The following is a 61,334-nucleotide window of genomic DNA, read 5'->3' as shown; positions in this document are numbered from 1 at the left end:
TATTGAGAAATTCTGAAAGTTTTGAAAAACTGAATGTGTGATATAACCTATGAATTCAATGATTATACCCAAAAGTTATATCTACCCCACATAACTTTAAAATTTGTTTCTCGAATATTACAGATGAGCTAAAATACGAAAATTTTTTGTTACAAATACTAACGAGTTAAAACGAATGCAAAAACAAAATTATCTTAATTTTTGAAAACGTGTGCGCTAACTTCGAATATCAATTTACCATCATAGGTAAAGTTACAAACGAAATTGTACATATACAAATAGTTACTAACGACGTTCATCTATTGGAAACAAAAAGTATTTGGAGATTTTTCTCAAATGTGAGTGTGCTAACTTCGCATTTTGAGGGTCATTTCACCAGTATAGGTTAGGTTACAAACAAAACTTTTCGTGTTACAAATAGTTACTAACGATGGACATCCCAACTATATTCTTCTTTCGCGAAAAATCGAATAGTGAGTGTTTGTGAAGTAAGCACCCAGCGGAATGCGGTGTTTTTCTGGCACTATCTCTGAGGTACAAATGAGAATTTTTGTGTTACAAATAGTTACTAACGAGCTACGAACGAATGCAAAAAAAATTATTTTCATTTTCGAAAACGTGGGTGCTAACTTCGCATTTTGGGGGTGTCATTTTCCCATCATAGGTTAGGTTACAAACGAAAATTTTTGTGTTACAAATAGTTACCAACGAGTTACGAACGAATGCAAAAAAAATTATCTTCATTTTCGAAAATGTGGGTGCTAACTTCGCATTTTACCGTTATAGGTGAGGTTACAAACAAAAATTTTTGTGTTACGAATCGTTACTAACGATAGACTTCTCAAGTGTATTTTATTTTTCGCCAAAAATCGAACAGTGGGTGCCCGTGAAGTTAGCTCCCAGCGGAATGCGGTGTTTTTCTAATAGTATCTTTTAAGTTCCAACGAAAATTTTGGTGTTACAATAGTTACTAACAAGTTACTAACGAATTCAGAAACATAATTCTTCATTTTCGAAGAAGTGGGTGCTAACATCACGGACACCCAGCTCATGCACATATACAGGAATTGATTATTTCGGACCCCTGTATGTAACAATTGGACGTCGACGCGAGAAAAGATGGGGAGTTTTTTTCACCTGTTTATTGATAACATCTTGAAGTAGCACACTCGTTATCAACGGATTCAACGCTAATGGCAGTGGGCGGAATGTTAGCAAGAAGAGGACAACCTCTGCAAATTTATTCCGATAATGGAACTAATGTTAGAGGATCCTCTGAGGAACTGAAGAAAGCTGTGAAAGAAATGGATAAGGAAAATTTGAAACGAGAAATGTTAGTGAGAAATATTGAATGGAAATTCAATTGTAATTTTTTTGATTATTCTCCGAATGATAATAACATACATTGAGGAATTCTTCTGGATATGGCTTAGCGAGTATAACCTCAACTTGATCGTGAGTTCCATCTTATTGTTGTAGATTATTATTGAACATGAAAGTTATACTGATTATATTTGTAGATTCCTGAAGATGCTAATAAAACAGTTAGCAACAGCTCGAATGAATTAAAAAGAGTCTTCCAATTTGAACCTGATTGTTTATCCCAATAATTTTTTGTTGTCTCAATCCTACAGTCAATAACTTTTCTCTACTCTAGGAAATTCATTCCACCTGCTTCTCCCCATATGGGCGGTGCATGGGAGAGACTACTGCGTTCAGTGAAAACTACATTTCATGTTATTCTCAATAATCAGATATTGAAGGACGTGCTACTCCTTACCTTATTTGCAGAATGCGAAAAAAATTGTGAACTCTAGACCAATCACGAAAGTATCTGTTGATACTGATGACTTGGAGGCATTAACACCAAACCATTTTCTTTTGGATGCTACAAATTATCCGACGGCTTTCGAATCTGAGAATGGAACTTTAAGGGGACAATGGAGACGAGCTCAAGAATTAAGAAACTCGTTCTGGAAAAGATGGACGAGAGAATATCTACCGACTTTGACGAAAAGAACGAAGTGGAGGGACGATGGCAGACCTATGAAGCTACATGATGTAGTCATAATTATAGATGATACCGCTCCTAGAAAATCCTGGAAACTTATAGTGTTTTCTATTGGTAAAACTAGTGCTGCACTGGATCACAGAACCTCAAATATGAATTAGGATATTTTTAAATATATGCTCTATTTTTATAATATGCACTCAATGAGCACTAGTTTTACTAATGGAATTTACTATTACAGTGAATTCCATTGAAAGAACTAGCTTTATATCCTTTGGAATGATTCTAGTGACATCAAAATATGCACTCGCACTGCACTAGTTTTACCAATAGAAAACACAATTCAAAAGATTTTTCCGGCACCGATGGAAAAATTAGAGTCGTTCAAGTGAAAACAGTTAATGGTATAAACGACCTATTGCCAAGTTGTAGATTGGGTATCGAGGAGAGTGGACAAAGATGATACTTCTGCCACGGCGGGGAGAAATGTTCAGAAAACCTCGAAGTTTGAGTGAAATTAAAAGGTGGAAAGCAACAGAGCTTCGCCAGTTCCTTTTCTATACAGGACCTTTAATCTTGAAAAAGAATTTCAGCAAAGACAGATACACTAATTTTTTTGCTTTACAGGTAGCACTAACAATTGTGTCTCAGCCACGACTTATATTAGATAAAATAGAATATACTTGTGAACTTTTGAAATACTTTGTAAAAACTTTCAAAGTATTGTATGGATCTGAAAATGTATCCCATGAAGTGCACAATATTTTGCATTTAACATTGCATGTGAAAAATCATGAGATAATTGATAATTTCAGTGCATTTCCATTTGAGAATTTTTTACAAAGTATTTTAAAGTCAATTCGAAAAAACGATAAACCATTACAGCAGATAATATGAAGACATTCGGAGAGGAAAAACTTGTGTTCTGACTTCATTAAAAAATATATAATATACCCAATCTTCAATAAAAAACACACTGTCGCCAAATTTTTTGTAAATCTGGAATTTTCAAAACACTTTATAGAAGTCGATTTCAAAACATTTTCTTTAAAGACGAAGAATCCTGATAACTGTTGCCGTTTTAAGAATGGTAGTATGATCGCTGTTCAAGATATAGTTTTATTTCAAGATTAATATAAAATAATAAGTTCCCAATACACAAGTGTATTTTCCATTTACAAGTTACCTTTTGAATCGTCAGAGTTGGGAATTTTTTGAGTATCAACAAAGGAACCAGAACACTTGGAATTGTTCGACATAAAATATGTTGACTATAAGTGCATGATGTTTGAAATTGATTCCGGATGTTTTATTTTTCCTCTTATGCATACCAACTCTAATTGAATTACACTAAAATATAATTTCAGGGATATTTTTCTCCTTGAAGAAAGCTGTTCTCGAAATACTTGGGAGTGATGACATTAAATCATTAACAATTTGTGATCTTTTGATACTACATTTTTAGGAATAATGTTTAAAGTTTACATTACTTTATGGATGCAACCAATATCTTCGCTTTTCTTTCACTTACTCCACTAACTAACTAAACTTCAATCGATAGCATTCAGAGTATCATTTTTTCATCAAATTATGATCTATATGCGTTCACTCAATGCTTCCCAATTGCTATCTGTTTAAAAATGTTCAGAAATGAGAAGGTTTCACTGATTTCATTTTGGAAATCGAGTAACTGTCAAAACAACGAGCGGGATATCAAATTTTTGAGGAACCTACTGTGAGAGTTGCAAGTGACAGTGTGATTGCTGTTTCAACCGCATTATTACAATGTTGTTAAAACAAGAAAGAGAAGAAAGAAGCGAAAATATTAGGTGGATCTATATAATAATTATATAATATAATGATTTTCCAACTTTTAATTATGAGGAAATCCATATTTTTCAACCACTAGCGCAACCAACACATTTAACTCGTCAATCATCAAGTTATCTTGTATTTCATTTTTCTTATTTATCTATCAGTTTTGAAATATTATCCCTACTAACGTGACGAAAAACTATAATACACAGACAATCAATAAACAGTTATTAATCAATATCAAACACACTCATACCAGTTCACTACAGCTCTGGCACACAATGGAGGCAAAGTCATGGACAGTGGTATTATTTGTCGATGACAAGTCAGTGAAAGCAGTTCCATCTATTTGGATACAAGAAGATTATTGCCATTGGCCTTCATTCACAACTAAGAAATTTCCGCAAGCAATAAAAAAGTGTAAACCATTAAATACATGCTGGCCATCACACAAAATTAAAAGCTTTGGAAATGCCAATTTTGTTGAGATCAAACCTCAAAATTATATTGGAATTTGTCTAGACATATTTATTATTTTGTTTCAGGTGACTATACAAGAGCTCGGCAAAAACTGAATTGGCAGAGTTTCAGAGTGATCTGAACACTGATGAAGAAGAATCATCCAAAAAAAAAATAATCCAGAAAATGTTTTCCAGCAGCAGTGAGTCAGAGACACAGAGCGACTCATTAAAACTGCCTTCGCCCCCAAAGATTGAAAAAATTAAATGCCGAAGTACTGTTTATAGGTGTGTGTTTTGGTCAATATGTTAAAATATTTTTTCAGATTCTGACAAACCGGCTGCCTCCTTTGAACTGGATGCTGATAGTTACCCAACAGACAGCCAATTGAAACAGCCAGGAAATTAATCCAAGGGATTAATGAGGAAACAAATTTTCTTGAAAAAGAAAACATCAATGTTAATTGTAGAGGATGTAGAGAAAAAGGTAGTTTGTTCAATTGTATTGCTACTAGATCAATATAGTAATTCATTATTGTTTTTTACAGATAACTTTTTGAAAAATCAAGTGGATGCCCTCACTCAACAAGTTCATATAATTCGTGGAATAGTAGTGGATACTTTGTCTGAGGTCAAATCCTTAAAACCCATAATAATGAAAAGCACTAGCACCCAACAGGATCGAGAGGAGACTTCCACATGCAAGTACCCTGATGTGAAATTTTCTTTAAGCACTGTAGAAGGGTTCGAACGCTTGGAAGAAGTTCTAGAAGAGAATTAGAAAATTAAAGACTTAGAGTTGTTGGTATATATAAGCACAAGGGTGTTTGTTTTTAGAAACAAAATAAAAGGGGTATAATCACTTGAGTATCCTTCTTTACGAAATGATTCCTATTCAGTCTGTATTTCAACAAGGACTTTGTTGAAATACAAATCCGTGAAACCCATACAAGTTATTGGAGATCAATTATGTTAGTTGAACGTACATACATATAAAATAAAATTTTTTGGTTGAAATTCTGAACTCCTTCTGAATCACTTGCGGGCTACAGAACTATCAAAAATAGGAGGTACGAGGTACCAGGTACCAACTGTTACAATTTTGTGAAAAGGGTCCTTTCAACATTGATTACAAATGAAGTAGCCCTGAAATACAGTTGGTAGGGCCGCAAAGGAAAAAGAGTATTCTCCAAATTAAATACTGCCAAAGTTTTCATTGGTAAGCATATCAATATTATTTTTACATTGACGTAGGTATCACATAATGATAAGGATTTTCTTCCTATGATAATGATGGTAATTCAGTACTGAATTTAGCATAGAAGCAGGCGGTTCTTGTTTACATTGAGTAAATGATCAAAAGAATCGACAGCATTATCAGCACACTTTCGAACGTGCGAACAGAATTCTGATTTTGATAATGTTGAAATATTAGATTTTGAGAAAAATTGGTTCAGAAGAAATTTTAAAGAAATGCTTCAAATAAAAAAAACTCCTAACACTGTGAATTATACTTAGCACTGATTTAGGTGGACTGAATTCGACATATTTGAATTTAATAAATAGAATAAGATTAAGATTGTAGGCATATTGATTTTTAGAATATGTGTATAAGACCGACCTGTCCATTTCAATATTTTATCTTGATAAGATGGTTGACTGTTGGATCGATTTAAATTGTGCAATTAGGTGAATTCTTTCAATCGCGCCACATCGATTGGTTGTTGATGCTCTATTTTGATAGTTTTTAGCTCTTTATGGATGTATTGTTTTGTGACGATGTATTTTTTGTTGAACTCTTTGATGATTTGTTCTGAGGTTAGTCCCATCATCATTGTTAGCTAGTAACAAGACTTCTTTAAGATGTCTCTCTGTGCTATATGGGGGACGATATTGTAATTTTTTCAAAATCTCTGCTAGAGCAACTTATTTTGAATGGTAAATACCATTCAAAATAAGTTTTCCAGAAATTATTAAAATTCAACCTAAAAATTAAGTTAGATAAATGCGAATTTTCAAGCAAAAATGTCGAATTCTCAGGACATGTACTAACACCCGAAGGAATATTACCAAATCCTTCCAAGTTGAAAGCGATTGGAAATTATCAAATACCCCGGAATACAAAAGAAATAGAATCATTCTTAGGCTTAATAGGTAATTATTGCCGATTCATTAAAAATTTTGCTCATATCGTGTCGCCACTAACCAAATGTTTGAAAAAGGTGTAAAAATAAAGTCCGACGATCAAGATTACATACCTGCATTCCAATTATGTAAAAACTTATTAATGAATTCTCTAATTTTTATTTACCCAGATTTTGAGAAACCTTTCAAACTAACCGCCAATGCATCAAACATTGCTATTGGAAGCGTGATATCTCACTCAAATCGCCCAGTAGCATACTATTCAGGAACACTCAATTCAGCTGAAAAAAATCATTGAGAAAGAATTACTTGCGATATTAGATTCAACAAAACATTTTAGACCTTACATTTTTTGACAAAACTTTACTGTAGAAACTGATCATAACCCACTTGTATGGCTTTATAAAATAAAAGAACCGAATTCGGTACTCATTGTGAAAACAACTGTTTTGCGGCTGACAGATAGGTTTTATTTACTTGTGATTGTCGCAGAAATTCAATGTGTAGTTGGAATATTTCAACTACAAAAGGGGCGTGTCGCGACACCTCTCGACGACCAGAAATGAAAAGGAAGGGCAGGCCCGGATCTAGGGGGGAGGCAAGCGGAGCGCTTGCCTCGGGCGCCGGCTTAAGGGGGCGCCAAAATCAACCAGAGGTTAAAATTTTCATTTTTGATTATCTCGGCAAAAAAATTAATTTCCTAGTGCTAAAATCGAAACTGATGTAGAATGGAAACATGATAAACCATTACTATGCCAAAAATCTGTAAAATCAATGAGGGATCAATTAACTGCATATTTTTCAGTCATTTACAAATGACCGCCACATTAGGTTAAAAGATCGGATATGTGTAAAATGTTTCGCAAGCATAGAGCCTGTAACTTCTTTGCCTGGGGAATTACCGACTCATCCCTTTCACATCTGGAACTAAGGGCGTTGGCAATAATTGCGATTTCATTCGAATGACATGTGGAAAGTGACGATAGCTCTTTGTATATATGTTTTTCTGGTTATTTGTGGGAACAAGTAATCAGTGTAACAAAATTGATTGTTGGTGAAATTGAGATAAAAGACTCGAATTAGCATAGTGAAAACAAGTGTTTTGTAGTAAAACAGGTAAGCAAGCTTCAAGAATAGGAAAATTATTTTACGAGCGATATTAATTGTACTTCGTATAAATTAAGGTCATAAGATGAGAGTGTTCTACTGAATTACTGGAAGTCAAATTAGTTTAGGGTTTACGGTAAAATATACAGGGTGTTGAAAAGAGATAATTTGTCATTATTGAATTGATAACAACGTGACAGGGTACTGAAAGCTTTTTTTTAATTGCGTTTTCTTGAAAAGTATTTACAAATCTTTTTGGAGATTATTTGGAAATTTTTCAGGAGTGCTCAGCTCATAGTGACTCGGGATGTGGTATATAGCCTTGATTTTTCTGAAATTACTGAAACTACAATTACTCCTTCTTCCATTCACGTCGATTAATCACGCTAAATGCTGAATTATTTTCATTTTATTTTCAATTTAATATTGAAATAAGTTTCATTCTTTGAACAGATGGATACAAATTTAGACTAACTAACAGCTTATGAAAAAAAAAATGTTTTTAGTTTGATATATCTACTATGAGTTCTTGTCTGGCTGTGACTGAAATTTTACAGCTTAGTTGAGTATACCTACCTACTACCATAACTTCGTATTCTGTGAAAATTTCAATGAGTGGGCATATTCTGAGTTACTGAGTTTATTATCTTTTAGCTGCAAGCTCCCTGCATATCGGTAAAAGAATATAATTTTTGGGAAAGAGAACACGGACTCACGGAGTAGTACCAAACACTGGTATCGGACAATTTTCTTGCTGAGCTCTATAATCGGTGTTGACATTTATTGATATATATTTCTAGATTGTCGAAAAACCGATGAGCGCACCAAAAAAATAACTCTCTGGTGCTGAAAACAGAAAGAGAGCTGGGAGTAAACTTGAAGATGTGAATAAATCGGCTTCTAAGATGAGGAAGTGGCTTCACGAAGCTGGTCCATCCACATCCTCTGTATCTGCTGATACTATATCAGGAGTTTCGAATAACCCTTCTAATTTGGACATTCAAGTCGATTCAACCGAACAATCAAAATTTTGAGACTCAGATGCTGTTAATCAATCTTCATCGTCGGTATTATCACAAACAGGGGATGGTTTTCAGCTAGCTTGTAGTGACTCATTCCAGTCTGGTAGCCAAGACAATGAATCAATGGATCCAGGTACATGGCCAAGCTACGAAAAATTAACAGATCAACAACGGTCATTCCTCTGCAAACAAGCTGTATTACTGAACGATGAATGTCCAAATAATATCGAGGTTAGATCTACTGAACGCAACGGTAGGCATTTGACACCCAACATGTGGTTTGCAACAATGGCTAATAAGGAAAAATTCAAAAGGTCCTGGCTTGTTTATTCAAAAACAAAGAATGCACTTTACTGCACCGCCTGCAAATTATTCGCCAATTCTTGTCCATCAGCCTTGGGCAAAGACGGTTTTATAAATTGGAAAAACGCTTCAGAAAGATTAGCTGAGCATGACATATCGCCAGTGCATAAACATAAAGAATGTTTCATCAAATGGAAAACCCGTCTGCAGCAAATGAAATCGTGTCTGGGTATTGATTGCGACATTGAGCGACAGATTCACTCTGAGAAAGAGAAGTGGAGACATATTCTACATGTAGCTATGGACGCTGTCATGTATCTTGCCACCAACTGTCTTTCTTTTAGAGGTTCCAAAGAATCCCAAATTGATTTCACACAACATTGTCTTCAACTGAGTCGAGGCAATTTTCTCAATTTGATAAATCTGCTCGCTAAATATGACCCTACTCTGAAGTGCCATCTAGACCACCTAAAAAAAGGACAAACATCCTATCTGTCCAAAACTATACAAAATGAAATGATCGATTTAATGGCCATCAAAGTTCGGAATAACATTATTAATGAGATCAAGGAGGCCAACTATTTCACTATTATGTTCGACTGCACCCCAGATGTATCTCATACAGAACAAATGAGCCAGGTTATACGATATTTAAAGAGAACGGAGTCTGGATATGAGATAAAGGAAAGTTTTATTGACTTCCTAGAAGTTGACGGAAAGACTGGAGAATATATATCACAGCGAATTCTAGATAAACTGCAAGCTGATGATTTAGATGTCGAAAAATGTCGTGGACAATCCTACGACAACGGATCTAATATGGCTGGCATATATAAAGGAGTCCAATCCAGAATTCTACGGATGAACGAGCTGGCAGTATTTGTTCCATGCCTACACACTCATTAAATCTTGTGGGTGTTCATTCGGCTTCATCATGTTCAGAAGCAGTAAATTTATTTGGTGTTGTACAAAAACTCTATTCATTTTTTGTTGGTTCAACCACACGATGGACAATTATGAAAAAGTGCACGAAAACAAATTTGAAAGGAAGTAGCCAAACAAGATGGTCGGCTAAACATCAAGCTGTTAATGCCTTACTCAATAATTTACCGGGAGTTGTGAAGGCTCTAGAAGAAATCAAAGAATCCTCACAAGTCGCAGAATCCAAGTATGAAGCTGATCATTTGCTTCATGCTGTGATGGATTTTAGGTTCATCCTGAACCTAACAATTTGGGATAATATTCTGCGAGAGATCAATAGGGTCAACGTGGAAATTCAGAAAGGGGATATAATTATTTCACGTTCATTATCGTTGATGCAAGGTCTTGTGAATATCTTGCAAGGATTGAGAAAAAAACCCATTGACAACTGGATCTCGGAAGCTACACTTCTTTCAGAAGAATTGGATGTGGAGCCAGTTCTTAGAAATAAACGTGTTTCCAAGAAGAAAAAGCAGGTCGACGAAATGTGCGAAGATGATTCAAGAACGCTAGATCCAGTTGGTTTATTCTCGAAGGAAATAAAGGTTGTTTTCGACAGATTAATTGTTTATTGATTGTCTGTGTGGTATAGTTTTTCGTCACGTTAGTAGGGATAATATTTCAAAACTGATAGATAAATAAGAAAAATGAAATACAAGATAACTTGATGATTGACGAGTTAAATGTGTTGGTTGCGCTAGTGGTTGAAAAATATGGATTTCCTCATAATTAAAAGTTGGAAAATCATGTGTACTCATTATTATATACATCCACCTAATATTTTCGCCTCTTACTTCTCTTTCTTGTTTTAACAACATTGTAATAATGCGGTTGAAACAGCAATCACAGTGTCACTTGCAACTCTCACAGTGGGTTCCTCAAAAAGTTGATATCCCGCTCGTTGTTTCGACCGAAATGAAATCAGTGAAACCTTCTCATTTCTGACAATTTTTAAACAGATAGCAATTGGGAAGCATTGAGTGAACGCATATAGATCATAATTTGATGAAAAAATGATACTCTGAATGCTCATGACTGAATTATCGATTGAAGTTTAGTTAGTTAGTGGAGTATATGAAAGAAAAGCGAAGATATTGGTTGCATCCATAAAGTCATGTAAACTTTAAACATTATTCCTAAAAACAGTGGCGTAGCTTGCCTTAGAGGGGCCCTGAATCAAAATGTGTTGAGGGGCCCTAAGGAAGGGTGAAATAAAAATAAAAGTAGCAAAAAATGTTCGATTAGTATCGAAATGATTATATGTACTTATAATTAAAAGTTATAACTCATACTTGGTGCTGGGAGCGAAATAGTTCACAAACAAATAACATACAAAAGATATAAAATAATATACAAACAACATAAAATGATAAACAAACAATTAATAAACAAAAAATACCAAAAATTAAAGATACGCTTTTCTAGCATTTATTTCAGCAAATCTATTTATCAAATCAGCCATAGCTGAAGACGATTTCAGTTTTTTAAGTTGTCCCCCTCTATTGACAATAACGACATCTCTGACAGCCGTTCCTGTCCCATAGAAGTCCTCAGATAGTTTTTTATGAGTTTTAATTTTGAAAAACTCCTTTCAGCGATTGCAGTTGTAACCGGAAGGGTCTAAAATAAAAGGCATGCAGTAATATCGTCCGGAAAACTACTGAAGGCTATTGAATTTTATCAGGACTAATTCTAAAAGTTCTTAGATGGCACGAATTTTCTGAATTTCAGATTTTAAGTATTCGTATCTATCTGAATGATCGATTCGGTGTAATGAACGGGATTTTGAAATGAATGGTTGTCTTAGCAGTTATTCTCAAAAATGCTATTGTAAAACCTGTAAGAGGTTTTGGATAACATTTTTAGGAATTTTTTGCGTACAGACATTCGGGGGCCCCTAAAGCCTGGGGGCCCCGTATCACTGATACCGCTGATACCGCGGTAGCTACGCCCCTGCCTAAAAATGTAGTATCAAAAGATCACAAATTGTTAATGATTTAATGTCATCACTCCCAAGTATTTCGAGAACAGAGCTTTTTTCAAGGAGAAAAATATCCCTGACATTACATTTTAGTGTAATTCAATTAGAGTTGGTATGCATAAGAGAAAAAATAAAACATCCGGAATCAATTTTTAACATCATGAACATACAGTCAACATATTCTATGTCGAACAATTCCAAGTGTTCTGGTACCTTTGTTGATACTCAAAAAATTCCCAACTCTGACGGTTCAAAAGGTGACTTGTAAATGGCACATACACTTGTGTATTGGGAACTTATTATTTTATATTAATCTTGAAATAAAACTATATCTTGAACAGCGATTATACTACCATTCTTCGAACGGCAACAGTTATCAGGATTCTTTGTCTTTAAAGAAAATGTTTTGAAATCGACTTCTATAAAGTGTTTTGAAAATTCCAGATTTACAAAAAATTTGGCGACAGTGTGTTTTTTATTGAAGATTGGGTATATTATATCTTTTTTAATGTAGTCAGAACACAAGTTTTTCTTTTCCGAATGTCTCCATATTATCTGCTGTAATGGTTTATCGTTTTTTCGAATTGACTTTAAAATACTTTGTAAAAAATTCTAAAATGGAAATGCACTGAAATTTTCAATCATCTCATGATTTTTCACATGCAATGTTAAATGCAAAATATTGTGCACTTTATGGGATACATTTTCAGATCCATACAATACTTTGAAAGTTTTTACAAAGTATTTCAAAAGTTCACAAGTATATTCTATTTTATCTGATATAAGTCGTGGCTGAGACACAATTGTTAGTGCTACCTGTAAAGCAAAAAAATTAGTGTATCTGTCTTTGCTGATATTCTTTTTCAAGACTAAAGGTCCTGTATAGAAAAGGAACTGGCGAAGCTCTGTTAGAATAGAATAGAATAGAATAGAATTTTATTCATCAGCTTTCATCTACAATATGTACAATTTTCAGGAATTTCGCCTAAACATAAGTTTGTGTGCTAGATTCCCGATATAATTTCAGGTATTCTTCCTGTAGCTGAAAATTAAGTTATACATACTTTTTTTTTTCTTCCACTTCAAAAAAAACTAGAATTCAATTTACCAGAATGAACAATCATGGAGTACCTACTAGATACATGGATCAAAATATTTCAAAAATTCTGAACAGTCATCAAGAATGAATGTTACCGATCAGAGCAAAAATATAACTAGCATCAGATACACATACTCATACATAATATCAAAATATGTTCTCAAAAATTGATGGATTATCAAGAATGAATGCTTTCAGTTTCTTTTTGTACAATTTTTTATTATTCCGGTAGTCCCTTAGTTCAGTGGGTAAGGAGTTAAATATTTTTGGCAGCAAGAAAAGAAGAAATCTTTGATTTATGCTCTTATGAAATGAAGGTACCGACAAATTCCGATTTGTATTGCCCCTGGTTTCGTAATTGTGATCTAGGGTTGTTAACATCTTCTCTATTTTAAAGAAGTATATCAAAGAGCACAAGCAATATAAGTTGAGTAGGTTCATCAATCGTCCAATCTCATATAATTCTTTAGTTGGAAAAAGTCTTGGTTTTTTAAGAATTATTTTTATCACAGTGTTCTGTGTGATTTCTAAAGTTCGAACGGAGTTTTTGTAGGCACCACCCCACACTACAATACAGTACCTAAGAATAGATTCAACAAGAGAAGTATACAAAAGCAATAAGAGTTTTCTGTCGAGTATTTCTCTAACCATATAAAATTTATGAAACAGCATTCTTATCTTGCTACATAGAAAACTAACGTGCTGTTTCCACTTTAAATGTTGATCAACAACAACTCCCAGATACTTCACGCTCTCCCTCTCTATGTAGGTACAATTCCTCCCTGTATGATGTTGTTGTGAGCGTACATTTAATTTTTTGAATATGGGCTGATCTGAATCTGTTGCAGAAAATGCAACAAAGAATGTTTTTGAGGTGTTCAGATCCAAAAGGCTCCGGTTCAGCCATGCAATCATTAGTTCAATTTCCCTGCTTGCACTATCTCGAACATCCTCCCAGCTTCCTCCCTGAAAGATTAAGACCGAGTCATCAGCGTAAGAGAGCACTCGACAACCTTTCGTTGCTGCATGAATTTCATTGACATATATTAGAAAGAGGATCGGACCCAGAACTGTGCCTTGTGGCACCCCGGTCTCAATTGTCATATAAGAACTATAAGAGTTGTTAATTTTTGTTCCTTGTTTTCTATCAGTTAGATAATTTTTTATTAACAACAATGCCTTGCCTCTGATACCGATGCGTTCCATCCTCTCCAGCAGTATATCATGAGACACAGTATCGAATGCTTTTCTCAGATCTAAGAAAACAGCTAGTGTTTTTTTCTTATTATGCTTGTTGTTATGAATTTCTTTTATGAGCTCAAATACTGCATCCTCTGTTCCTTTGTCGTTTCTGAATCCAAACTGATTTGGATTGAAAAGCTTGTTCTCCTCAAGGAAATCTGTAATACGATTTTTTAAACATTTTTCAAATATCTTAGAGAAGCTGTTGATTACAGAAATAGGCCGATAGTTTGTAAGGGACTCTGATCCACCACCCTTGTATACAGGGGTGACTGTTGACAGTTTCCACTCTCTTGGTATAACAGATGTAGAAAAACACAAACTAATTATGAACGCAAGTATTTTTTATTTCTCTAGATGTTATTTGGTCTTCTCCAGGAGCAGAATTGTCTTTTAAGGTACTTATATGTTGAACTAGTTCATTTTCTGTAACTGGTTTGAGAAAAATTGAGCTGGAGATATTTATTTTTGAATAAGCACTACCTTCCCCATCCACTTTCTTAATATTTTTTTTGTACTTCTTTGCCGATATTTATGAAAAAATCATTGAAGTGATTGGCCACATCTTCATCTCCAGCAGCGCCACCTTGAGCATGCTCTATATTGACTGTTCTCTTCTTATTCTTCACTTTCACATTAGATATTTCATTAATTGTCTCCCAAATTTTTTTCGAGTTATTCCCTGCTTGATATAATCTATTCTGATAGTACATAGTTTTTGCACTTTTTATTGTCTTATTCAAAATATCTCTGAACACCTTAAAATAGCTGTGCTTTTCAGTTGAGTAATCAATAATGAGCTCTCTCTTTAACCTATCTCTGCTCATTATAGATGTCATTATCCCCTCCGTTATCCAGCTCTTCCTTTTTCTAGAGGAGCTATTTAATCTGCACATATGAACTGATTTGTTTAGATACCCCTTGAATTTATTAAGAAATAATGAATACACTGTTTGTACATCGTTCGCGCATAGGACATCAAACCAGCACTCGTTTTTCAAAAATTCATTGAGTTTGTGGTAATTGGTTATTTTTTTCATAATTTTTTGAACTTCATTGTGTGTTTTCTGTTGCTGTTTTATCGAAACTCCCATCATGAAGTGATCAGTGATACCAGAACGAAGAACAAATGGTGTTACAGTTTCAGACAAGTTATCGATGTTTTTCGATTTGATGAAAAAATGATCGAGAAGTGTCGATGAAGTATTTGTCACTCTTGTAGGATGACTTATACATACAAAAAAGCATTCTGGTATAATATGTTCAAATATCGATTTATTTCATCACTATCTGTATCAAACAAATTCAAATTGAAATCACCTGTAAAGATCTCTATTTTCTTAGAATCAATAGACTGCAAATAATCTTCCAGATCATTCAGAAACAAAGGGATACGCGTAGGAGGCGGTCTGTACATTGAAGTGATACCAACTGTATGATCAATACCACAGTCCACCTCACACCTGATTATTTTGATATCAGTGAATTCAACTATTTTTGCTCTGATTTGGTATTTGTCTTTCACGTGAATAATCAGACCATCATTCCTGTTGAAATCAGACTTACTAGAAAAAATTTCAAAATGATCAATATGAAAATCGGAGATATTATCAACCGGAAAAGTTTCAGAGAAAATCATAATATCAATTTTATCCAAATCTATGCTATTCAGGTAAACACATAATTCATCAAAATTCTTACGCATGCTACGTATATTCAAATGCAATATATTAAATCTATTCAATCCACCAAATAATTCTTTTAAATTTTTAATGTCATCAAAAACTTTTTCATCAAAACTGACACACGACCCCACCATATCCATATACTCCAACATAACTGATTTTGCAGTCATAAGATAAAAGAAAAAAATACAATACAAAAATAAGAATATCCCAATTTGAACCAAATGAGCAGTAATGAAAGATGACTTCCAATTTACCACCGCGTCCTGTATATAACTCAAGAAATTGTTTGTGTGTTAAATTTGTTCAGTGAAGCGAAATCACTAACCTTTTTCACATTATCACCATTGCGGACAAAAACACTACCATGCTGTGTAAAGACATTTTTCCTGTTGAACATTTCCCTGGCAGAATGGAGAAGCTTGAGTCGACTTTTTGTCAAATCCTCCGTGATCCCAATTTTAGTTCCCTTCAGCTTTTGTACATTTTTGAGTACTAATTTCTTCTTTAGATGGTTTTCGAACATGACGGACGAATTGCCTCCTTTTTCAAACCAACCCTGTAGCATCCGACGACATCCTTATTTGTTACATCTATTTGAAGTTTCTCTTTACAGAGATTCAGGAATTTATCCTTTAATTTTTCATTCTCTTCTTCCAGAAGGTTATAAATACATACATTGTTTATCTTATCAGCCTGATGCATATTGTCGATTTGAAATTCCATTTGTTTGATCTTATTAGATCGTTCTTGAATGAATACATTATTTGTTTGACTTTGATTATCGATTTGAATCTCCAACTCTTTTATTTCATTGGACTGATCTTCAATAGTCTTCTGCATCATATTGAGTTTTTCATTGACCTTCGATAATAATTTATCGAGGAAATCATCCTCATTGACTAAGTCTCGGAGGGCTTCTTTCACAGCAGTTTTAATATCAGTATTGATTTTTGGACCCATTTTCAATTAATGGTCAAGATTCAGAATGATTTCAATTATGACAGAATTCACTTTAGAACGAACAAATGTTATAACTTTGTTGTTTATGAAGGAGCAGTATGTTGAACGTGTTTACTCTTCGGATACCATATGATGAATGTTGCTTTCCACCTTTTAATTTCACTCAAACTTCGAGGTTTTCTGAACATTTCTCCCCGCCGTGGCAGAAGTATCATCTTTGTCCACTATCCTCGATACCCAATCTACAACTTGGCAATAGGTCGTTTATACCATTAACTGTTTTCACTTGAACCACTCTAATTTTTCCATCTTTTGAATTGTGTTTTCTATTGGTAAAACTAGTGCAGTGCGAGTGCATATTTTGATGTCACTAGAATCATTCCAAAGGATATGAAGCTAGTTCTTTCAATTCACTGTAATAGTAAATTCCATTAGTAAAACAAAACAAACAAAATTACCATATCATACTGTTGATAAACCACGGTCAAACAGGCCATTAGAACTGACGTTTGTGGACCGATTAAACCAGAAACCAATGAGGGTTATAAGTACATAATAACGTTCATTGATGATTTTACCGATTTTGTAACAGTTTTCTTGTCTAGAGAAAATAATTCTGTTTTTAAGTATTTTAGACAATACAAGGAAGCTAGTGAAACCCAATTTGAGAGAAAAATATCTAGATTGAGAATGGATAATGGAGGGGAATATACATCAAATGACTTCATGGATTTCTGCAACGAACATGGAATTAAAATGGAATATACTGTCCCCTACAACCCACAACAGAATGGGGTATATGAACGTTTTAATTGAACATTATTAGAAAGAGCCAGAGCAATGATATCGGATTGTAATCTATCAAAGAATTTTTGGGGTGAAGCTGTACGTACTGCAGCATATCTGATGAATCGATCACCTTGCAGAAGTGTATTTGTAGAAAAGAATAAAACGCCAGCAGAACTGTGGTATAATGAAAAACCAAATGTCAAAAATTTGAGAGTTTTTGGATCTATTGCATATCATCATGTACCTGACTGTAAAAGGGAAAAACTAGATGATTAATCTGAGAGGATGATTATGGTTGGATATAGTACCAATGGATATAGATTGTGGAATCCAAATACTAATTCTATTATAGTCTCAAGAAATGTAATATTTGATGAGGATATTAACATCAGACAAGAAAATGGAATTATAACAACATAAAATAATGAAAAACCACAAGAAGTTGAAGATGCAACAGATAATAGTAGAAGACGACAATAATATTTTGGTTGAATCAAGCAGAAATGTTGATACAAAGAGGAATGTCAAACCTCCTGTATGTCATAAAGATTATCTAACCCACTATAATTCTGACACTGACAGTGAAGAAACATTTATGGTTTATGCATTGAATGCAGAACAATATGTCGAAACAAATATACCAGAAACAATAGGTACATGATATTGAAAATCACCCAGACAAAGGAGAATGGACTGAAGCAATCTGTAGTGTAGGGTTGAACAGTACTTGTTCTTTAAGGTTGATTATTGTAGATTATTGTAAATAGGTGGGGATGTCAACGTGACGAAGAATGTACATATGAAGTGGGGAGTCAGTTGATGTAATAGATGCTTGGTAAACGAACTTGTGTTATTAATTACTGTATTCCTGAGTCCTAGTAAAAACGTAACAGTGGCGACGAGAAAATGGCTGAAGCAATTGTGGGCAAATTGAGAGAATTCAGTCTGGCTACATCAGATTGGTCCATTTACAGAGATTGAATAATTATTTTGCCGCTAATGGTTTGGATAATGCAGAAAGCGCATCTAAAAGAAGATCCATTCTACTTAATATGCTGGATGCAGAAGCGTACAAGTTGATGTATAGTCTTTGCAGTCCAGAGAAACCCGATCAAAAATCATTTGATGATTTGATTCGTCTCTTTGGTAAACAAATGCTACCTCAAGAAATTCCACTGGCGGAAAGATTCAAATTTTATCAAGCTAGGAAAGGAGAAGAGGAATCACCAAAGGAATGGGCAGCTAGTATTCGCGGTTTGGCAGTTCGATGCAAATTTGGTAATGAACTCAACAACTGTCTACGAGATAAATTTTTCTGTGGATATGAAAAAGGCCCAGTATTGGATAGACTTCTGGAGGAGAAAATCACAGTTTCCCTAGAAGAAATGGTGGCGTTAGCTGAAAACAAAATGGCCGCTCAGAACCATTTTCAGCAACAAATGGCGACAGGTACCACAAACATGAAGACGGAGGCATTGCAGTACGTGGAGCGCAGACGCGGAAAAGAGAAGGCAACCAATAGAAACACGGAACCACCGAGGACGTCAGAAAAATGTCGAGCTTGCGGAAAACCTGATCATGAAAAAGCTAAGTGTTCATTCAGAAATTATTTTTGTAGGATATGCAATAAAAAAGGTCATTTAGCAGTGGTCTGCTTCGAAAATAAAGCTAATGAGAACAAAAATACAAAGTACATTTTAAATCGACATTATTATGTTGAGGACCAGAGACCATTGCCCCATGACGATTTAGAATTATTCTCTATAGAAAATGAGGGGGATAGAGGAAGTTCATTTAAAATTGATCTGACTGTTAACAAGGTTAAATTGACATTTCAGATAGAAACAGGTGCAAGTGTCTCAGCTATTTCAGAAAAATGTTATAAAAACAAACTGAGTCACCTGCCCTTGTTGAAAACTGATAAGGTATTTTATTTTTATAATGGCATGAGAGTTTTACCGGTTGGATACATAAATGCTGATATTACATACAACTCAGTGAAAAAACACTTAAAAATTTATGTAATGATAAATGGTGGCCCTCCTAATGCTGGTCGTGATCTTTTAGAAATGTACAATTCGAAATTTTCTGATGTTAATTTTGTGAGGGTTGAACATAGAAATTTGGATGAATTGTTGACAAAATATAAAAATTTATTTGAACTGGGCCTAGGTAAATTTACTAAAGGTACAGCTTCTATCAACATAAAAGATATTGTTACACCTCATTTCATAAAATATAGACCTGTACCATATGCTATCAAAGAAAAAGTTGAAATAGAGCTTAATCGTCTTTTATCTTTAGGAGTCATAGAACCTGTGGATTTCAGCGATTGGGCAACTCCAGTAGTACCGGTGCTTAAAAAAGGAGAACAGGAAGTAAGATTGTGTGGGGACTATAAAGTAACAATTAATCCTTGTATAGAAGTCGATAAATACCCATTGCCTAGGATTGAAGATTTTTTAGGAGCCTTGAGCGGTGGTAAGAAATTCTCAAAGTTAGATCTATCGCAGGCATATCAACAAATATGCGTTGATGATGAGTCGGAAGAATTGTTTACTATATCTACTCACAAAGGGTTGTTTAGATACAATCGTCTGACATATGGTGTAGTATCAGCACCGGCTAAGTTTCAGAAAATTATGGAATCATTATTGTCCGGAATCGAAGGTATAGAAATCCTTTTAAACGATATTTTAGTTACCGGTCCTAGTGATGAAAAACATTTGAGTAGGTTAGAAAAAGTTTTGAGAATTTTAAGTGAAGCAGGATTCAGATTGAATATAGAAAAATGTGAATTTTTCAAAGAGCAATTTGAATATTTGGGTTATTGATTGATGCGGAAGGCCTACATGCTTGCCAATCGAAAACGATTGCAATTCAAAATATTGTAAGACCCGAAAATGTATCTGAACTCAAGTCAGCGATAGGTTTGATAAATTACTATGGAATATTTGTGAATAATTTGGCTACAATTTTAGCTCCATTATACTCATTACTTCAAAAGAAATACCCATACCCAAAATGGGTATGGTCAGAACATTGCGAAAGGGCATTTGAGGGAATCAAAAGATTGCTACAATCTCCTGAAGTTCTAGTTCACTTTAATCCGGAGTTACCTTTGAAATTGACTGTTGATGCTTCATCGGTAGGAATTGGGGCAATTTTGTGTCATGAATTTCCATCGGGTATAGAGAAACCTATAGCTTATGCGTCCAGAATTTTGAGCGAGTGTGAAAAGAAGTATTCACAGATAGCAAAAGAAGCTCTTGCGATAATATTTGGCATTTTGAAGTTCAATCAATATCTGTTTCATAAAAAGTTCATATCAGTTACAGATCACCAGCCGTTATTTGCTATATTTTCACCAAATAAATGTATACCTCAATTTTCAGCTAATAGATTGCGGCGCTGGGCAGTCATTCTTTCAAATTATGACTGAAAAATTCAATACATTGAATCGAAAAACAATTCGGCAGATAGTTTATCGAGGTTAACTTCTTCTGAACCAAGCAGTATAGCCGATGATATTGAATTTAATTATTGTTTTTTCTTTGAAAATAGATGAAGTAATAAAAGAAGTCATTAAGTTTGCAAGAAATGGTTGGTCTAAATCTAAAAAACAATTGAAAAAAGATATCTTACCATATTTCAATAAAAGAGTTGAGATTCACATACAAGATAACTGTCTATATTGAAATCACCGGTTAATGATCCCACAAAAATTACAAGAACGTATACTGAAAACAAAAAAATTGGCGAGAGGCTACTTTTGGTGGCCCGGAATGAATGAAGGTATTGAACGAAAAATTAAGTCTTGTCAAGCCTGTATGATTCAATCTAATAGTCCACCTAAGAGTATGATTCAATCTAATAGTCCACCTAAGAGTGAATTAAATGTATGGAGATCGCCCAATGCCCAATGGGAACGAATACATTTAGATTTTTTAGGTCCCTTTAAAGGTTCACAATATTTGGTTGTTTTGGATGTCTATAGTAAATGGTTGGAAGTATTTACAATGTATAAGATCACTACCGAAAATACTATATTTGTATGGGAAATTTATTTGCGCGTTTTGGATTACCACAAAAATTGAAAACAAGCCGAAGAATATCGTGGTGAAATTTGTTTCCAAATCAATGAGGGATAAATTCATGTCTGCTGTTAAAGCGAAACGTGGCGATTTGGGTGGAAAGAACGGCTTCAAAATCGATGGCCTAGCGAAAAAATTGTATGTAAATGAACATCTAACTACCAAAAATAAAATTATTTTCAAATCAGCCTTACAGGTTTGTGTGGATTCAGAATGGTAGCATTCTTATAAGAAAAAATCTAAAAATCTAAAATTATACAGATACAAAATGAATCTGATTTAGGCAGGTTGTCTTAATATATAACATGCATATAAAATTAAATTAAAATAAAAATTAAATTAAAAATAAAAGAAAACGATAAAATGGCTCTACACGTTCTATACCAAAATGTGCGCGGATTGCGTACTAAATTACATGACTTCTAACTGAGTGTAATATCTAGTTTGTTCGACGTAATCGCTGTGACTGAATCATGGTTGAATTAAAATATATGCGATGATGATCAACTAAATTAGTTGATGACAATTATAACGTCTTCAGGCGAGATAGAGACTTAACTCAAACCATGAAAAAAGACGGAGGTGGGGTGCGTTTGCTAGTGCGTGACTATTTGAATGCTAGATTTGTGCCGGAGTTTAGTAGTGACCAAGAGGACCTTTGGGTGGTAATAGATCTCAATAGAATAAGAATCTACATTTGTTGTGTGTACATAGCACCTGGTAACGAAGACAATATTTTGAATTTCCGTGACCAGGACATAATACTGCTCTGTGGTGACTTTAATTGCTCTTTCCTAAATTGGGAGAGACAAACATCGTGTGATGTATTAGTTGCTTCACAAGTAGAAAATAAATATGCCCATTTTGTAGATACTTTGAATTTTTCGCATTTGAAACAGTTCAATAATATTTTTAATAAGAATGGTAGAATGCTCGATCTGATTTTGTGTAATAAAAATAGGGTTGATCGCGTTTGTCGTAGTGACGCTCCTATGGTCAGTGAGGAGGACCATCATCCAGCAATAAATAGAGTTCTTTTGTAATATAGGGGTTCGTAGCTACCTAAGAACGAACTGCACATTTAAATTTAATTTGAAAAGGGGCGACTACGATGCCATCAATTTTGAACTCTTGATGGTAGATTGGAACTCCCTCTTGGGGGATTTAGATGTAAACGATGGCGTGGATGTTCTCTACGAGATGCTCGATAAATTGATCACCGAGTATATATACCCAAAACCAAAATAAATAAAAAATTCCCTTACTTTTATTCCGGAGAAACAATACGTATCATTCGCCAGAAGTGTAACATTCATGAGAAATATAAAATTTACAATGACATATATCATCATTATAGATTCAAAAAGCTCAGAAAACTTTCAAATTTCTAGGTATTTCTACAGCTATCTTGACCATATAGAGCAGGAGTTACCCAAAATCCTAATAGTTTCTACAAGTATTGTTTGTTAGAACATACGAGAAACAGGTCGATTGTGTGATGCTCTCGTAGTATTTGAATCGTCCACGAACTATCATATTCCGTATTACTCAAATTGATATATATCTCTTGAGGACATTCTTGTGCTACTATTTGTGTAGGTCAATCGGAGTTCGGTATTGAATATTTCCGTGGTTTTCAATTAATAGGACGAAATTCTAATTTATAAGTGAACCGGAAAACTCCCTAATCAGTATCGAGCACATTTACGTTGTTGATGAGAGTTATCGTCGGCTATCTGAAGGCAGGCCAGGATTCACATTTTCACGATGAATTATTTGAAGTATTCGAAGACTCTGAGTGGTCCTACGGTTGGCTGTGATGGATGCAGTAATCGTGTCCATCGTGAGTGTAGCGGTCTTAGCCCCACAGAACTGAAGGTCGTCGATTTGAAGGGTTAGCGACAGCTGAAATATTACTGCCCAGATTGCTTGAGTGGTATCAAATTAATACCAAAGCTTTTGCAGAAGATTGACTCGATGCAGGCTGAGATTGACTCTTTGAAGGACCGTATTCAGTCTCAGCAGGACGATGAGGCGATCATCGGTGAAGTTTACGAGCGCCAAAGAAGGCAAAATAATGTGATGCTCTATAACTTGCCCGAATCAGACAGAGGGTAGGAAAACCAAACAAAAACGGAGTTCGTGCATTGAAGGTCACCCTCTCTAGCCCGGATGATGCTCACAGAGTATTAAAAAATAAAATAAAGATTGGTAAAGCTAGGAATATATTTATAGATGCAGATCTAAGTCCCCGGCAACTTCAACATCTTCAAAAGATCAGGAAAGAGGCGGCTGACAGGAGGAGTGGTGGAGAGGAGGTTTACATCAGGTACGTGGGTGGTGCACCCCGTGTATTTGCAAAAAAACAGTGACTGTGTCAAAACAGAGTGAACTGCGCTGCTACTATCAGAACACCCGCGGCCTCAATACTAAGACAGCTGAATTTTTCCAGTCTTCAGCATTATCTGAATACCATCTTATAGCTATTGCTGAGACTTGGTTGCAACCCAACGTGAACAACTCCGAGCTTTTCGGTGAAAACTACCTGGTTTTTATGAGTGATCGAAACCTGATGGTGACCGGAGTGACTCGAGGTGGTGGTGTCCTGCTCGCTGTGCGTGATGACTGTGATGCTGTTCCTGAAAATTTCATCTTTTTGGCGTGAAGGGAAAAGAAATAGCTGAAAATTCAAGACGAAAAACAGTTTTTTGTGAATAACTCAGAAAATATCCACTTTAAGGCAAGGGTGTGATGCATACACTCACATTATTTTTTAACGTAGATTCAATATCTGCCATAAAAAAATGGGGTTCTAATTTGAAAAAATTGATTTTTCACGATTTTGTCATCCCTAATTTTGAAAGCGATTTTTTCACCCCCTGTATCATGAATCGCGATTTCGATTTTTAAAGTGGATACATCAATCTTACATCTTGAAAAATCCCAAAAATGAAAATTTTCCATCCAAAAACCTTGAAGTTATTCTTGTTTCAGCGGAGCTCTATTTTCGATTTTTTTTTTCGAATTTTCCCGCTCAGAGAGAATTTTCCAACCAAAACTGAAAAATGTTACATCAAAATAACTGAAATTTTCTAAGGAATCTATTTCTGCAATAAAAAAATTGTGTTCTAATTTGAAAAACGGAAGTTGACGTCATTTCCGGAAAAACCGGAGGTGCTCATGCCTTCAAAATATTTAAGATTTCATCAGCATCGTGAAATACTTATAAGTGCTGAATTTCATGAAAATACGTTCAGTAGTTTCCCGTATAAATATGGGTGAGTTTCCTCGTGAAAGACCCTGTTTACCACCAAATATCAACCCGGACCAGGTGAAGAACTCACTTGAGCTTCTCGAGTCACTTCATTACCTTTATGACAGCAACTTACTTGTTATTGGAGACTTTAACCAGCCTCTTTTCACAGTCAGAGTTGAGCCTGAGCGTTCTAATAATCTGGCGATGTTAGCTTTGGGACAGTTCGTTAGCTTTTATGAATTGGTGCAGTTCAATTGTGTGACTAATGATTTTGGCCGTCTTTTGGATCTTGCATTCTCTAACTTGAATTACAAAGTGTGCAGGGATTCTGTTCCATTTGTATCCGAGGATTGTTTCCACCCAGCTCTTGATATCTCTGTTGAAATCAAAGCACCCTTTGCGGATTTTCCCTACAACACAGAATTTGATCCACTCAACTATAACTTCAGAAAGGCGAATTTTGCCGGTCTATACTCGGACCTGGCAGATAGGAGTTGGAATTTCTTAGGTGGTGTTCTGGATGTAAATGTGGCTCTTGACATTTTTTACTCTGTTTTGTTTGACTTGCTTGATCGCCATGTCCCTCGTTTCTCAAGTTGCAAGAAAAAATCTCCACCATGGTTCAATCAGTCAATAATTCGTAAGATCAAGGAAAAGGATAAAGTGTTTCGTAAACTGAGGAAATTCAATTTGGATTCTCACAGACATCAGTTTGCTGATTTAAGAAGGCAGATCAAAAATGATATCAGGATGGCATATTCACAATATGTAAAATACTCTGAGGAGTCAATTATCAGCGATCCCTCTAATTTTTGGTCCTTTATTCAGAAGAAGAAGGGTTGTTCGCGAATTCCTGGCATTCTGAATTATGATGGTGTGGAGCTTAGCAGTGGTGGTGATATTGTGGACGCCTTCGCTTCATTTTTTAGTAGTGTCTTTACGATATCTGATGCACCCGTTAATTTGGACAATCTATTTACCTCAAATAGATCCACCATAGGTATTGGGTCATTCAGTGAGAGTGATGTTATAACAGCACTAAAGAGGGTGAAAAATGACCTTACGAGCGGTAACGATGGAATTCCTGGTTTGATTGTTAGAGACTGCGCTTCTGTTCTGGCGGCACCTCTCCTTACTATATTCAATAGATCACTGAAAACCAGCTTTCCTGAGGTATGGAAGATATGTAAAGTTATTCCCGTCCACAAAAAAGGCAACAAAAGCAGTGTTGAAAATTATAGGCCCATTACCCTACTGTCAGGTTTCGCGAAGGTCTTTGAGGTCTGTATTTATAACCTCAAGTTCAGAACATACTTATCGAAGAACAACATGGCTTCGCACCAAAAAGATCAACCGTCACTAATCTCATAACTTTTACCCAAATAGTCTGTAATGCATTGGAGGATAAAAATCAAGTTGACACGGTTTATACAGATTTTTCGAAGGCTTTCGATAGAATGGATCACAATGTTCTTCTCTCCAAGCTGGACTCAATGGGTTTCGATGGTCGTTCGCTGCGGTTCTTACACGCATACCTCAGAGAACGTCCACAGTATGTTAACTTTAGAGGTCACAGGTCCAGGAAATATTACGCTAACAGCGGTGCACCGCAAGGAAGTAACCTCGCTCCACTTTTATTTCTTCTCTTCATTAATGATATAGGCCAGAATATGAGTAGCTTCTTCTTATTATTTGCTGATGACCTTAAGATTTTCCGCATCATAAGAACCGTATACGACTGTATGCTTCTGCAAAACGATCTGAACACTTTATCCAGATGGTGCCTGTTGAACAGACTACCCCTTAATATAGACAAGTGCAGTTTTTTCACTTTCTCTGGGAAGCACAGCTCTGTCAACTATGCCTATTCGATCAATAATACTCCGTTGAATAAGATTCTTGTTAGGATCTTGGCATTTATTTCGACCAAAAACTTTTTTTTGCATATCATATTGAGGTGAGTGTTTCGTCTGCGAAGAAAATGCTGGGACTTATATGCACAAGTTGTAAAGATTTCAAGACCGAGAAAAGTTTTATCACTCTCTATGATGCGTATGTAAGGTCTCGTTTGGAGTATGGCAACCTTGTTTGGTCGCCCATTTATGCGGTTCATAAACAGTCCATCGAATCGGTCCAGCGTCAGTTCATGAAGTACCTCTCGTTCAAGGTAACAGGCGTCTACCCCCAGCGTGGTACGGAGAATACAATATTGTTGAGGCGTTTCCATCTGCTTTCCCTCGAAGACAGGAGAACTAATTACGCTTGTATATTCGTATACAAGTTGGTGAATTACCTCGTTGACTCTCCAGGCCTGTTGTCTCAGCTGAACTTTCATGTTCCTAGAGTCAATAGCAGATTTAGCCAGTGTTTCTATTTGGCTACACCACGTAGTTACGCTTTTCGTAGATCCCCACTTTTTTCGATATGCAATAGATTCAATCTGTGCTGCCGAAATATGGATGCCAATTCTGTTGGTCTGTCTCGATTCAGGAGGGAATTGAAAGCGTTGCTGTTTGAGGCCCAGTAGCAGTAGCCTCCAAAACTTTCATTCGAGAATAAATATATTTTTTTTTCTTTTGTTGAATTTGTTGTCACTTCTTATATCTATATCTGTATATGTGAACATTTTGTTTCTGATTTTTTTTTAATGTTTGTATAAATTTAAGATATTACCAGTGTCTTGTAATTGGGCCTAGAGCCTGTTTGGACAATAAAGTTATATATATATTATATATATATATATATAGTAGTATACAATTAACGGTCGTAGTATTCAGTAAAATAGTTTACTATATATATATATATATATATATATATATATATATATATATATATATATATATATATATATATATATATATATATATATATATTAAGTATATATATATATATATATATTAAGTATATATCTCGTAAGAAAGGTCCTGGTAAATTTCCATCAGTTATGAGTGATGGAGCTATTGAAGCAACATCTTCGAAAGGAATTTCTGAGCGTTTTGCTGATTATTTCAGTTCTGTTTTCGAACCACCTTCATCCCCGATTGATGACTTGCATTGTGTGGAGAGCATCTACAGCAGTAATTACTTAAGCGATGTTTCCCTATCTGGAGCGATCGTTGAAGAAGCTATTAAAGCATTAGATCCTAATAAGGGACCTGGTCCCGATGAGATTCCGCCAATATTTTTGAAAAATTGTTCTAAATCTTTATCATTACCACTTACTATTCTCTTCGACCGAGCGCTCCGGAGTGGAGATTTCCCACGTCGCTGGAAACTTTCTAAAATCATTCCAGTTCATAAGGAAGGCCCGAAAGATCTCGTTCAGAACTATAGACCTATTGCTATTCTCTCCGCTATCCCAAAATTATTTGAATCTCTCGTTCAGCGCTCATTTAGTCACCATATAAGGCACCTGATTCGGATCTCTAGAAATCAACTTGGTGGGTTTCCTTGAAGCCCTATATGATGGATTCGAATCGCAAAATCAGACAGACGTAATATACACGGATCTAAAAAAAGCTTTCGATAAGGTTAATCATAGTGTACTCTTTCGCAGACTTGCAGAAGTGGGAATATGTGGCAGTCTATTGAGGTGGGTAATATCGTATGTGTTGCGGAGATCCCAGTTTGTATGTGTGGGAGGGCAGAAATCGAGATATTTTTCTAGCACATCGGGAGTGCCTCAGGGTTCACACCTGGGACCCTTACTGTTTATCATTTATATTAATAATATCTCCTCCTGTTTCCGTACTGCTGATTTTTTGATTTATGCAGATGACCTCAAAATATTCCTAAAGATAAAGAACATTGAGGACTTCGTTCTACTTTAAGAGGATTTGGATAGGTTCTCTCAGTACTGCAGAGAGAACTTTCTCTTTCTTAATTTGAATAAATTATTTCATTTACAAGGAATACAAATGTCTTGAAGTTCGGGTATAAAATAGACCAAATTCAATTGCGACGGGTTGAAACCGAGGTAGAAATTTTAGTCTTCAAGACGTCTTTGGTTGGTCATGTTCGGACTAAGGGTGACCAACTTGATGACGTCAGTGAAACCTTATGGTTTATGACGTTAATATGTCACAGCCTGAAGACGTCTTACGGTGACGTCTTGAAGACGAATTTGGAAGACGATTATTCGATCATTTCTACGTCTTGCGCACGTCTTTCGTATGTACTTAGGACGTTAATATTTTTCGTATATGACGTCTTGAAAACGAATTTGGAAGACGATTATCCGTCTTGCGCACGTCTTTCGTACGTACTTAGGACGTTAATATTTTTTCTATATTTTTTTTAAAATCTCAAAATTTTGTGCATAGAAATGAAACAAAAAACTAGAATGAAAGTGTTTATATTATTGACTCACTATAACAAACACATTATGAACAAATATAATATAAACAAACTGATAATTTTACTATTCACTCATTGGTGATAACAAACATATTATAAATAAACATAATATAAACAAACATTGATTGCTATTCATATATTCTTGGTATTGAATATCACAAAAAGGTGTGTCAGAAAAAGTTATGGTTGTATTCAAGACTGTGTACTAACGGAAATGAAGCAAACGATGAATTTTCAATGGGAAGACACATGCATTTACATAGAATAAATGAAATAGGATAGCTAGTCATATTTTTTTTAGGTTTTTTACTTCGAATATTTTCAATATTCTCGAATCTAAAGGATATGAATATAGGGGTTTATAATTTAAAAACTCCTTTCCACATATCACAATAATTTTGGAATCACTTTTCTTTACTAACACATAGTGAACTAAATTGCAGAAAAGAGCTCTAAGGAGAATTCTAGGCCTAGAAGTTGGGGAGTCATGCAGGAATAAATTCAAACAGAATGGTATTCTAACAGCTGCTGCCATACATATACAAGAATGCCTGCTTTTTCTTTTCAAGAATAGGAAAATGTTCACAGATCTTTCCACAGGAGCCTACAACACAAGAACAACCCAACTTGGATATCCCAAGCATAGATTAACCGTCACTGAGAAAAACGCTGAGTATTGCTGTATAAAATATTGCAACAAACTTCCAGCATATAAAAGAACCATAACAAACCTGCGATACTTTAAGAAACAAGTTTTTAATATATTGTTGGATATTGAACCTTACTCTCTCAAAGAATTTTTGGAATATCATGTATAGAGTTCCTCTTCCTTACTGACACTATTTCTCTTCAAGGTTTTACAATGTATCAATTCATGTATGCCTTTATTAGAAATAAAGCTATATGACTTTAGCCTTGCGGCTTTCACACTCCTCTCCGGAGGAAAATTCACTTATCCCAGATATCTCAGATATCAAAAGGATTAAGCTCTGTTGGAGCCCTTTCCAGGTTTTCGGGCTCGTGGTGGTGGTCGGGTCCGGGTCGCTCCTCGCCTCCCTGCTTCCTGTCGGCGCAGACGGTGTTCTTCTGCATTCCCCATGGATTCTTGGTGAAGAATCTTGGCAACAGCATCATATCTATTTTTGTACTCCGTGCCCGCGAACTTCTGACATCCTCCGGGATGTGCTGGATAGTTTCATGTGTCGCACAGCCATAACGACAGCTATCGTCCGCCACTGAGGCATCCTTGGCGATGTACTTCATGTAATTTCTTGTTGGAATCACCTGATCCTGGATGGCGAGCATGAAGCCCTCTGTCTCAGGAAACAACCTTCCGGAAGTCAACCAGTAGTTCGACGCAGATATGTCGACGTAATTATGGTTGACCTCGTTCTGGTGCCTTCCATGCAAAGGTTTGCCAATCAGTTTTTGCATTTTACTTTCTGCAGAGTGTTCGACGGTTTCCAAGTGATCCTGTTGTAGCTTTAACGGTGTAGAACTATCAGCAACACAAACTACTCGATGGAGTTCTGACGAAGCAGCCTTGCTCAGGAAATATTTTCGAAGTCCTTCAATTTCCTGGGACATACGGTTGGACAAATCAACAATTCCTCTACCCCCAAGATGTCGTGGCAGCTCTGTCCGTTCTATTGAGCTTTTGGGGTGATGTTTATTGTGTTTAGTCAGCATCGTCCTTATTTTTCTCTGTAAGGCTGCTAAATCGGTGTGTGATGTACCCAACTAGGGTAGGTTCGGCTAATCGTCTATGCGGTGGAGGGATGACGAATAATGTTCGGCAGACTCATCAAAGGTGTTTATTTCTTAAGACATGTTGAACGGAGCACAGACTATAGAATTGACAACTGTATGATGTAATTCAGTTATGAATGAATACACACACTGAATGAATCTTCCTTAGCCAAATGCTATATATTATTTATACATTGTTTACGTGTTGTGTTTATAATACATCATCAATTGATAAATATGAATGACCATGGTTATAAACATACAGATATCGATTACGTGTTATCTTAAGAGTAATTCTATCTATCTGAGGCACGTTCTAATAATGATGTAAGGTTTCACAGGCCTTGCCGTTTCACGTATGAAAATATACAGGTTGTTCATACTGATACATACTACACCTTCCCTCTTTGTGAGAAAAAAAAATTTTCTATACAAAAATGAAAAAAAATTTTTTTTTCTTATCCATAACTTAATAACTATATATATATATGTTACGGCTAAAGATAGGTGTGAGCATAAACTTAAGATTAGCCGGCTAAACTTAGGTTTATATTCGAGGATCAGCTAAAGTTCGATAAAATATTCATCTGCGTCAGGGCATTTCATCTTTAGCCGGCTAATGTGCACATTACCCAAAACGGAACGGCTAAAAATGTATTCGATGGACACGCGGAGAGGTGATGTCTCATGAATGGTCGGATGGGAGAGGACGAACTTTTTTGTTTAAATTTTTAGAATTTAAATATGCAAAAGAGCATCGAATGTATTAGGGTTGTATTACATAACGCCCATGGGTTTTCAATTCAACATTTAACGAGTTATTTTCATCTGTTTAGGAGATTAATGCTCTTCAAACCGAGCCTAATTTGTGAAAAACCATAATATGACCTCACAAGAAAATGAAATATTAGACATAGAAAATTTTTTCCGTAAACAAAAGTATATTATCCCTACCATTCAATAATTGGGTTTATGGAAAAATTACGAAATAGGAACTATAGTTTCTAACGTTGCAATTTCTTTCCAACCAATTCTTTCGCAAAAAAAAAAACAAAAAAAAACTATGAACATGAACATAGTTGAAAACACTTCCTCTAGCTGATTTTGTTAAAAAATTTCTTTATGAGTCATTGAACATACGAGTTCCAAAATATGGCCTGTCGCCACCCTTGATGAATCATCCCGGGGGATACAAGTGCATTCATCGTAAAGCTTATCAGTCAAATTAAAGATTATAGAGTTAACTCTATAATCTTTGAGTCAAATAGTCCGGTAAACTACAAACACATTGGGTACTTTCACTTATATTTTTCTAGAATTTAACCTTTGGTATTTTGATGAAGAAGTTCGCGGCATCATTCTAGTCTTCATTATCTCCTTCTGCTCATTCAATTTCTCTCAAATTATGAATAATAACAAGATGAAAAATAATCATTAACACTACAGTTTTCCCTCACACTCAAAATAGCATGTCATGAATTTTGTCATCAAGCGTTTAGATTTTTAGATTCGTCAATAAGAATTCGTTGAGACACAGTTGGAACAAATATATGTTCATTCTCCAATTTCTCAACTGCTTAACAGAATGCTTTTCTGCTATCAAAATATGTGAAATTAATACAAAAAATGCATTGCATTAATTGTTTGATTATACTCGTATTACTATTTCTTTACATTCTTTTAATTGCCGAAAATTTTCGGCCCTCAAGCCTTCTACATTTTTAGCCAATGGGATGTGGTTACACTTAAGTTTAGCCGGCTAAAGATAGAAGAAACTAACATTAGCAAATACCCAAAGCTAAAGCTAAGTTTAGCCGGCTAATCTTAAGTTTATGTTCACACCTATCTTTAGCCGTAACATATATATATATAATACATATCACAGTCTCAATGGGTCTTAAATCTACAAAGTTAAATACGTTAATATCCTAATCTAATTCTTAATTCTAATCACTGATTAGTAATTATTACTAGTTATGAGAAATACGGTTTCACTCTGTTCTTGTGCACTTCTTTGAGTTTGTTGTTGGCCGTTTTCACAATAATGTTCGGGTTTCGCACTTCCACTATTTCGTAGGGACCGTTAAATAAGGGGTCAAGTTTATTGTCAATGTTCTTATTATTCAAGAGCACCTTATCTCCTACTTTATAGTTTATTTCGTTACATTTCCTGTCGAAACTCTCTTTTCTCTTCAATTTTGTCTTTACCAAGTTTTCTCTAGCATCTTTCCATGCCGTTTGCAACCTATATTTTAGTTCAAGAGGATAGCTGTCAAAATTGTAGATTGGATCTACTTGGTTTTTTAAATTTTGTGGCAATCTACTAGGTTTTCCGAAAACTAATTCGTACGGAGTATAGCGAGTTGAAGAGTTAACGGTATTGTTATATGAAAAGCACCAATACGGAACCCAATTACTCCAGTTGTTACTTTCCTTAGCTGCGTGCATACGAAGGAAAGCTCCTAAGTGTTTATGCGAATTTTCAAGCGCACCTAGTGTTTCGTGGTGATAAGCTGTTGAATTGAATTGCTTAATTTTGAGCAAATCACACTATTCGCTAAATATTCTTGATAAGAATTCAGTGCCTTGGTCTGTAACAACTTCAGAAGGTATACCATATCTTAAAACAAAGTTTTGAATAAAAGATTTCGAAACTGTTTCTGCTTCTTTGTTTGGTAGTGGGTAACACTCTACAAATTTGGTTAAGTCGCATTGAATTGTGAGTATATATTTGTTATTTTCGATATCTATAGGTAATGGACCTACGAGATCTAGAAAAATTTTCTGAAAGGCAGACGAAGCTGTGGTAGTGATTGTCAAAGGTTCTTTTCTAGGTAAAGAATGTTTATGACGTTGACAATCATCACACTTCTTTACAAATTTTTCAACATCAGATCTTAAGCCATTCCAGAAATACTCTCTTTTGATATTGTTGAACATGCGTTCGATACCTGCATGTCCACCGGTTGGAAGCATGTGAAAATCGTTCAGAATTATTTGCCTTAATTCTCTGTCTTCGATTCGCGTTACATCTCTTATTATATTAATCTTTAAGGATGTTCCTAGAATTTCATTCTTATAATTTGTCAACATATTCAAAAATTTTATATTACTAGCTAGCTTTATGAGGTACAATTCTAATATATTATTTTCTGCGCATAATTTTTCCAGTTTCCTCAACGATGTACCTAAGTCGTACGCTGATCGGATATCCTGGTTAATGAAAATAATTTGTGAATTCACATTATATATTAAATTCTCATTGTAATCCTCTAAATGTTGATTTTTCAAATTATGAAATTCTTTTTCTGAAATTGGTCTTAACTCAACACTTTTCGCTGGACGTTTTAAAACTTCGACAACAACAGGGTGATCAATCCTTTTGCCATCGGAGGCATTCGTCTCATGTTGTTTAGAACCTACTTCATTTTTAGTTCGAGATCTCGTCATGACGCATATATTTTCAACTATACCGTTCGTCATTTCATTGAGTTCTGCTGAATATATTTTAATACGCGATAAGGCATCTGCTGTTACATTTTCTGAACCTTTTACATAATGAACCGTGAAGTCATATTCTCCTAAAATCAAACGGAATTTGGTTAATCGACTAGATGGATTGGTCATACTGAACAAATAAATCAGTGGTCGGTGATCTGTTAAGATTTTAAATTTCCGTCCATACAAATAAGGTCTGAAATGTTTGACTGACCAAACTATTGCTAAGAGCTCTTTTTCAATTGTACAATAGTTCTTTTCTGCTGGATTCAAACTTCGTGAAGCAAAGGCTATTGGATATAGAATGACACATTCTTCTGTTTCCTCAGTATGACAATAATGAATTATTTCGCATCTAGGTGGTATAATAGTATAATGTTCAACTTTGGATTTCAACGGTACCTTAATTTCTCCATTATTATTCTTTAGTTTCAAAATGAAATTTTCGTAATCAATTACTGCTTTGTGTTTTTTGAAAAAATCTGATCCTAGTACACCTTGTATACTTGAGTCAAAGGACTTTATAACTGAAAAATTGTGGGTGAATTTTGCATATTTAAAAATAATTGAAATGTTTGCGGAGCCCATGGAAGATGTGCATCCGGCTATACCTTTGATCTTTATTTTTTCTTTGGTATCTAAATATTCACCTTTCGCTAAAAATTCTGAAAATATACAGGTAATGCTTGCACCTGTGTCAATTAAAAAATTCTTCAATTCATTCTTGCCATATTTCACTGAAACATAATTCAAAGCATTCAAATTGTAACTAACATGACTGTTGGTCACGAAAAAACTTATCTGCTTCGGTATTTTGCTCTGTACAAGAGTTTGTGCCATTATCGGCAAAATATGCTCTTTGCTGTTTCGAGTACCCTTTGTTATTGTTTTTCGAATGATTGGTGAACTTGCGACCGCGACCTTGTCCGTAATTATTTTTCGCTGAATTGAAATTATGCTTGTTGGTATTCTCTTTGCGGTCACGACCTCGATGTGAATGGTCAAAATTTCCTTTTCGATTAAAATTTTTCATATGGAAAACTTTCTGGCTAGATGCTTGAGATGAAATTTTTACAAGTTCCTCTTCCTTAGCTGATGCTACAGCATCTTTGAGGTTGTTAAAATTTCTTGCCTTTATGATAGTTCTGATTTCCGTATTTCGTAATCCGTTGGAGAATGCGCCTAGAGCAATTTTTTCATTCACTTTGGCTAAAACAGTTAATGCTTCTGGTGCATTATCTGCTTGAGCGATCGTTAAATCGAGAGACAACTGTTCAACTAGTTTAGCAAAATCTTCTATTGTCTTATTCTCTTGTTTCAGATTGTGGAGTTGAGTTGATAAAGCTGTTGGTGACTTTTTTGTTATGAGGGTTTTTTTCATATCTATTACCAAATCTTCAACTTTCTGATACTCTTTCCGTAACCTCAATTTAGCATTTGCAGTCAATTTGATTTTTAGCACATAATTGATCAGAGACTTTTTACCTTGATCATCGAGCATATCGGTATATAACTCTATGGCATCAATTAATTGCAATACGGACTCTTCTTCATTAGTAATAGCTGGCAATAAAGAGGATGCTGTCCTCAAGTCAAATTTTTCCGTCATTGTTGATTTTTCTGGGTTCTGTTTAACTTCAATTAATTTAGACCTTTCTTGAAGCAATTTTCTAGATTCTGACAGTGACTTTTCTATGATTGCTTGGTAAGGATTCAATGCTTTGAGAAAATTTGGTTCCGACTTGACAGTTTTATTCAACTTGTTGAATTTATATTCTAGCTGGACTAGTTCATTGAGAAATTTATCGACTCTATCGGCCCGTTCCCTACGTTCTCGCGGCTCCTTTCTGATATTTTCGAGGAATTTTTGAGACACCCCACTTAACTCGGCAAATAGTTCATCAAATTCCATGGACAATTAGACATAACAAGGAAAAAATTCTTACGGTATATTTTCCCTTTACACTAAGTCCTGGTGGCTTCTCCTGACCTCGAGTTGTACCTTCTTTTCAATCGCCTTCTTGACTCTCCAATATAAATATAGGATGACTCCAATACATACTAGGATGAAAGCGATTATCCCTAAGATTTCTGGTGTAGAGGGGGTCTTGGACTCAATCGATGACGCGGCTGCACTATTTCCAGTTTGGGCAATTATAACCTCCTCTTGTTTGGACTGTCCCGATCCCATCTTGGCTTGGCTACGAATAATCAGTCAAAACCATATGGACCTCTAACCGCATACGACTGGCAGGATCGCCATGTGATGTACCCAACTAGGGTAGGTTCGGCTAATCGTCTATGCGGTGGAGGGATGACGAATAATGTTCGGCAGACTCATCAAAGGTGTTTATTTCTTAAGACATGTTGAACGGAGCACAGACTATAGAATTGACAACTGTATGATGTAATTCAGTTATGAATGAATACACACACTGAATGAATCTTCCTTAGCCAAATGCTATATATTATTTATACATTGTTTACGTGTTGTGTTTATACTACATCATCAATTGATAAATATGAATGACCATGGTTATAAACATACAGATATCGATTACGTGTTATCTTAAGAGTAATTCTATCTATCTGAGGCACGTTCTAATAATGATGTAAGGTTTCACAGGTCTTGCCGTTTCACGTATGAAAATATACAGGTTGTTCATACTGATACATACTACAGGTGGTCGTCCAAGAGATGATACCGGATGAATAGCTCAGCGCCGAGCAAGCGTAGGTGTTAATCGCTTTTATGAGATTCTTGCTGTTAAGACCAGTTCTCATTATCCTTCTAAATCTTCGGGTGCACTCCTCCGTTAATTCTTTCTTCATCTGGGTCTGATTGATTTTTCTTGCCTGTTTTATGCCTAGATACTTGTATGCGTCTCCTTCCTTCAATGCTTCAATTTCTGCACCTTCCTTGAGTTTGAACGTACCATCTTCTATTTTTCCTCTCGTTATGTTCAGCAGTCGACATTTTTCTAATCCAAACTTCATTTTGATGTCTTCCGAGAATCCTTCCACCATTTTCAGCATCTGTTACATTTGTTTTTTGGTAGATGCGAAGAGTTTCAAATCGTCCATGTAAAGTAGATGATTCAGTTTCATCATAGTTCTACTGCCGCTCTTGATGGAAAATCCGTAGTCCGTAGAATTCAATCTATGAGACAAGGGATTTAGAGCCATGCAGAACCACAGAGGGCTCAGCGAGTCTCCTTGGAAAATTCCGCGTCTTATTGGAATAGGTCCTGTTGTAATGGAGCAATCTGCTGCTTTCATTTGAAGACTAGTACGCCAGGTTGACATGGCGTTTTTCAGGAACTTAACAATATTGGGATCCACCTTGTAAATCTTCAAGATCGTCAAGAGCCATTCGTGGGGTATGGAATCGAATGCTTTTTTGTAGTCTATGTACGCAGCGTAAAGATTCCTCCGCTTGGAGAACGCTTGATAGCTGTTCTTTGCACCCTCGGCTGTCTTTGGTGCATCCTTTCTGTTGCATGGCGATGATGTTATTCCTTTCGCAATGGTTGTGAATTCGATTTGAAATGCACGATGTGATTAATTTGTACATCGTTGGAAGACATGTGATTGGTCGGTATTTGGATGGGTCTTCTGTATTCCTTTGGTCTTCAGGTAATAGGTACGTTGTGCCATGTGTAAGGAATATTGGCATTCTTTCAGGATTTTCAATGACATCATTTATTGCGGAGGTCAATTTGTCATGAATGATCCAAAATTTCTTGATCCAGAAGTTCTGTAATCCATCAGGCCCAGGTGCTTTCCAGTTGTGTAGTCCTCTGATAGCTGATTTTACTTCTTCAATTGTGATCTTGTCATGCTGCATCGGCTCATATTTTATAGCTTCAGATTTTTCATCTTCAATCCATCCGGTATCTCCATTGAACTGAGGTTTCGTTGATAATTGTTCGGTCTAGTATTGTTCTATGGCTTCCTTTGGTGGTAACTTTCCATTTTCTACATCAGACGATGTGAGTGATCGGTAGAAAGTTTCTTCCGACTTTTCGAATGAATTATTGTCTCTTTTTCGGCTATGCTTGCTCTTATACCTCCTCAGGCGTTCTGAATACAGACTTAACTTTTGCTTCAGAGTGTCGAGGCAGTGGTGAGCTGTAGCATTTTCCGTGTGTGTTCTGTTTCTATCCATGATTTCTTTGGCAGCTTTCACAACCTTTCTTCCGCAATTCCCGTTCAAGTACTCCGTCAGTCGTCCAATGTCTCTTCTTAGTCACTCTGTTTTGTGTTGAAGACGTTTCTGCCATGGTGGCGCATGTAATTTGTGTAATTGTGGACCATCGTTGTTCGTTCGGCGAATTTTTGCCCCTATGTTTTTAGCCGTCGTTAGCGCTGCACAGTAAAGAACTAGATGAAGATATTCCAATGAACTTCCGTTCTGTAGGTATTCAGGTAAAACGTCCTTATTCAAGATGTCGATTATAAGTGACAGTTTCTTGGATGTATCGAGTCGGGGAGGTGCTATTCGATGAAGAGGATCTGTTCCTTCCAGTTCGGCAAAATATCTCCTCATCTCAGAGTCAACTTGTCGGTGGAGCTCATCCCTATCGTCCTGGTGTTCAGGATCATTTGCTTTGCAAGATGGACTTTCGGTATCAATGTCTTCTGGGTGTTGTTGCCCAGGCATGTGAATTTCATCAGAGGTGTTGGTGTTATTCTCAATTGCTAGGATGTGAAAGAGAGAGGAAAAAGGAATGGGACTGCGGACAGCAGGCGTGGCTGGCTGCACCGTCTACGTCGTTACGATTGCTACCCGGCAGGCCATCTACCAGATAGCTGCCAGGCAGGCCAGACATTATTATTATTATTATTATTAATATAATAAAAAATATACACAAGAATAATTTTTTTCGAAAATTCTCGGTTACATCATTTTATGATTTTCATTATAATAGTTTACTAAATCAGTTAATCAATATATAACCATTGATGATAATATGTATATATGTCAAAGAAAGATGAACTCGAAAGAGAAAAGATATAATAAAGTCCGATTCGGACGTTAGGAAGTCGTCTAAAAGACGTCTGTGAAACGTAGTTCTTAGAACAATCTCAATATAGTATTCACTATATATCTACATCATTTGTAGAGTGTATAACTATCATTTCTGGAAAGAGAATTATTTTTTATTATTGTCGATTTCGAAATGAAATTTAACGGACGTTATCCTCCGTTTCATATCTATATTTCTATATATTATTATATTCAAAACTGTCCGATATACCTTGAAAAAATTTAGAAGTCTGAAGTCTCAGATTGGTCTAATGACGTTACTCAGACGTCTTTGTGCGACGTCTTACTAGCGTACTTGAATTGACGTCTCAGAGACGTTATTGTACGTCCGAGTGACGTAGAAGACCAATGAAGACCTAATGAAGACGTCTTCGAGACAACACCCTTCTACCTGGGAAGTGTTCGTGATTTGGGAGTGTTCTTAGATACCAAATTAACTTTCATTCAACATATCGATCACATAATTTCATCTTCGAATAAAATGCTTGGATTCACTCACCGACAAGCTAAATTATTCGTGACTAATAAGAGCTTACTCACGCTGTACAACACCTTCGTTCTGAATAAACTAAACTTTGCCTCTTCGATTTGGAACCCTCATTATGAATGTCATAAAAAGATTAGAAAGAGTGCAACACAAATTTCTCAAATATCTGTCATACCGTAATAATCTCCTCATAAAAGATCATGATTACACTGAAGCTCAGGCTAGGTTCAATATGCTTAGTTTAGAAAACCGCAGAAAAATTTATGATATGAGTTTTTTATATAAAGTCCTGAACGGCATCTTTTTGGTTCCCTCTATTCTGCAGCTGTTGTCCTTTAGAGTTCCCGAGAAAAGATTAAGATCGAGGGAAACTTTTGCTGTCCCTTTCCGTCGTTTGAACGTAACTCAAAATTAGCTAGATTTTTGACGACGTTTAACACGGAATTTAGCGATACCGATCCCTTTAATATGTTGAAGTGTCAATCTTTCCTCTATGGTTAGAATGTTTTTTTTAGGTTAGTAACTATCTATGATTAGTAAGTAATGAAAAATGGTTGTACCTAAGATGGTTGTATTGAAACAGAATAAAGTTATTGTTTAAAGAAGAATATTATTCATAAAATAACATCAGCACACTGCTGCAAAGTAAATTCAATATAATACGTCCATTTTTCAATTCGAAAAACTACTAAAACAAAAGCTATCACAGGATGTTGTTTCGTGAGTGCTTTTCTTATCGAAAGAATAATTTATCATTTTGTACAATGTTGTTTTGAAACTATTCCAGGTTGAAATTTTCTATTTTTTGATTGTATGATTTTTTTTTCCCATGTAATTTGTGAATACCTTTTTTGGGTTGGAAAACCCGTTTGTATTCCTATTTTCATAAAATAAAAAAAATACAAAAAATAAAAAAATACAATAGTGACAGATAATGGAAGATCCTTTACGTCGAGTCAATTTCAAAATTTCTTAAGTTTGAATGATATTGAGCATATCACAGCTCGTCCATTTCATCCATCTTCTAATAGAGCCGCTGAAAATTCAGTTAAGACAGTTAAGAATGCTATCAAGAGAGCTCTTAATTCGACTCAGTCAACTAGGGATAAAAACTTGATACTGTGTAGATTCTTGTTTGATTACCGAAATACACCCCACTGTACTACTAGAGTGAGCCCCGCATTTTTAATGTTTGGTAGACAATTAAGATCTCGTTTCAGTTCCATTACACATAATGATAATAATTTAGAGGTAAGGAAGAATATCTGTAGAGCACAATGTGATCAAGAAAAATTTTACAAAGGAAGCAGGAAAATAGAATTTAGTCCTGGTGAATTAGTAAGTTATAGAGATTACAGAATTATGAATAAAATAAATTGGATAGAAGGTAGAATTTCGAAAAGGATTGGTAAAAACACATATTTAATAGAAATACCTGAAATACATCGTATCTGGACACGTCATACAAACCAAATTAAGAAAAAGCTAAATATTGAAAGTAGTAAACAGCTTATTGTTTGTAATCCTGCTAGTTCGCAGAATACTGAAAACTTATGTGATAACGATAATTTTAAATATGTTTTACCTGTTTTACCTATTGATGATGTTAGTTCCTGTTCAGATATTTCAGGGTCAGATAAGGATTGTGATATTAGAGTAGATGAGGAATTAGATAATCCAATAAGCACTGTATTAGAAAGACCTAAACGAAATGTTAAACCTCCAAATAGACTTGCTTATACTTGAGTTGATTGCAGAGTTTACATAGATGTAGTATAGATATTTTAAGTTAGGAATAGCTTAAGGGGAAAGGTATTGTAGTATATTAGGGTTGAACAGTACTTGTTCTTTAAGGTTGATTATTGTAGATTATTGTAGATAGGTGGGGATGTCAACGTGACGAAGAATGTACATATGAAGTGGGGAGTCAGTTGATGTAATAGATGCTTGGTAACCGAACGTGTTATTAATTACTGTATTCCTGAGTCCTAGTAAAAACGTAACACAATCAATGAAGAATTGCAGTCAATGTAGATAAATGAAACTTGGACCATGGTAGACCCACCAAAGGATAGAAAAGTAACTGACTGCAAATGGGTTTTTAGTGTCAAGAGAAATGACAGAGGTGATATCATTAGGTATCGAGCTAAATTGGTGGCTAAGGGGTGTTCACAGAAAAGTGGTATAGACTTCTATGAAACTTATTGACCAGTGACAAAGTTAAGTACTCTGAGGACAATTTTATCAGTTGCTAATGAGAAGAAGATGTCATCATATGGATGTGAAATGTGCATTTTTTTATGGTACATTGAAAGAAACTATCTATATGACACCACCAGCTGGATATGCTAGTAACGGAAAAGTATGTAAGCTGAACAAAACTATTTATGGTCTCAAACAATCATCTAGAGAATGGTATAAAACGTTGACAGATCATTTAATCAATTTTGCCTTTTCAATTGCTGAATCAGATAAATGTTTATTAACAAAATTTATCGGTACTTGTGTTATATATTGAGTGTTTAACTACTTTGAAACAATATCTAAAAATAGCATTTATAATGAAAGATCTAGGCGAAGTAAATTATTTTTTAGGTATAAAAGTTGACAGAGATATACAGAATCAAATTCTTGACTTAAGTCAAACAAATTTCATTGAAAGATTATTAATTAAATTCAATATGGAGCATTGTCGTGGACAGTTCATGCCAATGGAACTCAAACCAACTTTAGGCATTGATGATGATGTTTATTCAGAGAGTGTTTCTGTTTATGATAAGCCGTTTAGAGAACTTAGTGGGTGTTTGATGTATTTATCTTTAACTACACGAGCTGATATATGTTTTGCGGTATCATATTTGAGTAGATATCCATCGAAACCTAGTATGTTACTTTGGAAATATTTGAAAAGAATTTTAAGATACCTCAAGCGTACAATAAATCTAAAATTAGTATATAAAGTTTTTTCGGGAGAAAATATTTTACAAGCCTTTTGTGATGCTGATTGGGCTAATGAAGCTAATGATCGTAAATCTACTTCTGGATTTGTTATTAAGATTTATGGTAATACAGTTCAATGGATATCGCGAAAACAGAAGAGTGTGGCTTTGTCTTCTCAAACTGAATTTGTTGCACTTAGTATAACTATTCCAGAAATATTGTGGATGCAAAACCTATTGTTAGATCTAGGTATAGTAGAGAATATAATACCATCTCAAATATATGAGGATAATCAGAGTGTTATGCACATTGTTAAGCAAAATACGTGTGAGAACAAACTTAAGCACATATCTATCAAGGTGAATTTTGTTCAAGATATTTATGTTAAAAAATGTTTTCTCTGCGGATTAGGATTCTAACTTATTTTTAAGTTAGTTAATAGTTAAGTCTTACTATGTAACGAATCTAATGACGAGGTGTTAGAAATAAATAGTTATTATAAAAGTTATTCTGGTTTAATTAATTCAATCACGCTCCATCAAAGTCTGCTCTGCTCATCACGAAAAAAGCAAATACCATTATTAAAGGCGGAAACGATGGGTATACGTCGGTCGAATAGAAGGTTGAGATACTTCAGTGCAGATGTGGAGCATATATCGGATTATCTTAATGATATCGAAGGACATGAAGACATTGAATTAAAAAACTAAGAACAGTGCGAAAAACGCAGCGTTTAGTGTGGGTGTTCCTTCCGAGAGATTATTCAACATCATATGTGATCCAGAATTGTGGCCTGAAGGCCTGTTGTGATCAGGGAGTTTTCGTTTCGAAATTTTTTTCGTCCACAAAGCACAAGTGAGGCACACGAATAGTTTTGCAATTCCAGATGTGCTTTCCAATGTTAATGAATCATTTATTTACAATGAAAATTTTAACAATCACTGTGTACATGACACTCCCAACACTAAGAGAATAACATTGATCCATCAGAACGTGCAATCAATAGGTAATTGTGTCAACAGGTTGGAACAATTCTTGCAGAACTTTCCTGATTGTTTAATCTTCTGTGTCACTCCAATACTCGCGCGGGGTATTGCAATACCCCAGGCTTCACTTATCGGTTTGTATTTTAGGAGGGGATAACCTGCGACGAATATCCACATAAAGGTAAGCGCACATACATCGGCATCGGACGGACGGCATGGAAGGAACGGCACGACAGCGGCGGAATTTTTATGAAGGTATCGCACATATAACATCGGAATCGCCGGAGGAATAGATTAGTTGCGAATATGACTTCAAGCGGTGAGGAACTGGCGTTTGTTCTGGAGGAAGAAGAGTTTCAAAAGCGAAGGAATCGTAGACGAATGTGGATACATGACATATGTAAAAAAGGAAGGATTTTGGAGAATATGTTCATTTATTTCCGGACTTGATGAAGGACGAAAAAAAAATGGTTGCTATAATTTCTGTCACTTAAATTGTACGATTCATTATAATTCTGTACGCGCAGTATTAAGTTCTCCTGAAAACTCATGATTTTGCCGTGAATTCGTATTTCGTATGACTACCCGTACAAGCCGCTGCATGTAGAGACTTGTAAAATGACGCAGATGCCGCGGCAATCTCCGATTGGTATCGCACATATGTCGGAATCGGCCGGCACAGCACGCATCGGTCGGAATTTATTTATTTATTTATTTATTTATTAGTGAAAGGAATACAAACAGGATAAATCCCATAAAAAGTATTCACAGATAATTTATCCAAGTGCTAACCTTAGAACATAACAAAATATTACATCTCAATATCTAAAGAAAAAGACAATTTAAACTACCTAAATTCACGAAAGCAAACCTCTTTTAAGTGATTTCTTAATTTTAGCAGTACTATCAGCGAACAAATCAAAATCAATCGGGCAACTATTCACCGTTGCCATAGCCCTACATAGGGGTGAATTCATGGCACTGTTGGTTCTCCTTAAAGGAACAAAAAAAGATCCTTATGCCTTAGGTGTCTATGAGGAGCATAAAAGTTAATACCCTCTAGGCTATCACAGCTCAATTTGTTAGTGACAAGTTTATGTACAAAAAGAATGTCATTTATTTTCCTATTATTCTCAAGGCTGCTGAAATTGAAATGTTTGAGCCTCAATTCATAGTTATTTGGATCTCTGGGCTTTAAATAAAAGTTACATTTGAAACTTAAAAATTTGAGAAACTTCTTTTGAACTGATTCAATTCTATTTATATACGTTATGTAAAATGGGTTCCATACAATTGATGCGAAATTTAACCTACTATTAACAAGCGAAAAGTACAATATCTTCAAGGCCAACTGATTTTTGAAAGGTTTACAATTTAATTCTCGTTCCTCAATTCTGTTGGATGCGATGCCTGCCGTCCGCACATATGTGCGTTGCTCCATTCAGTTCCATTGAAAGTAATTTATTCCGATCCGTACCGTCCGTCCGATGCCGTTGTATGTGCGCTTACCTTAAGTATTCCTCGTGAACAATCTTACGTAGTCATCTGTGCCTGCGGTTATTTGATACCGTATTCGTAGCGTTGTTCACATTGTCCGAAGTTAGGCTGGGGTATCAGAATACCCCGCGCGACCGTTTGTGTACGTTTGTGTATAATTTCTCCGGTCGAAACTCAAACGCTAGGTACATAAATGTTTATTTTCAATTATTTTAATAATGGGTAGTAAAAATAATGACATTAGTATTTATTATTGTTATAATTATTATTATTTTTCCATCTTTCACCAAGTTTTTCGTCAACATCTGTATACAAGGAGGTATTTTCGTTATTCAGATATGGAGAGTAAAAATTCAGAACAGTGGTTGAAATGGTATGAGGAAATAATGAATGGAGAGTCTGTGAATGAAAATGCCGAAGTAAATGAAATTTATGCAGAAAAAGATAATGATAGTGAGATAGATCAACTCCAAGAGAGTGATCATGGTTCGGACACGGAGCAAGAAGACGATCCTTCGACCGAAGAAATTATAGAAGGTCCAACTTTTCTGGGAAAAGATAAGAAAACCGTATGGAGTAAGATGCCGCCACCAAGTACTCGAACGAAAAGACATAATTTGGTACTTAGGATTCCAGGACCACAAGGATTTGCAAAAACAGCGAAAACACATCTCGAATGTTTTTCAATTTTATAGACGATGAGACGATAAACCTAATCGTTATTTGTACCAACATCAAAATAGAAGATGTAAAAAATAAATTTGAGCATGACAGGGATACCCGATCGACAGATTCTTGTGAGATAAAGGCTCTTATTGGAATTCTCTTTATAGCAGGTGTTCAAAAATCCGGGAGGGAAAATATTTTAGATCTCTACAGATGGTACCGGGTGTAAACAGATATATTTGACGATGAGCTACAACCGATTCAGATTTTTATGCCGATGCATAAGATTCGATAATATTCATGATCGAAACTTGCTCCAATAAGAAATATTTTTGAGAGGTTTGTAGATCATTGCAAATATGTTTTTGTTCCAAGCCCCTATTTGACTATCGATGAACAACTTATTGCATTCAGGGGGCGATGCTTATTTAGAATGTATATAACATAACATAACATAACATAACTTTATTCACAAATATGATACATGGTCTGAAATATAATTTTGGAATGAAAAGAAAACCGTGAAACATGAGCCAGGCTCGTGCGTTTCCAATTTTCCCCTATGTTTTGAATAAAGAAAAAACATCCGACCATGATACATACACATCATTCTATTCATGAAATAGGTACAACCAGAAAAGGGCAGACAAACCAACGCGACGCCCCCGAGGAGAGAGAGAGATCGCCAAGTAGCCAACACAATTGAAAACAACTTTTTTCAATCACTACCTCAAAACATCATTGAATCTTTCAAAATTTTCCATCACATAGTTCATTATTGCGTTACGATTGGTTGTTTTCTTTGTATTTATGTTTCTAAAAGAAGCCGGAAGAAGATTGAGAAACTTGGGACCCATGAAGCAGATATTCCTCTGTAAATGACTTCTCTGCAGGAACGGGACCACCACTGATGCATTTTGTCTAAATCTAGTGAGATAACTGTGTTCAACATAATTTCTGTTGTTCTTTATTTGATGAATCAGAGAGTTGAACACATATAGCTGTCTTATATTAGGTTTTTTGGATTTCAAAAACAGTAGTTCGGAACTGAAAGTTTTTCTCACATTGAGTATGATTTTCAAAATGTACTTTGGAACTTTGAATTTGCAAGCCCTCCAGGGCATTGTTATAAGAGCCACCCCATATGGATATTCCATAGCGTAATATTGATTCCACCAACGACTCATAAACCTTAAGTAAACACATTCTATTCGTAGTTTCACGGAGTACATAAAAAACAGGTATTAATTTTTTACATCGCTTTTTCAAGTACTCAGTATGGGCTTCCCATCTTATATGCTGGTCAAAATATACTCCCAAATATTTAATTGATGTTGTCTTTTGTACTTTTGGACAAGAACATTCAACAAGTCTGCATTGTGTCTGGTGGACGGACATGGAAGTGAAGTGTGGCTGTCCTATCATGCTGAGAGAGAATGTGATAAATTTGGTTTTTTTCAAATTGAGGCTCAACCTATTTTCACTCAGCCATCTATGCAAGAGCTCCATACCGTCTTCAGCTCCCCGTAACACCTCATCCCAAGTTTCGAACCCAATCAAGATTACTGTGTCGTCCGCGTACGATAAAATCTCTCCACCACGTATACCAACAGACAACATTTCATTAATATAAATGAGGAACAGAGTTGGCCCCAGAACTGTGCCTTGAGGTATTCCCATCTCGATCCTACGCCGCCCACTCATCACCTCGCCCATCTTAACTCTCTGGTATCTCCCGCACAGATTGTCCCTAAACAACTCCAAGGCATAGCCTCTGATTCCACATTCTCCAATCTCTCAAGTAGTATGTCGTGTGCAACCGTGTCAAAGGCCTTCGCTAGGTCTAGAAATATAGCCATACATTTTTGTTTGAGTTTATATGGGAGATCACAGAATTTATCAGTTTCTCCATTGCGTCCTGTGTAGTCGTGTTCGCTTGAAATCCAAACTGTTTCGGGTTTATGATACTAGAGCTTTCCAGAAATTGTGTTACATGGTTTTTCAAGCATTTTTCAAAAACCTTCGCGAAATTGTCATATTTTCTTTATCTTCAGACTTATGTATACAGACAATCAAAGATTCTTTCCATTCGACAGGAACCTCAGATGTTTCAAATGTAAGATTTATTATATGAGCCAGGGGCATTTTCAAGTGGTGGTGAATGGTTTTTATGTTATGCCAGCTAAACCGGCCTAGATGGCCTAAAGTTATTTGCCTTAGTTAATACTAAAACAATGTTTACTTTAAATTTAGAGATATATCCAGGAGTACAACCAGATGGGCCTTATCTTCAGAGCAACTCAGCTTATGATGTTGTGAAAAGAATGACTGAACCAGGTCGAAACACAAATAGAAATATTACAATGGATAGATGGTTTACAAGTGTACCTCTTGTTCTGGATCTTCTAAAGGATAAACTAAATTTGATAGGAAGCATAAATTCTAATAAACGGGAGATTCCACCCGAATTAGTCAATGTAAAGGGCAGACCACTAGGGAGTAGTATTTTTGCTTTTCAGAATAATTGCACTCTCGTTTCTTTTGTACCAAAAAAGAATAAAAACGTTCTAAGGTTACAGCAATGCACCATGTGGATAGCGAGACGAACAAACCAGATATTATCATGGATTATAACCGTACAAAATATGCGGTAGATATAGTCGATAAAATGTGTACTGCTTATGATGTATCTAGAAACTGCCGGCGATGGCCTCTTTTTCGATGTTTTAAATATAGGTGGAATCAATATGTTGAGACAACAATAAATTTATTCCAATTCCAAGGCGAACATTTTTGAAGACACTTGCAATGGAACTAAACCTTCCACAAAAAAAGAGATATCTGTACATACAAAACATTCCTCCGAACATCAAAACCAAACTCTGCCAACTTCTGAGTAACAACGAGGAGTCTACTAGCTCTGTAGAAGAACCACCTCGAAAGTTAAGACGAGGCAGATGTCATCTCTGTTCAAGAAAAGCGGACAAGAAAACCCCGATGATTTGTTACAAATGCCAGCAATGGACTTGCAAGAATCATCAGAAACTAATATGTCAATCATGTGGAGAGAATTAAAATACAAGACACTTGCAATGGAACTAACCCTCCCACAAAAAAGAGACGTCTGTACATACAAAACATTCCTTCGAACATCAAAACCAAACTCCGACAACTTCTGAATAACATCGAGGAGTCTATTAGCTCTGTAGAAGAACCACCTCGAAAGTTAGGATGAGGCAGATGTCATCTCTGTCCAAGAAAAGCGGACAAGAAAACCCCGATGATTTGTTACAAATGCCAGCAATGGACTTGCAAGAATCATCAGAAACTAATATGTCAGTCATGTGGAGAGAATAAAAATACAAATGCTTATAAATTTTTCAGTTTTTTGTAAGTTTTTGCCAAATCGGAGAAACCACGAGAATTTTATCATGAAATTTGTCAATTTTGCTTTACTTTAGGAATATACAGTTTTTTCACCTCCATAAACCTCTTTACCCTCATAAATAATAAATAGTATTCGTTAACGAAGCGACTTTCAATTTTAGGCATACATATTTTGCAACGTAATTTGTAAAATATCATTTTTTAATTTGGGGTATTTTAATACCCCACGCGACCGTTTATGTTATTATTATTATTATTATTACAAAAATTACAAGAGTTGAGGTTTAAAAAACCTATAAACTCAAAAAGAGAAATTTACAAATTGGTACGCAGTCACAATAGGTGAAGAGTAACCTTGAAAAAAGAAAAAAAAATTAAGATATTAGAGAAAGAAAGGAAAGAATGTTTATCGCCGTTGATGATAAGATCTGTCCAAGCCATGAACATTAGTGACCCTGTTGAACCGACCTCCATCCGTCATATCTGTTCTTGAACGTGTTCACCGAAGGGGCCTCCACAACGGAATTAGGAAGACTGTTCCAGGCACTGAAAACTCTATTTGGAAGGAAGTTCTGACGCTGAGTTGTTTTGAAGTTTTCACGTTTAAGTTTGTAGTGGTGACCTCTGAGGTTGTTCCTATTCGGAGTGAACAAGTCACCAACCCTGTCACCCAGAAAACCGCGAATAGCTCGGTATGAGAATATAAGATCCCCGCGAGCTCTCCTCTCCTCGAAAAATGTCAGGCCCATGGCTCTGAGTCGCTGTTGATAAGTGGGTCGAATAGGTCCATAACCGATACGAGTGGCCCATCTTTGCGTAGTCTCCAGTAAATCTACCTCGCCTCTCGTTGCCTCTCGTGTTACTATCGGGCGCGCGAGTACTGGAGTGTTAACAACTTTTACCTGGCTGAAGCTGTGCGCCGAGAGAATGAAAACCAACATGGAGTAGGTGCAATCTGTGCAAAGAAAGGTATCAAAGTCAAAAAAACTACCTAAGGTAACAGGTATGTCAGAAAGTGGAATTTGCGAACTCTGTGCATCAGAGTTTTATGTCAGCAGTCAGACCATATTAATTATGTGTGTGTACACTCCTGGTGGTATGGTTGCTAGTTCTCTGAAATGCTTAGAAAAGATTCTTGCAAATTTTGTTTCTTATAAAGGTTTGATTTTTTTATTGGCTGATTTCAATAAGCCAATACACAAAACAGATACAAGCATGGATAAAGAAACTTTATTTGCTTTACTTGACTCCTACAATTTATTTCCACTAGTTCAAGACTACACAAGGGTAACTACCTCATCGAAATCTTTAATCAACAATGTCTTTACCATTTACAAACAACAATGTGAAGTTGAGGAAATTCACAATTTGATTTCTGATCATGCTGCCCAACGAGTTAGCTTCCGTATTCAGGACCAAAATGATCGAGAGTAGTCGTACGCCCTTGAGCTCCGCATATTGTATAGTTTTCAGCCACCGACTCCGGGAGTAAAAACCCGGATTGATCGAGCTGCTTACTTTTTAATATTGAATAACTGTGCAGAATAATAAAGATGTCAACGATTGACGATCAGAATGGAGAAAACTCCAATAAAACGATGGATATCGATGAAAAAAGGAGTAGAAGTGCATACTGAAAGCATACTGTACGAGATGAAGTTTATTGTATTAAGTGTGAAGAAATTTTCGATCCTTCCTGCTTGACTTTGACAGCTAAGAGAAAAAATACTAACTGTGTTCATGAAATACCTGAAGGTGACAGAGTACAAGAAATTCAAGAAGACGAAAATCCTCAAACTGAAATAAAGTTCTTCAAAATGATGGTGAAATATCTCGAAGAATTATTACTTGAAATTAGAAGTAAAGATGATATATTAATGGTGAATAATGAATTATTACTCGAAAAAATGAAAAGAATGGAAAAAAACAATAATGGAGAGATTAAAAAAGATGTAAACAATGAAGGCGTATCAACATACAATGAGGAAAATAAAAATTTACGTATTTCATATGAGCAGAAACAGAAAATGAAACAAAATCAGGCTAACCCACAGAATCCACAGAGTGAAATCACGTACGTCAATCACAGTGACAATATGTCACATGCGCAATCAAAACCACAACAAATGAAAAAGAAATGGAATGAGGTTATGAAGGATGCCAATAATTAACAAGAACAAAATCATATAAATGCACATCAGGGAATCGAAGTGAAATCAGACAACATAAAATCAACTCAAAATGATGGAGATTGGCAAACGATTAACAGAAAGACTAGGAAAAACGGACAATTCAACAAGGTATTATGCACCGGAACTAGGTCAGGAGATGCATTTATTCAAGGAGTTAGGAAAAGGAAATGGATATACCTGGGAAAAATTGCAGGGAAAAAAACTACGGAAGATGTGAAAAATTATGTCAAATCAACTAAAAACATTGAGGATGTAGCACTACAGTTTTTAAACCAGAGGAGATACACAAAATCTGATACCCCATTCTCGTTCTTTTTTTCTGAGAAACTAACAATAGTAGTAGTCATTTTTGGGCACTTTCTTTTGTCTTCGAGCTTAAAACAAAAATTGGAAAAATGGCGATTTTGAAATAAATTTATATATCCGCTAAAACTGATGATAGGGCTCTGAAATTGAAACATAATGCAGGCACTTTTTGACGTACAATCCAGTGGCGTGCTCGACTCTTTAGCAGGATTTTTAATTACGAAGCTATGAACCACAGTTTTGTTTTTTAAATGGGAACACTAGTTTTCAGTGCAATTTTTTGAAAGCTTAATTTCTACTGATTTCAAAAATATATAATATCATATGGTTTGTATCAATATTAATAATAGAAAATGGTCAAAAACCTTGTTTCTCAATATTTCTATGGTTTCAACTTTCGATGAGCATAGAAAAATATAGCATCGTATGATTACCACTGTATCCTTCTGAAGTCCTTTCATTATAATGAAATGAAAATTTATGAAATATATCTTGATTCAAATTTTGTGAAAATTGGTAAAAAGCATAGAAAGAATGACATTGCCGGAAGGAGGCTGCTTTTGTTATAGGAAACTCTATTTTTCTGTGCTCGTCAAAAGTTGAAACCATAGAAATATTGAGAAAAAGTGTTTTTGACCATTTTCCATTATTTATATTGATACAAACCATATGATGTTATATATTTTTGAAATCAGTAAAAATTAAGCTTTCAAAAAATTGCACAGAAATCTTATGTTCCCATTTAAAAAAAATATAACTTTGGGTAATAGCTTCGTAACTAAAAATCCTTCTAAGAAGGCGAGCACGCCACTGGATTCTACGTAAAAAAGTGCCTGTATAATGTTTCAATTTCAGAGCTCTATCATAAGTATTAGCGGAGATATAAATTTATTTCGATATTGCCATTTTTCCAATTTTTGATTATAACTCGAAAACAGAAGAAAGTGCCTTAAAATCACTCATACTATTGTAGGTTTCTCAGAAAAAAAGAACGAGAATGGGGTATCAGATTTTGTCCATCTCCTCTGGTTTAAAAGCTGTAGTGCTAAAACATCGAAATTTGCCCACCCTGTACAAGTAAAGAAATTGGAAACTAGAGGTGGAAATTCTGCGTTAACAATAGGAGTCACCGGGGACGAAGATTTTCAATCTATTTGCAGTGAGGAATTTTGGCCAGAGGGAGTAGTGGTGAGAGAGTTCAGCTTTAGGAATTTTTTCCGACAAATGACCAAAACAAATACAAACAGCTGAAACAGATAGAAAAAAATACAACCTTTAAATTAATACACATCAATATACAGTGTCTTAATACTTCCTACAATGGACTATTAAAATTAATAAACGAGTATAACGCTGATTTTATTGCAATAACCGAACATTGGCAGAATGAAAAACAACTGAACAGTTTCTATTTAGGGATATAAGAAAGTGAATAGTTTCTGCAGGGCAAACATGGAGGAGTGATTGTTTACTCAAGGGTCAATTTTGAATACAAAGCCAGGTTAGACATTTCGAGATTTTCTGTAGCAAATATATTTGAATTTGTGCTATGGAGGGTTATTCTAATAATAGACTTAAGTTAATAATTGTATGTATATATGCCAACGTCAGCACCGCTGGCTGATGAAGATATATTTTTTGAGAAACTACAAGGAGTTTTAGATCATACAAATCAACAAAAAATGGTCTAGTCTTAATAGTGGGCGATTTCAATTTTCATTTCCTCAATACAGGCAATAGAAATACTAATGTCAAAACAACGATAATGAATAGTTTTAATTTGAAAAGGATGGTTAATGAACCAACCAGAATAACTAGTCACTCAGCTACTTGTCTCGACAATATATTCACTAATATAGCAAATATTTCGGTAAAGGTAATTCAACCACATTTATCTGATCACACAGCACATATTGTCTCTTTCACTCTAGACTAGAGAATAGGTCTGAACTCAAAATGAAAAACTGATGAGAATATATAATGATGAAACTATATTTTGTTTCAAAGAACAATTGTCGGAATATGATTGGTCAGATTTATATAAATATAATGATCATGAAATTGATGAAATGTGGAAATTTTTTCATTGTCAATTTGAAACGATGTTTTCGAACTTCGAATCCGATTGTGAAATTAAAATCAGGAAAGAGAAATTTATCAAAACAAATCAATGCAACTTGTAATTCCAATCCTGTTTTTGTTGCTTTAAAGAAAAAACTTGATATGCTTTTTTTGGTGACACAACATCGGCCGGAATAAGAATAAAAAGAGTACAGGGTTTGACTTCATTTCTGCTCGTATATTGAAGATAATAGCGGCTGACATAGCGCCACACTTCGCGTACATCATTAATTTTTCTATTAGCTCGGGTGTTTTCCCTAATCTTCCGAAGAAAGCTATTGTTGTACCAGTCCATAAGAAGAATGATGTGCATGACATTGCTAACTATAGGCCTAGAATAGAATAGAATAGTAATTTATTTTCCATATCATTGACAAATATTCACATCAACGAAAAGAAAACAGGTCAACAACAACTTACAAAACATTAAAAAAAGAAAGTATATATCAAAAATACAAAACCATTAAGATTAGAGCAACTGGACCTATGTCATAGATCGACAATACATTTCAAATTCCTCAATAGTGTAGGGCTCAATTTTCGAAATAATCTTATAAATTTCTCGCTTAAAGATTTTTCCATCAAGTAAAGTCTGCACATGTCTTGGTAGCATGTTGAAAATTTTTATGGCCATATACGTTCAACTTTTCTCGAATAAACTTAAATTATGCACTGGATAAAAGTAACGAAACGTTTGCCTTGTATTATTCCGATTTTGATACTGTGTGGAGTAAGACTTGTGTTTATGTAAAAATAAAAGGATTTTGTATAAATACAGTCCGTAAACAGTTAAAATATTCTGTCTAAATACTCCTCTACAGGACTGTCTCCATCCCAATTTGAAAATAACTCTTATTGCCCACTTTTGAATGATAAAAACCTGTTGTACAGACGAAGATTCTCCCCAGAAAACTAATCCATAACTCACAAGTTGTTGAAAATAAGAATAATATACCGACTTGAGAATTTCTTGATCCACATTATCCCTCAGTATCCTTAACATAAAAACTACAGAACTTAAGTTTCCTGTGACATAGTCAATATGCACATTCCACTTCATGAAACTATCTATAAACAAAAAATTATAATTTCAACGTTATTTATTCTGAGTTCATTGTCAGGCAACAATTTTTTCTAGTTAATTTGCTCCTGACAAATTAGTGCAAGAATTTACGCAGGAGCAAATCGTTTATTTCATTTTTAATTGATTTTGTTTCAGAGATTGGGAGTGAAAACCCTAAAAAGTTTATGAAGAAATGCAGAATCCTCCCAGAATAAATTTCAATCGATATCTATAAACAATCCCAGAAATTTTACTGTTCCAGAAAATTTCTTAATCTGATCGCCATAGCTAAAATCAGAACATTGCAGGGATGACCTTTCTGTGGTGAAAAGCATGACTTCGGTTTTCTCAGTATTCAATATCAACGCGTTTTCGATACACCATTCTTTCACCTTCTTTATAAGCACATAAGTGTAAGGGGGAAGGATGCGTTTTATAGCCTCTCCTCTCAAATGCCAACCTCACCTACTCGCGGTGCACCCTATTCTTACGAACGAGGCTCTGGCGACCGAACATGAGCGGTATAACTCTGTTTCCCACAATTACCTAGCCTAAACATTGGCTTGAGCAGGAAATGGCTCTCTGCGTTGCTCAAGTTACGTTTCCGACCTTGTCGTCTCAGGATACCTGTGCCACAAGATAATCTAGTCGTAGCCGCAACCAAAGTTGCACTGACAGCGTTACCAGTGCAGCTTTTAAACACCTTCTAACGCAGCTCCTACAAAAAGATGTATCAGTCGAACAGGACAAAATTTGTATCCGGAGGTAAAATACCCTCCCATTCGGATCTCCGGGGGAGGGTGCCTGAGCGAGTGAATCGTCGAACAAACACCAATGAAAAGCACATAGTTTTTGCAGCATGGAACGTCAGAACCTTGCTAGACAACCCCAAGGCCGACAGACCAGAGAGGCGTACTGCCCTAATCGATAAGGAACTCCAACGAACATCCATTGCAATAGTTGCCTTAAGCGGGACACACTTTTCGGACGAAGGTAGCTTGGTAGAACAAGCGTATACTTTTATTTGGAAGGGCTTGCCGGAAGGCGAAATCAGACAACATGGCAACAACAACAGGCTTTGCCATTAGAAACGACCTGGCCTTACTGAAAATCCAGTTGGTATCTCAGAACGTTTGATGACCCTACGCTTTCCTGCAGCGAATAACACGTTTGTGAACATCATTGCAGTATACGGACACTTTCTACGAAACACTCGTTGCTACATTAAGTAAAATCCCAAAACAGGAACGAATTATTCTCCTTGAAGACTTCAACGCCAGAGTGGGCAGATGTCAAGACTCAGAACTATGGACGGGAATAATAGGGAAACACGGCACAGACAGCATTAATTCGAATGGAGAACGTCTGCTGGCTCTTTATGCAGAACACAATCTGTGTATAACGAACACCTATTTTATTACGAAACCCAATTCAAGGGGGACCTGGCGCCACCCGCGCTCGGGGCATTGGCATACCCTTGACTATGTAATCGTGAGGAGAAAAGATCAAGGATAGCTGGTGGAAAGAAAAAGCTAGGGAAATACAAGCTTACGCCGATAACGATGACTACAGGCGTTTTTTTCGAAGCTATTAAAACTGTTTACGGTCCAAGCAGAAAAGCTAACTTTCCTAAAAGAGATGCTCATGGAGCTATTCTAACTGATGATAGAAAAATTCTCGAAAGATGGAAGGAGCATTACTCACAGGTCTTGAATCAAAATAACGACTCGGATCTATCCATTTTAGACCTGCTCCCCGCGTATAGTCCGATGACATCGCTTGATAACGAAATCTCAATGTCGGAAATCATAAGTGCGATCAAAAATATGAAAAATGAAAAGTCACCTAGTCTAGACGGCATTCCAGCGGAGATATTCGAAGCCTTGGATGAAGACATTGTCAACAGTCTCCTAACACTATACCGCAAGATCTGGGAACAGGGAGATGTGCCACAAGACTTCAGAGAAGCTTTAGTTATCAACTTCTATAAGAACAAAGGCGATACGTCGAATTGCAACAATTACAGGGGCATATCGTTGCTTAATGCGGCCGGTAAAATTCTCTCGAAGATTATGGCTAATCGTCTGGTTCCACTCTTAGAAAAGCTATTACCTGAATCCCAGTGCGGCTTTCGACCAAATCGAGGTACGGTGGACCTAATTTTTACACTGCGACAGCTGCAAGAGAAGGCCCGTGAGCAGCAATCCAGGATTTATACAGCCTTCATCGATTTAAGTAAGGCATTCAACTCGGTGAATCGGAGAGCGCTATGGAAAATCATGGCACGCCTTGGAGCACTCGAAAAATTCTTAGCAGTGTGTAAAAGCCTTCATTAACGGGTAAGTAAGTTTTGTACAATTTTTCTCATTAACATTGTATAAATACTAATTGATATTCTAGTTCCTACTCCGGTTTTGCAAATAAATATAACATTAATTTTTCCCCAACGAAATTGGTTCTATTATGTCGAAGAAAAGTTCAAGTTTTTATAGAAAGGTTCAGCAAGAAGTCGAAAAGTGCATTGGATTGATGAATAATGGGAATTGTTTGATTGATGAAGAATTATCATCAAATGAAACAGGTTCAAATAGTAATCAATCACCAAGTAGACTTAATAATAATCACAATTATTCACTTGTGGATCATGCTGTTGAATCTTCATCAGTTATCTGTTGTGAAATTTCGAATGAAAATCAACTATTCAATATTAATGAGGGGTCGAGCCTTGGAAATACTGTGGAAGAAAGTCAGGACATAGATATAAGTCTGAGTGCAAGTCAAGCTAGTTCCTCGGAGTTCAAATCTAAATTGAAATTCTTGGCACTTAAACATCGAATGAGTCACTCAGCTTTGAGTGACTTATTGAAATTATTGAAAACCTGTAATTTCTGTCCAAAAGATCTTCCTTCAGATGCTCGGACATTATTAGCAACACCTAGGAATACTCACCTGCGAGAAGTTCCTCCAGGAAACTATTGTCATGTGGGTGTGAACTCAGCAATAAATAATTTGATAGCTAAGATTGATAAGCCAGACAAAATTGAGTTGCTGGTTAACATTGATGGGTTGCCTTTAAGTAAGAGTTCAGGTAGTCAGGTTTATCCAATTTTGTGTTCCATAAATGATGATCATCTAAATGTAGCAATTATTGGTGTTTATCATGGATATGAGAAACCAGCTAGTGCAAATGATTTTCTTCAAGAGTTTGTGGATGAGGTCATTAACCTGACAAATAATGGGATAGAGATTGCTGGAAAGAATATTCCATTCCGAATCAAAGGTTTGGTTTGTGATGCTCCAGCTAAGTCTTACATTTCATATCGGAAAGGACATACTGGGTTTTACTCCTGCACAAAATGTATTCAGAGGGGAAAACATATTAATGGTCGAACATGTTTTCCAAAAGTCAATTGTGCCAGAAGAACAAATGAAAGTTTTCGTAATAGGGTCCAAAAAGAACATCATTTGGGCACATCTATTTTGGAAAATGTGCCTACATTGAATATGGTTGATAGTTTCCCGCTAGACTATATGCATTTAGTGTGTCTTGGTGTAGTGAAAAAACTCATAGTCAACCTTTGGCTGTTTGGAAAACCACCTAATAGGTTGTCATCCCGCAAGAGCCAAGAAATATCTGCCCGATTAGAGTCCCTCAAGGATCATGTGCCAGTGGAATTTGCTAGGAAACCTAGAACTTTAGATGAAGTTAAACGTTGGAAGGCCACGGAATTTAGATTTTTTCTTTTCTATTCAGGACCGGTAGTGCTAAAGGATATACTTGATGATGACAAATATCTAAATTTTCTATGTTTGCATGTTTCAATGAGGATATTGAATAATTCTGCTCTTACCAATAAACATCTAGATTATGCTAGTTCATTAATTGTATATTTTGTACAAAAATTTGCTAAATTGTATGGTCAAGAAAATGTTTCACATAATGTTCATGGACTTGTTCACGTTCCAGAAGATGTTAAAACATATGGATGTTTGGATAATTTTTCCCTTTGAAAATTTTTTACAGAGTGTGAAAAAAATGATTAGAAAACATGATAAACCTTTAGCCCAAATAATGAGGCGAATTGAAGAAATAAAAGATCAAGGATCAATGCAAAAAGGACCAATAGTGTTTCAGATTTCATGTGATCATCCTCATTCTTCAGGTCCAGAACCAGATAGGTCTTGGAGTCAATATGAAATTCTAAAATTCAAATCTTTTATAATAAATATTAAAAACTGTAAAGATTCATTCTGTGTACTTGAAGACGAGAGTGTTGTTAAAGTATACAACATTCTTATGAAAGCAAATGAAATGTTTATATATGGTAAAAAATTTTCAAATATTCACAGTTTTTTTTCTGTTCCATGTGAATCATCTGCTATTGGGATTTTTGTGGTCCGTGACTTGACAGATTTTAATTTATGGCCTATTGAATATATACTAACAAAATTAGTAGCATTTCCTCAGGAAAGTAGTTATGTAGTTTTTCCCCTTTTACATTAAAACTGAGATATCTTCTATGCATCTAATAATATTACAACTGAATTTTCTGTAATAAGCCCATTATTAGAATTGTCTTTTAATTGTTTGAAATTAAAATTTTGAGCTAAAAGTTATTAGCTCACATTCTTATTCAATCCATTTTTACAATCAACTTGTTTGAAATTTTTTGAGGTCATCATTTAGTACAAATTTATATATTCAAGTTGAGTGCTTCTCATCCTATATTACTTCATGATCAATTTAAATTTCAGATTTAAATGTAGAAAAATATGTGGCGAGTAGTCCATTTTCTTCAAGAAGAAACTGTTGCTGCTCTGCCCATACAATGGGTGATGAGTGAAAATGCCTGTCGATGGCCTACTTTCACTGGACTCAAATTGCGTACAGCCATAAGTAAATGTTCACAGCCAGATGAAAGCTGGCCTATTTTTGAGTGCCAATTATTGGGCGAAATATATGGTAAAAAAATTGAAAAATATTCATTTTTATATTGGATCTCCTTGCACTTTTTCCAATCCACTTTTTTTTTTTACTATTTTTCCTCTACCTCATGTGCACCATTGCTCACCTCTTATGGGTAAACTCGATATATATAAACTTTTCTTGCCTATAAAACGCAATATCTGTTTAAGGAGATTTATCTACAGCAAGAATGAAGGCAATTCAAGCCGAAGAAGAATCAGATCTGAACTCAGATGCTGAAGCAGGATTTGGCCGAAGAAAATTAATCAAAAACAAAAGATATGACAAAGATTTCTCCAACCTCAATTCATTTCATGAATTGAGAAGAGATAAAAAAAAGAACGGAAACTCGGAAATATCCGATTCCGAAGAAGAGAATCAAGAGATCCATGGTTCACCAGAAATGCCCAAAATGAATAGACTTTCGTCTAACCTTGGTGAGAATAGTTCACTTCACAACAATACGATCCCAATAAATATCTTCTTCATTTTTAGTTTCAGGCTCAAATAAAATGAAAGATACCATCATTGAATGCTGCACACCTGTTAGTTCGATTTCAGAATCAAGTAATTAAAAATAATTTTGTTTGAAATAAATAATTTTTACTTACTCAATTTCAGCTAAAAGTATAGATATTCCAATTCACATTAATGAAGAAATGTCCACTGCAGGTTTGTAAAACAAAAATATTTCTATTCTATTTTTTCTTAACTCTAGCTTTAATTGCATGTATGATTGAATATGAATTGTTTGAAATAAGTTGATGCTATTATACAAACTGTTTAATTTTCAGCACATCCTGTTATTATTAAAGAGCCAGATCCCTCCAGAGTATTTGCTGGTAGGTATTTCGTATTTATGTACTCACTATTCAAAAAGTAATCTTCTTTATTGTTCAGAGGAAACCTTCAGAAGACAAGTGCTGAGACAGTTCTCAACCATCAATTTTAAAGTGGATCAATTGACAGAGGACGTTGAAAGATTATTGAGAAATGATCGTGATAAAAATGATAATGAAACAATTGAAGAATCAATTTTTGATAAATTTGATTTTCCCATTAAAAACATTGACGAACTACAAAAATTCGAGAAATATTTAGAAATTGGGGAGAATAAAA

General features: G+C 35.4%; 4 protein-coding genes across 5 annotated transcripts in view; 3 read left to right on the top strand and 1 right to left on the bottom strand.

Annotated features, from left to right (window-relative positions):
• The first annotated feature begins 8,846 nt into the window (after positions 1 to 8,846).
• Positions 8,847 to 9,767, top strand: LOC123322270. The gene has a single exon (XM_044910213.1). It carries the CDS (start codon positions 8,847 to 8,849, stop codon positions 9,765 to 9,767), a length of 921 nt encoding a protein of 306 aa, XP_044766148.1.
• Positions 9,768 to 18,653: 8,886 nt separating this feature from the next.
• LOC123322269 (uncharacterized protein K02A2.6-like) lies at positions 18,654 to 20,435 on the top strand. Its single transcript, XM_044910212.1, has one exon. The coding sequence runs from the start codon at positions 18,654 to 18,656 to the stop codon at positions 20,433 to 20,435; it is 1,782 nt and encodes a 593-aa protein (XP_044766147.1).
• A 14,980-nt stretch (positions 20,436 to 35,415) lies between these two features.
• Positions 35,416 to 36,171, bottom strand: LOC123322034. The gene is made up of 2 exons (XM_044909858.1): positions 35,784 to 36,171; positions 35,416 to 35,472 (listed from the first exon to the last, which is right to left on the bottom strand). Exons 1-2 carry the CDS (start codon positions 36,161 to 36,163, stop codon positions 35,436 to 35,438), a joined length of 417 nt encoding a protein of 138 aa, XP_044765793.1. The 5' UTR covers positions 36,164 to 36,171; the 3' UTR covers positions 35,416 to 35,435.
• Positions 36,172 to 59,841: 23,670 nt separating this feature from the next.
• Positions 59,842 to 61,334, top strand: part of LOC123321893 — a 2,180-nt gene continuing 687 nt past the window's right edge. The window contains exons 1-6 of one of the 2 annotated variants that reach the window (XM_044909678.1): positions 59,842 to 60,212; positions 60,386 to 60,652; positions 60,717 to 60,782; positions 60,837 to 60,887; positions 61,010 to 61,057; positions 61,116 to 61,334. The exon at positions 61,116 to 61,334 is cut by the window's right edge and continues 8 nt beyond it. In XM_044909678.1, coding sequence (XP_044765613.1) covers positions 60,023 to 60,212; positions 60,386 to 60,652; positions 60,717 to 60,782; positions 60,837 to 60,887; positions 61,010 to 61,057; positions 61,116 to 61,334 — 841 coding nt within the window. In that variant the 5' untranslated portion in view covers positions 59,842 to 60,022. Of the gene's footprint in view, positions 60,213 to 60,385; positions 60,653 to 60,710; positions 60,783 to 60,836; positions 60,888 to 61,009; positions 61,058 to 61,115 lie in introns of both variants that reach the window. The other variant, XM_044909677.1, reaches the window with a different exon arrangement.

The sequence above is a fragment of the Coccinella septempunctata genome, chromosome X, assembly GCF_907165205.1.
Source record: "Coccinella septempunctata chromosome X, icCocSept1.1, whole genome shotgun sequence".
NCBI classification, from domain to species: Eukaryota; Metazoa; Arthropoda; class Insecta; order Coleoptera; family Coccinellidae; genus Coccinella; species Coccinella septempunctata.
The sequence above is the reverse complement of the archived record's forward strand: the minus strand, read 5'-3'. Positions and strand labels throughout refer to the sequence as shown.

Coding starts and splice junctions, on each gene's coding strand:
- LOC123322270 (XM_044910213.1), top strand. CDS start 8,847: ATGGCTAATAAGGAAAAATTCAAAAGGTCCTGGCTTGTTTATTCAAAA.
- LOC123322269 (XM_044910212.1), top strand. CDS start 18,654: ATGCTGGATGCAGAAGCGTACAAGTTGATGTATAGTCTTTGCAGTCCA.
- LOC123322034 (XM_044909858.1), bottom strand. CDS start 36,163: ATGACGGAAAAATTTGACTTGAGGACAGCATCCTCTTTATTGCCAGCT. Junction 35,473..35,783: donor GCTCAAGCAGATAATGCACC/AGAAGCATTAAC, acceptor ACGGACAAGGTC/GCGGTCGCAAGTTCACCAAT.